General features: G+C 40.8%; 4 long non-coding RNA genes across 4 annotated transcripts; 1 reads left to right on the forward strand and 3 right to left on the reverse strand.

The window, feature by feature from the left end:
• Positions 1–13,171: 13,171 nt before the first annotated feature.
• On the reverse strand, positions 13,172–14,188 carry LOC143942434 (uncharacterized). The gene is made up of 2 exons (XR_013264774.1): positions 13,850–14,188; positions 13,172–13,617 (listed from the first exon to the last, which is right to left on the reverse strand). It is a non-coding gene; the product is annotated as an uncharacterized LOC143942434 (long non-coding RNA).
• A 4,592-nt stretch (positions 14,189–18,780) lies between these two features.
• LOC143942026 (uncharacterized) lies at positions 18,781–19,919 on the reverse strand. The gene is made up of 2 exons (XR_013264642.1): positions 19,459–19,919; positions 18,781–19,226 (listed from the first exon to the last, which is right to left on the reverse strand). It is a non-coding gene; the product is annotated as an uncharacterized LOC143942026 (long non-coding RNA).
• A 4,459-nt stretch (positions 19,920–24,378) lies between these two features.
• LOC143942027 (uncharacterized) lies at positions 24,379–26,025 on the reverse strand. Its single transcript, XR_013264643.1, has 2 exons — positions 25,057–26,025; positions 24,379–24,824 (listed from the first exon to the last, which is right to left on the reverse strand). It is a non-coding gene; the product is annotated as an uncharacterized LOC143942027 (long non-coding RNA).
• A 5,356-nt stretch (positions 26,026–31,381) lies between these two features.
• On the forward strand, positions 31,382–33,028 carry LOC143942028 (uncharacterized). The gene is made up of 2 exons (XR_013264644.1): positions 31,382–32,350; positions 32,583–33,028. It is a non-coding gene; the product is annotated as an uncharacterized LOC143942028 (long non-coding RNA).
• Positions 33,029–72,089: the final 39,061 nt, after the last annotated feature.

Below are 72,089 nucleotides of genomic sequence, written 5' to 3' on the forward strand. Positions count from 1 at the left end.
CAAAATTGGACAATAGAAGATGTAAAGAGGAACTCTGGGAACTCAAAGCTCTTAAGCCTCTTTGAGTATCTTGGCATGCGGTGGATGTATTTGCACGCACTTTGGGAGTAGTGGCCATGTAGCTCCTCCTTATACCAGACTAGTATTCCTCCTGAACACCAACCCTGTTTGATGTTTTTATCTTTCTGTGCGGGGAATTCCCTATAGCCAGTAGGTACTGATGGTTCATCCTGTGCCCAGGTTCAGGTTTCCGGGAGGATTCGTATGTCCGTCTCATATAGTCTTTGCTTGAAGTCTGGATCATTTACTTTGGATCCACAGGCTAAAGCGTTCAGACCCTGAATGCCCGGAGTTAAATGTAACTCTATTGCTACACTTAGAGGCTTCTCTCTTCTCTTTTATACTCTGTAGTAGACATGTGCAATTCTTTTAGTTCCGAATTAGTTTTTGAAAGAATTTTGACAAATTTATTCATTCTGAAATTTTCAAATTTTCAGATTTTCATTCTTATTTTTGGATTTTCAAATTTCCACATTTCTGAATTTCCTAATTTCTAATTTTCAAATCTTCAAATTTCCACATTTCCGAATATTCAAAAATTCGGAAATTCAAAATTTTGGAAATTGGAAATTCAGAAATTGGAAATTCTAAAATTCGAACGTTTGGAAATGTGAAAATCCAAAAATAAGAATGAAAATCTAAAAATTCGAAAAACTGAAAATCTGAAATAATAGCTAACTAAAACGAGTTAATAAGAGTACGAATGTATCCAAAGTTACAAATGATCTGAACTAACAAATGCCCTATCTAAACGAATGGAATGTAATGATCTAATAATAATAAATAACAATACTAATAATAAAACCTTTTTATTCATATTATTATTTATTATTAATTTGTTCCATTCCATTTGTTTAGATGCAGCATTCATTATTTCAGATAATTCGTAACTTCAAATAAATTTGTATTCGTTACGTTCACAAACAGCCAAATTTGAAAGGAAATGCCAATACCTATAATTTAATAGTTAGTTAGTATTAGTTAGTTATTATTTCAAATGTTACTGATTTTCTTTCTTTTTTTCAGATTTTCAGATTTTAGAATTTTCGAATTCTGAAAATCTGAAAAGTCGGAAATTTGGAATTCGAAAATTTGGAAATTGGAAATTCAGAAATTGGAAAATTGGAAAATTGGGAAATCCGAAAATTCGAAGTTTGGAAATTCGGAAATTTGAAAATTCAGATTTTTCGGATTTCCGAATTTTGTAATTTTTAGAATTTCCGAAAAAAGCAAAACAACGAATGGAATGAAAACGAACACATTTTTTTGTCAGTGCACATGTCTACTCTGTAGCTCCTGCTGGATTTTGCTTCTAATCCCCTTGTGGAGGCTTCCATTTGTGGATGGACATTTTATGGTTACACAACCAAATCCCATTGCTATAATCTTTTTATATGGACTATAAACTGAAGGATTTATAAATAAATGGTTGTGGAACGAATCATCTGAGTTTCCGTTATTTCTTATAAGGAAGTTTACTTTGATATACAAATTCTTTGGATTACAAGCATGTTTCCAGAACGAATTATGCTCTTAATCCAAGGTTTTCCTGTATTTGCGTCTTTAATTATATTGACCGTCGTAACTGAAAAAATAAATAAAAGTGTGCACTCTCATACAAAAGCGACAGGCTTTAGGACAAGTCCACCATGTGTGTAGAAACATGCCAATCTGGCCACATCCTCCGATGCAGGAGGCCGACGATGCAGGGATGCATTTTCGAGAGGCGCTCTGGTACCAGGTGCCATCTAGCATGCACTTTGTAGCTAGCCTCAATCAGAGCAATGTTTAAAATGCCTTTGTAAATCCATGTGCTCCATTTGTGCCAGTCCTCCGCCTCAGGAGCTATGCCCAGGTCTCTCTCCCATGCCAGCTGATAAGTCAACTTGACCGAAGGATTGGAGAATAGATTTCCTGCTCCTCTCTTCTTCCTTCTTTTTTTTTTCTTCTTCTCTATTTCTTCTCTCTTCTCTCTCTCTCTCCTCTCTCTCTTTCTCTCTTTCCATCTCTTTCACGTATTCACTCCTTCTGTAATTATTTATCATCCCAGTTACATACTGAGAAGATGTATATATATTTTTTTTTCTATATTTTTTTTTCTGTGCCTTGAGGTAACGTTAAATATTAATCCAGTCTGTAGTTTCCCTGTAGCAAAGTTGGGTGTAGAGCTGTAGAATTGCGGTGGTAGAACTCTGTCTTTTGGCACAGTCGCCCAGAGTAACAGATGCCGATCTCAGCGCAGAGTATCACTTCTTAGCTTTGTCTCCGAGAATCACCATCCAACCACTGCTAATGAGGAAAACTTAATTGGACGGTTTATGTGACTGCCTAATGCAGATTCTCAATAGTTTGCTTTCAAATTTGGAAGGAAAATCTGTGATTATTAAAAAGGTTTATAAACATCTTTTTGTTTTTACTTTTTTTTTTGCTCTAAATATTTTTATGACCTTGCAAATTTATTCCCTTAAAGAAGTTTTAAAAAAAACAACAAAAAAACAAAAACCCAGCAAGACAAAGGCATAATGAGCTAGTATGCATCGCATATCTTTTCATGTGACAACACTGAAGAAATGGCACTTTGCTACAATGTAAAGTAGTGAGTGTACAGCTTGTATAACAGTGTAAATTTGCTGTCCCCTCAAAATAACTCAACACACAGCAATTAATGTCTAAACTAGTGGCAATAAAAGTGAGTACAACCCTAAGTGAAAATGTCCAAATTGGGCCCAATGAGCCATTTCCCTCCCTTGTGTCATGTGACTCGTTAGTGTTACAAGGTCTCAGGTGTGAATGGGGAGCGGGTGGGTTAAATTTGGTGTTATCGCTCTTACTCTCTCATACTGGTCACTGGAAGTTCAACATGGCACCTCATGGCAAAGAACTCTCTGAGGATCTGAAAAAAAAGAATTGTTGCTCTACATAGACATGCTTTAGGTTATACGAAGATTGCCAAGACCCTGAAACTGAGCTGCAGCATGTTGGTCAACACCAAACAGCAGTTTAACAGGACAGGTTCCACTCAGAACTGGCCCCCCCATGGTAGACCAAGGAAGTTGAGGTCACGTGCTCAGCATTATATCCAGAGGTTGTCTTTGGGAAATAGATGTATGAGTTCTGCCAGAATTGCTGCAGAGATTGAAGGGGTAGGGGGGTCAGCCTGACAGTGCTCAGACCATACGCCACACACTGCATCAAATTGGTCTGCATGGCTGTCATCCCAGAAGCAAGCCTCTTCTAAGGATGATGCACAAGAAAGCCTGCAAACACTTTGCTAAAGACAAGCAGACTAAGGACATAGATTACTGGAATCATGTCCTTTTGTCTGATGTGACCAAGATAAACTTATTTGGTTCAGTTGGTGTCAAGTGTGTGTGGTGACAACCAGGTGAGGAGTACAAAGACAAGTGTGTGCTGCCTACAGTCAAGCGTGGTGGTGGGAGTGTCATGGTCTGGGGCTGCATGAGTGCTGCCGGCACTGGGGAGCTACAGTTCATTGAGGGAACCATGAATGCCAACATGTACTGTGACATACTGAAGCAGAGCATGATCCCCTCCCTTCAGAGACTGGGCCGCAGAGCAGTATTCCAACATGATAACGACCCCAAACACACCTCCAAGACGACCACTGGCTTGCTAAAGAAGCTGAAGGTAAAGATGGACTGGCCAAGCATGTCTCCAGACCTAAACCCTACTGAGTATCTGTGGGGCATCCTCAAATGGAAGGTGGAGGAGCACAAAGTCTCTAACATCCACCATCTCCGTGATACGTCATCATGGAGGAATGGAAGAGGACTTCAGTGGCAATCTGTGAAGCTCTGGTGGTCTCCATGCCCAAGGGGGTTAAGGCAGTGCTGGAAAATAATGGTGGCCACACAAAATATTGACACTTTGGGCCCAATTTGCCACTTTATACTTAGGGGTGTACTCAGGGCCGGATTTCCCACAAGGCCTCTGCGCCGACTGCGTGGCTGGGATCGGGGGTCTCTGTGACCAGTGACGTGAGGAGAAGAACATTTATCTTACTATCTATCTATTTATCTATCTATCTTGTATCTATCAATTATCTATCTATTGATCGAGCTATCTATCTTTGAACAGTCTATAGAAACCTAGAACATTTATCTATCTATCTATCTATCTATCTATCTATCTATCTATCTATCTATCTATCTATCTTTCTATCTATCCTTGAGCTGTATATCATGTGTAGTTTTATTAAGGCCAATCTGTATGAGCTTGTTATTGATTATGAAGAGTTTCTTCCTCTGACAAGCGGTCGGTATCTGGCTGACTATGGATAGATAAGACCTTCTCACTTCATTTAGACATTAAGATAGTCGTTGCTCTTCTCAGACAATAGCTTTGTACACTTTAGAGCTGTTAAGATGATTCCCTCCCTCGTGATGTGAGAAGAGACAAGTCACAAGTCACGAGAAAAAGAAGGGGAACCCTACCCTCTCTGCGTGGCCGGCATCATCTCCCCCAGGCCAGGAGCGGGGGTCTGAGACTGTGACGTCACCACCACCAGAAAAGAAGGGGAACCCCCAGGCAGCAGCAGCCAGCAGGGATCATTAGCACCAAGTACATCCTAGAAGGTACCTCTTGAAGATGATTGATGATCATGTTGTGCAGTGCATGTGTGTGTGCCACTGTGCCAGGCCCAAGCAGAAGCAAGCAGCCAGTGAAATATTATAGTGCTGGATTATATAAATATTCATAGCACTAGCAGGACATTTGATAAAGGTGAAGCTTCAATTTCAGAGCTCTACAAAACATTCAAAGCAGAAAAATTGCAGGTTATTTACCCTAATATTCATATAGCAATGGGTATTTATCTTTGCACTCTCGTTACTAACTGTTCAGCAGAATGATCTTTTTTGTGTCTAAAAACGAGAACTATTTACGATCATCTTTGTGTCAAGAAAGACTGAACAGTTTAGCTTTTGTCCTACGAAGATAATATCGATGAGTTTGCCAAAAGAAAAGTTAGAACTAAAAAATTGTAGGGAGCTTCTTACTGCTATAATCTTTAAAAGGCATTTTCTGCATTACAGAGTATTTTCAGTCTGTACAAATAAAGCCAGTTATTTTCAGTGTTCTCGTATGTGGAGATATGTTATTAATTGATCTATTATAGCAGTCATCGTTAAAGGACGAGAATGGTGGTGTGTGTATGGGTGTGTGTGGGGGGGGGGGGGGGGGCGCCATTGAAGGACCCGACCTTGGGAGTAAATCTGGGCCTGGGTGTACTCACTTGTGTTGCCAGCGGTTTAGACATTAATGGCTGCGTGTTGAGTACACTGTTATACAAGCTGTACGCTCACTACTTTACATTGTAGCAAAGTGTCATTTCTACAGTGTTGTCACATGAAAAAACATAATAAAATATTTACAAAAATGTGAGGGATGTACTCACTTTTGTGAGATACTGTGCCTGTATGTGATTTTGTGCACTGGGTATGGGGTACGTGCACGTGCCGCCAGCGACCTGCTCCCGCTGTGATTGGACACAGTGGGAACCAGTAAGCGGCTCCGTTGGACCTGTCTGCCGGGACCCGCCAATCATTTTCAGGAGTGGCAGACTGCCGTTCTGTGAGAGGGGAAGATGAAGATCTTGTGTTTCTGCTAAGCAGAAACACGGATCTCTGTTTACCTCCAGTCAAAGCACCCCCTCCACAGTTAGCAAGCACCTCCTAGGAGCACATTTAACCCTTTGATCACTCCTGATGTTAACCCCTTCCCAGCCATTGTCATTAGTACAGCATATTTTTAGCAGTGATTACTGTATTAGTGTCACTGGATCCCAAAAAGTGTCACTTAGCCCTTGTACACACGGTCGGACATTCCGACAACAAAATCCGTCGGATTTTGTCCGAAACTTGTGTTGCATACACACGGTCGGACAAAGTTGTCGGAAAAGCCGATCGTACGTAACGTGACGACGTTATTTCATTAGGACGGGACTATGTTCAGGCTAGTAGCCAATAGCTTTTGTCTAGGAATTTGATCTGAGCATGCGTGGCACTTTGTCCGATCGGAATTCTCTACACACAATCGGACAAAGTCCGATCGGATCATGTTGTCGGAAAGTTTTATAGCCCAGCTCTAAAACTTTGTCCGTCGGATATTCCGACGGAAACAGTCCAATGGAGCCCACACACACGGTCGGATTATAAAACATGGTCCGATCGGACATTTTCCGTCGGAATGTCCGACCGTGTGCACAAGGGCTTAGTGTCATATTGGCCCACCGCAATATCGCAGTGACGCTAAAAATCAGTGATCGCCGCCATTACGAGTAAAAAAAATAAATAAATAAAAATTCCATAAATCTATCTAATAGTTTGTAGACACTATAACTTTTGTGCAAACCAATCAATGTGTGCTTATTGGGATTTAAATTTTTTATTTTTTTTTTTACCAAAAATTTAGCAGAATACATATTGGCCTAAATTGATGAATAAATTAGATTTTTACTGGATGTGTTTTATAGCAGAAAGTTAAAAAAATATAGTTTTTTTTTTTTTTAAAAATTGTCAGTCTTTTTTTGCTTCTAGCGCAAAAAATAAAAACCGCAGAGATGATCAAATACCACCAACAGAAAGCTCTATTTGATCTATTTTATTTTTTGCGCTATAAGCAAAAAAAGACCGAAAATTTTGGTTAAAAAAACAATATTGTTTACTTTTTGCTATAATAAATACCCCCCCCCCCTCCCAAAAAAAAAAAAGAAATATCTATGTGATTTTTAGTGAGATTGTGACATTGGGGCGAACAGATTGGACACTTTTGACACTTTTTTGTGACCATTGACATTTATACAGCGATCAGAGCTAAAAATAGTGACTGATTACTGTATAAATTACACTGACAGGGAAGGGGTTAACACTAGGGGGCGATCAAGGGGTTAAGTGTTTCCTAGGGAGGTGTTGGGAGAGGAGACAGGGAATAGAGAGAGATCGCTGTTCTTGATCACTAGGAACAGCATTCTCCCCCCCTGACAGAATGGGGATCTGTCTGTTTACATTGACAGATCTATCTATCTATCTATCTATCTATCTATCTATCTATCTATCTATCTATCTATCTATACATCTGTCTATCTATATATCCTCTATCAATGTACTATCGATCTATCTATCTATGAACAGTTTATAGAAACCTAGAACATTTATTTTACTATCTATCTATCTATCTATCTATCTATCTTGTATCTATCAATTATCTATCTATCAATTATCTATCTATCTATCTATCTTGTATCTATCAATTATCTATCTATCTATCTATCTATCTATCTATAGAAACCTAGAACATTTATTTTACTATCTATCTGTTTATCTATCTATCTATCTTGTATCTATCAATTATCTATCTATCTATCTATCTATCTATCTATCTATCTATCTATCTTGTATCTATCTATCTATCTATCTATCTAAAAAGGTTTTTTTAAGGTAAACCAAGCCTAAGAGAGTGGGATGTTAACGGTGCAATAAATCAAACTATATTCATATTAAAAAATTACAAAATTTATTTATACATAGTTCATAAAAACAGAGCAGTGATCTGTATAATCATACTGAGGTTATATACAACTTTGTGGTCCAATAGATGGTAAAGTTGAGGTAGTTACGATTGATTTATCCCGACATGTTTCGCTTAATGCTTCATCAGAGGATAAGCCAACTACCAACATAATAAATTCAAAAAGAGAAAACATAGATTAATTACACAAAGTACATTTCATTATACATAATTCATACAGGTAATCGGCATATATAGTGTTTAAAGGACACGAGTAAGGTTCAAAAAAATGATGGAAATATGCTCACCCCCATTTTACCGACCCATTCGTACCCCAGGAAAAGTTATATGACTACCAGATGGATAGAAGAATGCAGGGCAACAAGTACAGCAGCCAGGCAATATAGCTGGAGAGGGCATAGACGGCGGCTAATTGGGACAGAAAAATTATATCATATGTCAGCCTACTATTTATACATAAGAGCTATGTTGTTATTTTATTTTATACTATAGTCAATATATAGGAGTAACCTATAACCTTTTTAAAAAAATATTTTATTCTAGTATAGCAGTCATTTTCAAATTTTTTGCATTTTTAATTTAAATAAATATTTTATACTAGTGGGGCCCAATTACTTTTTATTTAAATACATCCACTTACATTTACTGACGATAAAGTAGAGTTTCCTTAATATGTTTTATTTCCCAGATTTTATATTATGTCCACCAAAGTATATAGGGAATTCTCCTTCAAATTAAGATAAGCCCAGAATGATAGCACACTCACATGGGCTCTACAACCTGTTTGCACGATATCTAGGAAGGAAAAATGCATTTACCATTAATTAAAGTGTGGATAAAGAAAGAAATTCATTCTCAGCAATAAAATGTTAAAGTTACTAACCAGCCAGCAAACGTGGACCTCCTCCTAGCACGGCTCCCCCACAATAGAGCCGAATGTTTTGTGTCCCAATATATATACCGCCGTCCATCGAGCCGGCGTCTGACGTCACCGGCTCGATGCGGACGTAAACAGCGGCAGTGCGCATGCGCGAGAGAGCCATTAGGGGAATCTGGAGACTACATTTCCCACAAGGCCTCGGTGCAAACACCGGTATTCAGGGAAACGTATAGGAGGGGACAGCCAGAGCGCAGCTAATGCAATGCTCTGGCTAGCACCCTCATATTGCTCCAAGAGTGTATGTTTCCCTGTCTCGCACGCAGGGATCACCGCTAACCGGTGGGCAACCCGCCAAACCGGATAAAATCCGATCCAGTAAAGGTGCCCTCGGGCGTCCATATGCTCCTCTCCAATGCCAAAGTGCCAAAAGCTGCCGACCAGGAGTCATGCATCATAATTACATGCGATACTCAAACAATCATGAGTCGCATGACAGACCACACATGGGGGATGGAAATTGTTTTTAAATAAAAGCCGGGGGAGCAAAGAGATATATGTTTATATACCCCAATATATCAATCGGTGCAATCGCGATAATGGACCAAATTAATCGCGAAATCCGTATATATATTTATTAGAAAACCCCATTTCGTGTCCCAAAAACAAAATTCACAGTCTATTTTAATATCAATAATCTAGGATATCACAGACAACTATAAATATATCTGATATATCAGAATGATATATAATTATGTAAATAATAATTAATAAAAAACAGGACAAAACAAAACAAAACTAAACAAGGGAAAAACACAGCAAATATCCCCCCCCCCCCCCCAACCACACCCCACCCAGACCAAAGATCCTCAAAGAAAGGATCGATAACTCAAATTTTCATTAAACCCAGGGAATATTATTGCCTTTAACTTATATATCCATCTTGCTTCTATTTGTAGAAGTTTTTTGTCAACACTCCCCCCTCTTGAAGAGAGTGGGACATGATCTAAAGCCTGGAATCTAATATAGTCTGGGTTAAAGTCATGATGTAGGCCTATATGCCTACCAATTGCTGTGGTCATTTTTCTATTAAGAATTGGTTTTATATGGTCTCTCATCCGTATTGCGAAGGCTCTTTTTGTTTTGCCTATGTAAAATCCTCCACACCGGCACTGCGCCAAATACACTATGCCAAGTGTGGAGCAGGTCACACAGGATTTTAATTGGTGCCAATTTCCATTTGGTAATTTAAATCTACTACAGCTAGCCATATATCTGCACATATCACAATGTCCGCATGGGTAGGAGCCAAATTTCCCTATTTTGGATTCATTATCACAGTCAATATAATGACTATGTACCAAACGGTCCTTCAAGGAGGCAGCCCGTTTGTAGGTGATCTCAGGGTATTCATTAACATATTTCTTCACCACTGGGTCGGCCAATAATAGAGGCCAAAATGTCTGTATTATATCTCTAAATTTTTTATTTTGATTAGAATGTTGGGTAACTAATCTTACAGTTTTAGCTATTTTAGCAGGTTTTTTAGTAAAAATAAGGGTATTTCTATCTTTCTGTTGGACTAGATTATATGCTTTTTTCAGGCATTTATGGGTATATCCACGTACTATTAGCCTATCATGTAACTCTCTAGCTGCTAATTTATAATCTAATTCCTGACTGCAGTTTCGTTTGAGCCTGAGATACTGACTATACGGTATAGATCTTATCAGAGATGGTGGATGTGAGCTTTTGGCATGTAGAATAGTATTTCCAGCCGTCGGTTTCCTAAAGATAGAGGAGGTCAATAGGCCTTCAGAGTCAACATGGATCTTTAGGTCTAAAAATTCCACCTCCCTTCTGTCATATTTGAGAGTAAAATAGAGGTTATAGTCATTAATCAAAATTTGTTGAAAAAATTGGTTTAATTCAATTTCAGTTCCAGACCAAAAAATAAGAATATCATCCAAATACCTATACCAGGCAAGGACCTTTTCAATCATTGGTATCATATCTTCTCGCGAAAATAGTTCTTTTTCCCATCCCCCCAGGTACAGGTTGGCATACGATGGGGCACATTTGGTCCCCATCGCAACCCCCTGCACCTGGAGGTAATGGGTCTGATCAAACTGGAAAATATTGTGTCTAAGCACAAAATTCAACAGTTCAACTACAAAGTCTATATATTTAGCACCTCGAGGGCCTCTTTCGCTGAGGAATGTCCGCACAACTTCCACCCCCCTATCATGGGGGATGGCGTTGTAGAGACACTCCACATCGACCGTGACAAGCCAGCAATCTGGGGGTAAAGACATTCCCTCAATTGTTTTAAGTAAGTCTATTGTATCCTTAATATAGGAAAATAGTGATGTAACGTGTGGACGTAAGTAGTTATCAATTAGTGAGCTACTATTTTCCGTTAGACATTGGCAACTAGATATTATTGGTCTTCCTGGAGGTTCTAATATAGATTTATGAACCTTCGGGAGCGCATAAAAGGTAGGTATCTTAGGATCTTTAGTATTTAGAAATTCCCAGGTATTTTTGTCAATAGTTCCTGATCTGTATGCTTTAAATATAATATTACGGAATTGCATCTCATAATTAATAATTATCGTAGTTGAAATAGGGCGATACCAATCTTTGTTTTTTAAAATTTTAAGACACATATGAACATATTGCTCTTTATCCATGACAACCAAGTTACCTCCTTTATCCGCTGGTTTAATTATCAAGTTGGAATTAGATTGTAAAGAGTGTAATGCCTGCAATTGATGTTCATTGAGATTGGAGTTTTCAACAGTCTCAAATGAACTATTTTCTATTTTTCGGCAAACTTGTTGGGTAAATGCCCAAATATTTGGATTAGTGTTTAATTGAGGGAAATTGTTCGATTTGGGTTTAAAAGATTGTGGAGGGGGGAACGACAGACCCTCAATCGTCAGACCAACAGGCTCCAAAATTCCCGGGTCGTCCAAGAAGGTCTGTCCTTCCTCCCAAAGGTCCATCAAATCTTGGATCGCCTGGTACTCAATTATGCTATCCTCCAATTTATCCTCATGTACATTCCGAGTGGATACAGTCTCACTTTTATCAAACATAGTCTTGTAAAGTAATTTGCGAGAGAATAAATGTACGTCCTTTATTAATTCAAATATATCAATATTTTTGTTTGGACAGAATGTAAGGCCAAATTTCAGAACTTCTTTTTCATATTCAGTTAGTACATAAGAGGACAAATTAATAATGGACAGTTCTGAACAGGTAGTTGTTTCTAATCTATTCGGAGTATCATTTATTTCATTACATGTGGGGGTGATTCCTTCCCTAAAAAAATCGGTGCTACACGAAGATCAGCCGGAAGAGAAGTGCCCGAGGGAGAAATAATAATATTCTGACTAGGATTACTTACCGTGCAAGAGTTGCTAGTGGAGGTGTTATTAATTAAGGTAGAAGTGGCAGTAGAAATAGTAGAGATAGATGCTCTACGAAGAGACGGTGCCTGTGATGGTTGAAACATAGTAAGTGAGCGTATTGGTGCCTGTTTAGGAAGAATTAAGTGTGCTGAAGATGGTAAAGGAGTACTTAAGTGCAGGTGAGGGTGAGAAGGTTCCGCAGGTGCTGTATCTATATTCCCCTTTCTCCTTTTAGGTAGACGATCTCTAGTTAGATCTCTGTAGATAGTGGATTGGCTAGACGAAGCAGAGGGAGATGAAGAAGAGGGAGACAGGTTAGACATATTATTTACCGTTCTATCATTTCTCGTTCTATAGGATTGTTGATTTCTATAGTTTCTATTCCGTTCATTAGTAGGCCATTTATAGGCATATCCATTACTGTATGCATTACAGTCCCTTAAATATTTATTTTCCTTGGACCGAATAATGTCTAATGTGTAAGACTCAATATGTTTTTGAATCTCCTGTTCCTTCTTCTTAAATCTAGGTATAGAAGTAACAGTTGTGTAGTCTTCACACCACTGATCAATGGCTTTGTCCAGCTGTGTGAGGTCATGTTCAAATTGCATATTGAGCAATGTCATCATTTGGAGTGAACAATTTTGTAGATTTTCTTCCCATTTATTTTTTATCAAATCATCAATTTTATTTAGGTTAGGAAAAATTTGGACCCTCAGTCCCCAAGGTGCTATTTGGTTTTCTATATACTTCAAGAAGAATTTTTTATTCCAAAAGATTCGTACTTTACGTTCTAATAGGCGTTGTAGGAGGTGGAAAGCATGTTCCAATTCTTTATCTGTTATCTCGCTAGTTTTTTGAGACTCATGGATTTTGCTCATCAGTCCTTCCCATGCCTCTCCACAAAAACCCGTCATGCTCAATGACCCAGGGAGGGGGAAGAGAAAAGGGGGGGAAAAAGGGGGAAAAAAAAAAAAAAAAAGGGATACAAATCGTCCTGTATAAAATACAAACACTAAATCACAATAATATATATAGTTAAATCATTTCAAGATTAACAATAAATTATTGTACTGACTAAGGTTGAATCAAGAAGAAAAATGCGTATTGAAACGCTAATTGTAAAGTCAAACAACGAAATGATTCAAACCTCCATCAGTACCCCATTAATTGACACCTCATCCCTTTTTAGAAATATCAAAAAAGGTTTTTTTAAGGTAAACCAAGCCTAAGAGAGTGGGATGTTAACGGTGCAATAAATCAAACTATATTCATATTAAAAAATTACAAAATTTATTTATACATAGTTCATAAAAACAGAGCAGTGATCTGTATAATCATACTGAGGTTATATACAACTTTGTGGTCCAATAGATGGTAAAGTTGAGGTAGTTGCGATTGATTTATCCCGACATGTTTCGCTTAATGCTTCATCAGAGGATAAGCCAACTACCAACATAATAAATTCAAAAAGAGAAAACATAGATTAATTACACAAAGTACATTTCATTATACATAATTCATACAGGTAATCGGCATATATAGTGTTTAAAGGACACGAGTAAGGTTCAAAAAAATGATGGAAATATGCTCACCCCCATTTTACCGACCCATTCGTACCCCAGGAAAAGTTATATGACTACCAGATGGATAGAAGAATGCAGGGCAACAAGTACAGCAGCCAGGCAATATAGCTGGAGAGGGCATAGACGGCGGCTAATTGGGACAGAAAAATTATATCATATGTCAGCCTACTATTTATACATAAGAGCTATGTTGTTATTTTATTTTATACTATAGTCAATATATAGGAGTAACCTATAACCTTTTTAAAAAAATATTTTATTCTAGTATAGCAGTCATTTTCAAATTTTTTGCATTTTTAATTTAAATAAATATTTTATACTAGTGGGGCCCAATTACTTTTTATTTAAATACATCCACTTACATTTACTGACGATAAAGTAGAGTTTCCTTAATATGTTTTATTTCCCAGATTTTATATTATGTCCACCAAAGTATATAGGGAATTCTCCTTCAAATTAAGATAAGCCCAGAATGATAGCACACTCACATGGGCTCTACAACCTGTTTGCACGATATCTAGGAAGGAAAAATGCATTTACCATTAATTAAAGTGTGGATAAAGAAAGAAATTCATTCTCAGCAATAAAATGTTAAAGTTACTAACCAGCCAGCAAACGTGGACCTCCTCCTAGCACGGCTCCCCCACAATAGAGCCGAATGTTTTGTGTCCCAATATATATACCGCCGTCCATCGAGCCGGCGTCTGATGTCACCGGCTCGATGCGGACGTAAACAGCGGCAGTGCGCATGCGCGAGAGAGCCATTAGGGGAATCTGGAGACTACATTTCCCACAAGGCCTCGGTGCAAACACCGGTATTCAGGGAAACGTATAGGAGGGGACAGCCAGAGCGCAGCTAATGCAATGCTCTGGCTAGCACCCTCATATTGCTCCAAGAGTGTATGTTTCCCTGTCTCGCACGCAGGGATCACCGCTAACCGGTGGGCAACCCGCCAAACCGGATAAAATCCGATCCAGTAAAGGTGCCCTCGGGCGTCCATATGCTCCTCTCCAATGCCAAAGTGCCAAAAGCTGCCGACCAGGAGTCATGCATCATAATTACATGCGATACTCAAACAATCATGAGTCGCATGACAGACCACACATGGGGGATGGAAATTGTTTTTAAATAAAAGCCGGGGGAGCAAAGAGATATATGTTTATATACCCCAATATATCAATCGGTGCAATCGCGATAATGGACCAAATTAATCGCGAAATCCGTATATATATTTATTAGAAAACCCCATTTCGTGTCCCAAAAACAAAATTCACAGTCTATTTTAATATCAATAATCTAGGATATCACAGACAACTATAAATATATCTGATATATCAGAATGATATATAATTATGTAAATAATAATTAATAAAAAACAGGACAAAACAAAACAAAACTAAACAAGGGAAAAACACAGCAAATATCCCCCCCCCCCCCCCCAACCACACCCCACCCAGACCAAAGATCCTCAAAGAAAGGATCGATAACTCAAATTTTCATTAAACCCAGGGAATATTATTGCCTTTAACTTATATATCCATCTTGCTTCTATTTGTAGAAGTTTTTTGTCAACACTCCCCCCTCTTGAAGAGAGTGGGACATGATCTAAAGCCTGGAATCTAATATAGTCTGGGTTAAAGTCATGATGTAGGCCTATATGCCTACCAATTGCTGTGGTCATTTTTCTATTAAGAATTGGTTTTATATGGTCTCTCATCCGTATTGCGAAGGCTCTTTTTGTTTTGCCTATGTAAAATCCTCCACACCGGCACTGCGCCAAATACACTATGCCAAGTGTGGAGCAGGTCACACAGGATTTTAATTGGTGCCAATTTCCATTTGGTAATTTAAATCTACTACAGCTAGCCATATATCTGCACATATCACAATGTCCGCATGGGTAGGAGCCAAATTTCCCTATTTTGGATTCATTATCACAGTCAATATAATGACTATGTACCAAACGGTCCTTCAAGGAGGGAGCCCGTTTGTAGGTGATCTCAGGGTATTCATTAACATATTTCTTCACCACTGGGTCGGCCAATAATAGAGGCCAAAATGTCTGTATTATATCTCTAAATTTTTTATTTTGATTAGAATGTTGGGTAACTAATCTTACAGTTTTAGCTATTTTAGCAGGTTTTTTAGTAAAAATAAGGGTATTTCTATCTTTCTGTTGGACTAGATTATATGCTTTTTTCAGGCATTTATGGGTATATCCACGTACTATTAGCCTATCATGTAACTCTCTAGCTGCTAATTTATAATCTAATTCCTGACTGCAGTTTCGTTTGAGCCTGAGATACTGACTATACGGTATAGATCTTATCAGAGATGGTGGATGTGAGCTTTTGGCATGTAGAATAGTATTTCCAGCCGTCGGTTTCCTAAAGATAGAGGAGGTCAATAGGCCTTCAGAGTCAACATGGATCTTTAGGTCTAAAAATTCCACCTCCCTTCTGTCATATTTGAGAGTAAAATAGAGGTTATAGTCATTAATCAAAATTTGTTGAAAAAATTGGTTTAATTCAATTTCAGTTCCAGACCAAAAAATAAGAATATCATCCAAATACCTATACCAGGCAAGGACCTTTTCAATCATTGGTATCATATCTTCTCGCGAAAATAGTTCTTTTTCCCATCCCCCCAGGTACAGGTTGGCATACGATGGGGCACATTTGGTCCCCATCGCAACCCCCTGCACCTGGAGGTAATGGGTCTGATCAAACTGGAAAATATTGTGTCTAAGCACAAAATTCAACAGTTCAACTACAAAGTCTATATATTTAGCACCTCGAGGGCCTCTTTCGCTGAGGAATGTCCGCACAACTTCCACCCCCCTATCATGGGGGATGGCGTTGTAGAGACACTCCACATCGACCGTGACAAGCCAGCAATCTGGGGGTAAAGACATTCCCTCAATTGTTTTAAGTAAGTCTATTGTATCCTTAATATAGGAAAATAGTGATGTAACGTGTGGACGTAAGTAGTTATCAATTAGTGAGCTACTATTTTCCGTTAGACATTGGCAACTAGATATTATTGGTCTTCCTGGAGGTTCTAATATAGATTTATGAACCTTCGGGAGCGCATAAAAGGTAGGTATCTTAGGATCTTTAGTATTTAGAAATTCCCAGGTATTTTTGTCAATAGTTCCTGATCTGTATGCTTTAAATATAATATTACGGAATTGCATCTCATAATTAATAATTATCGTAGTTGAAATAGGGCGATACCAATCTTTGTTTTTTAAAATTTTAAGACACATATGAACATATTGCTCTTTATCCATGACAACCAAGTTACCTCCTTTATCCGCTGGTTTAATTATCAAGTTGGAATTAGATTGTAAAGAGTGTAATGCCTGCAATTGATGTTCATTGAGATTGGAGTTTTCAACAGTCTCAAATGAACTATTTTCTATTTTTCGGCAAACTTGTTGGGTAAATGCCCAAATATTTGGATTAGTGTTTAATTGAGGGAAATTGTTCGATTTGGGTTTAAAAGATTGTGGAGGGGGGAACGACAGACCCTCAATCGTCAGACCAACAGGCTCCAAAATTCCCGGGTCGTCCAAGAAGGTCTGTCCTTCCTCCCAAAGGTCCATCAAATCTTGGATCGCCTGGTACTCAATTATGCTATCCTCCAATTTATCCTCATGTACATTCCGAGTGGATACAGTCTCACTTTTATCAAACATAGTCTTGTAAAGTAATTTGCGAGAGAATAAATGTACGTCCTTTATTAATTCAAATATATCAATATTTTTGTTTGGACAGAATGTAAGGCCAAATTTCAGAACTTCTTTTTCATATTCAGTTAGTACATAAGAGGACAAATTAATAATGGACAGTTCTGAACAGGTAGTTGTTTCTAATCTATTCGGAGTATCATTTATTTCATTACATGTGGGGGTGATTCCTTCCCTAAAAAAATCGGTGCTACACGAAGATCAGCCGGAAGAGAAGTGCCCGAGGGAGAAATAATAATATTCTGACTAGGATTACTTACCGTGCAAGAGTTGCTAGTGGAGGTGTTATTAATTAAGGTAGAAGTGGCAGTAGAAATAGTAGAGATAGATGCTCTACGAAGAGACGGTGCCTGTGATGGTTGAAACATAGTAAGTGAGCGTATTGGTGCCTGTTTAGGAAGAATTAAGTGTGCTGAAGATGGTAAAGGAGTACTTAAGTGCAGGTGAGGGTGAGAAGGTTCCGCAGGTGCTGTATCTATATTCCCCTTTCTCCTTTTAGGTAGACGATCTCTAGTTAGATCTCTGTAGATAGTGGATTGGCTAGACGAAGCAGAGGGAGATGAAGAAGAGGGAGACAGGTTAGACATATTATTTACCGTTCTATCATTTCTCGTTCTATAGGATTGTTGATTTCTATAGTTTCTATTCCGTTCATTAGTAGGCCATTTATAGGCATATCCATTACTGTATGCATTACAGTCCCTTAAATATTTATTTTCCTTGGACCGAATAATGTCTAATGTGTAAGACTCAATATGTTTTTGAATCTCCTGTTCCTTCTTCTTAAATCTAGGTATAGAAGTAACAGTTGTGTAGTCTTCACACCACTGATCAATGGCTTTGTCCAGCTGTGTGAGGTCATGTTCAAATTGCATATTGAGCAATGTCATCATTTGGAGTGAACAATTTTGTAGATTTTCTTCCCATTTATTTTTTATCAAATCATCAATTTTATTTAGGTTAGGAAAAATTTGGACCCTCAGTCCCCAAGGTGCTATTTGGTTTTCTATATACTTCAAGAAGAATTTTTTATTCCAAAAGATTCGTACTTTACGTTCTAATAGGCGTTGTAGGAGGTGGAAAGCATGTTCCAATTCTTTATCTGTTATCTCGCTAGTTTTTTGAGACTCATGGATTTTGCTCATCAGTCCTTCCCATGCCTCTCCACAAAAACCCGTCATGCTCAATGACCCAGGGAGGGGGAAGAGAAAAGGGGGGGAAAAAGGGGAAAAAAAAAAAAAAAAAAAAAAAAAGGGATACAAATCGTCCTGTATAAAATACAAACACTAAATCACAATAATATATATAGTTAAATCATTTCAAGATTAACAATAAATTATTGTACTGACTAAGGTTGAATCAAGAAGAAAAATGCGTATTGAAACGCTAATTGTAAAGTCAAACAACGAAATGATTCAAACCTCCATCAGTACCCCATTAATTGACACCTCATCCCTTTTTAGAAATATCAAAAAAGGTTTTTTTAAGGTAAACCAAGCCTAAGAGAGTGGGATGTTAACGGTGCAATAAATCAAACTATATTCATATTAAAAAATTACAAAATTTATTTATACATAGTTCATAAAAACAGAGCAGTGATCTGTATAATCATACTGAGGTTATATACAACTTTGTGGTCCAATAGATGGTAAAGTTGAGGTAGTTGCGATTGATTTATCCCGACATGTTTCGCTTAATGCTTCATCAGAGGATAAGCCAACTACCAACATAATAAATTCAAAAAGAGAAAACATAGATTAATTACACAAAGTACATTTCATTATACATAATTCATACAGGTAATCGGCATATATAGTGTTTAAAGGACACGAGTAAGGTTCAAAAAAATGATGGAAATATGCTCACCCCCATTTTACCGACCCATTCGTACCCCAGGAAAAGTTATATGACTACCAGATGGATAGAAGAATGCAGGGCAACAAGTACAGCAGCCAGGCAATATAGCTGGAGAGGGCATAGACGGCGGCTAATTGGGACAGAAAAATTATATCATATGTCAGCCTACTATTTATACATAAGAGCTATGTTGTTATTTTATTTTATACTATAGTCAATATATAGGAGTAACCTATAACCTTTTTAAAAAAATATTTTATTCTAGTATAGCAGTCATTTTCAAATTTTTTGCATTTTTAATTTAAATAAATATTTTATACTAGTGGGGCCCAATTACTTTTTATTTAAATACATCCACTTACATTTACTGACGATAAAGTAGAGTTTCCTTAATATGTTTTATTTCCCAGATTTTATATTATGTCCACCAAAGTATATAGGGAATTCTCCTTCAAATTAAGATAAGCCCAGAATGATAGCACACTCACATGGGCTCTACAACCTGTTTGCACGATATCTAGGAAGGAAAAATGCATTTACCATTAATTAAAGTGTGGATAAAGAAAGAAATTCATTCTCAGCAATAAAATGTTAAAGTTACTAACCAGCCAGCAAACGTGGACCTCCTCCTAGCACGGCTCCCCCACAATAGAGCCGAATGTTTTGTGTCCCAATATATATACCGCCGTCCATCGAGCCGGCGTCTGACGTCACCGGCTCGATGCGGACGTAAACAGCGGCAGTGCGCATGCGCGAGAGAGCCATTAGGGGAATCTGGAGACTACATTTCCCACAAGGCCTCGGTGCAAACACCGGTATTCAGGGAAACGTATAGGAGGAGACAGCCAGAGCGCAGCTAATGCAATGCTCTGGCTAGCACCCTCATATTGCTCCAAGAGTGTATGTTTCCCTGTCTCGCACGCAGGGATCACCGCTAACCGGTGGGCAACCCGCCAAACCGGATAAAATCCGATCCAGTAAAGGTGCCCTCGGGCGTCCATATGCTCCTCTCCAATGCCAAAGTGCCAAAAGCTGCCGACCAGGAGTCATGCATCATAATTACATGCGATACTCAAACAATCATGAGTCGCATGACAGACCACACATGGGGGATGGAAATTGTTTTTAAATAAAAGCCGGGGGAGCAAAGAGATATATGTTTATATACCCCAATATATCAATCGGTGCAATCGCGATAATGGACCAAATTAATCGCGAAATCCGTATATATATTTATTAGAAAACCCCATTTCGTGTCCCAAAAACAAAATTCACAGTCTATTTTAATATCAATAATCTAGGATATCACAGACAACTATAAATATATCTGATATATCAGAATGATATATAATTATGTAAATAATAATTAATAAAAAACAGGACAAAACAAAACAAAACTAAACAAGGGAAAAACACAGCAAATATCCCCCCCCCCCAACCACACCCCACCCAGACCAAAGATCCTCAAAGAAAGGATCGATAACTCAAATTTTCATTAAACCCAGGGAATATTATTGCCTTTAACTTATATATCCATCTTGCTTCTATTTGTAGAAGTTTTTTGTCAACACTCCCCCCTCTTGAAGAGAGTGGGACATGATCTAAAGCCTGGAATCTAATATAGTCTGGGTTAAAGTCATGATGTAGGCCTATATGCCTACCAATTGCTGTGGTCATTTTTCTATTAAGAATTGGTTTTATATGGTCTCTCATCCGTATTGCGAAGGCTCTTTTTGTTTTGCCTATGTAAAATCCTCCACACCGGCACTGCGCCAAATACACTATGCCAAGTGTGGAGCAGGTCACACAGGATTTTAATTGGTGCCAATTTCCATTTGGTAATTTAAATCTACTACAGCTAGCCATATATCTGCACATATCACAATGTCCGCATGGGTAGGAGCCAAATTTCCCTATTTTGGATTCATTATCACAGTCAATATAATGACTATGTACCAAACGGTCCTTCAAGGAGGGAGCCCGTTTGTAGGTGATCTCAGGGTATTCATTAACATATTTCTTCACCACTGGGTCGGCCAATAATAGAGGCCAAAATGTCTGTATTATATCTCTAAATTTTTTATTTTGATTAGAATGTTGGGTAACTAATCTTACAGTTTTAGCTATTTTAGCAGGTTTTTTAGTAAAAATAAGGGTATTTCTATCTTTCTGTTGGACTAGATTATATGCTTTTTTCAGGCATTTATGGGTATATCCACGTACTATTAGCCTATCATGTAACTCTCTAGCTGCTAATTTATAATCTAATTCCTGACTGCAGTTTCGTTTGAGCCTGAGATACTGACTATACGGTATAGATCTTATCAGAGATGGTGGATGTGAGCTTTTGGCATGTAGAATAGTATTTCCAGCCGTCGGTTTCCTAAAGATAGAGGAGGTCAATAGGCCTTCAGAGTCAACATGGATCTTTAGGTCTAAAAATTCCACCTCCCTTCTGTCATATTTGAGAGTAAAATAGAGGTTATAGTCATTAATCAAAATTTGTTGAAAAAATTGGTTTAATTCAATTTCAGTTCCAGACCAAAAAATAAGAATATCATCCAAATACCTATACCAGGCAAGGACCTTTTCAATCATTGGTATCATATCTTCTCGCGAAAATAGTTCTTTTTCCCATCCCCCCAGGTACAGGTTGGCATACGATGGGGCACATTTGGTCCCCATCGCAACCCCCTGCACCTGGAGGTAATGGGTCTGATCAAACTGGAAAATATTGTGTCTAAGCACAAAATTCAACAGTTCAACTACAAAGTCTATATATTTAGCACCTCGAGGGCCTCTTTCGCTGAGGAATGTCCGCACAACTTCCACCCCCCTATCATGGGGGATGGCGTTGTAGAGACACTCCACATCGACCGTGACAAGCCAGCAATCTGGGGGTAAAGACATTCCCTCAATTGTTTTAAGTAAGTCTATTGTATCCTTAATATAGGAAAATAGTGATGTAACGTGTGGACGTAAGTAGTTATCAATTAGTGAGCTACTATTTTCCGTTAGACATTGGCAACTAGATATTATTGGTCTTCCTGGAGGTTCTAATATAGATTTATGAACCTTCGGGAGCGCATAAAAGGTAGGTATCTTAGGATCTTTAGTATTTAGAAATTCCCAGGTATTTTTGTCAATAGTTCCTGATCTGTATGCTTTAAATATAATATTACGGAATTGCATCTCATAATTAATAATTATCGTAGTTGAAATAGGGCGATACCAATCTTTGTTTTTTAAAATTTTAAGACACATATGAACATATTGCTCTTTATCCATGACAACCAAGTTACCTCCTTTATCCGCTGGTTTAATTATCAAGTTGGAATTAGATTGTAAAGAGTGTAATGCCTGCAATTGATGTTCATTGAGATTGGAGTTTTCAACAGTCTCAAATGAACTATTTTCTATTTTTCGGCAAACTTGTTGGGTAAATGCCCAAATATTTGGATTAGTGTTTAATTGAGGGAAATTGTTCGATTTGGGTTTAAAAGATTGTGGAGGGGGGAACGACAGACCCTCAATCGTCAGACCAACAGGCTCCAAAATTCCCGGGTCGTCCAAGAAGGTCTGTCCTTCCTCCCAAAGGTCCATCAAATCTTGGATCGCCTGGTACTCAATTATGCTATCCTCCAATTTATCCTCATGTACATTCCGAGTGGATACAGTCTCACTTTTATCAAACATAGTCTTGTAAAGTAATTTGCGAGAGAATAAATGTACGTCCTTTATTAATTCAAATATATCAATATTTTTGTTTGGACAGAATGTAAGGCCAAATTTCAGAACTTCTTTTTCATATTCAGTTAGTACATAAGAGGACAAATTAATAATGGACAGTTCTGAACAGGTAGTTGTTTCTAATCTATTCGGAGTATCATTTATTTCATTACATGTGGGGGTGATTCCTTCCCTAAAAAAATCGGCGCTACACGAAGATCAGCCGGAAGAGAAGTGCCCGAGGGAGAAATAATAATATTCTGACTAGGATTACTTACCGTGCAAGAGTTGCTAGTGGAGGTGTTATTAATTAAGGTAGAAGTGGCAGTAGAAATAGTAGAGATAGATGCTCTACGAAGAGACGGTGCCTGTGATGGTTGAAACATAGTAAGTGAGCGTATTGGTGCCTGTTTAGGAAGAATTAAGTGTGCTGAAGATGGTAAAGGAGTACTTAAGTGCAGGTGAGGGTGAGAAGGTTCCGCAGGTGCTGTATCTATATTCCCCTTTCTCCTTTTAGGTAGACGATCTCTAGTTAGATCTCTGTAGATAGTGGATTGGCTAGACGAAGCAGAGGGAGATGAAGAAGAGGGAGACAGGTTAGACATATTATTTACCGTTCTATCATTTCTCGTTCTATAGGATTGTTGATTTCTATAGTTTCTATTCCGTTCATTAGTAGGCCATTTATAGGCATATCCATTACTGTATGCATTACAGTCCCTTAAATATTTATTTTCCTTGGACCGAATAATGTCTAATGTGTAAGACTCAATATGTTTTTGAATCTCCTGTTCCTTCTTCTTAAATCTAGGTATAGAAGTAACAGTTGTGTAGTCTTCACACCACTGATCAATGGCTTTGTCCAGCTGTGTGAGGTCATGTTCAAATTGCATATTGAGCAATGTCATCATTTGGAGTGAACAATTTTGTAGATTTTCTTCCCATTTATTTTTTATCAAATCATCAATTTTATTTAGGTTAGGAAAAATTTGGACCCTCAGTCCCCAAGGTGCTATTTGGTTTTCTATATACTTCAAGAAGAATTTTTTATTCCAAAAGATTCGTACTTTACGTTCTAATAGGCGTTGTAGGAGGTGGAAAGCATGTTCCAATTCTTTATCTGTTATCTCGCTAGTTTTTTGAGACTCATGGATTTTGCTCATCAGTCCTTCCCATGCCTCTCCACAAAAACCCGTCATGCTCAATGACCCAGGGAGGGGGAAGAGAAAAGGGGGGGAAAAAGGGGGAAAAAAAAAAAAAAAAAAGGGATACAAATCGTCCTGTATAAAATACAAACACTAAATCACAATAATATATATAGTTAAATCATTTCAAGATTAACAATAAATTATTGTACTGACTAAGGTTGAATCAAGAAGAAAAATGCGTATTGAAACGCTAATTGTAAAGTCAAACAACGAAATGATTCAAACCTCCATCAGTACCCCATTAATTGACACCTCATCCCTTTTTAGAAATATCAAAAAAGGTTTTTTTAAGGTAAACCAAGCCTAAGAGAGTGGGATGTTAACGGTGCAATAAATCAAACTATATTCATATTAAAAAATTACAAAATTTATTTATACATAGTTCATAAAAACAGAGCAGTGATCTGTATAATCATACTGAGGTTATATACAACTTTGTGGTCCAATAGATGGTAAAGTTGAGGTAGTTGCGATTGATTTATCCCGACATGTTTCGCTTAATGCTTCATCAGAGGATAAGCCAACTACCAACATAATAAATTCAAAAAGAGAAAACATAGATTAATTACACAAAGTACATTTCATTATACATAATTCATACAGGTAATCGGCATATATAGTGTTTAAAGGACACGAGTAAGGTTCAAAAAAATGATGGAAATATGCTCACCCCCATTTTACCGACCCATTCGTACCCCAGGAAAAGTTATATGACTACCAGATGGATAGAAGAATGCAGGGCAACAAGTACAGCAGCCAGGCAATATAGCTGGAGAGGGCATAGACGGCGGCTAATTGGGACAGAAAAATTATATCATATGTCAGCCTACTATTTATACATAAGAGCTATGTTGTTATTTTATTTTATACTATAGTCAATATATAGGAGTAACCTATAACCTTTTTAAAAAAATATTTTATTCTAGTATAGCAGTCATTTTCAAATTTTTTGCATTTTTAATTTAAATAAATATTTTATACTAGTGGGGCCCAATTACTTTTTATTTAAATACATCCACTTACATTTACTGACGATAAAGTAGAGTTTCCTTAATATGTTTTATTTCCCAGATTTTATATTATGTCCACCAAAGTATATAGGGAATTCTCCTTCAAATTAAGATAAGCCCAGAATGATAGCACACTCACATGGGCTCTACAACCTGTTTGCACGATATCTAGGAAGGAAAAATGCATTTACCATTAATTAAAGTGTGGATAAAGAAAGAAATTCATTCTCAGCAATAAAATGTTAAAGTTACTAACCAGCCAGCAAACGTGGACCTCCTCCTAGCACGGCTCCCCCACAATAGAGCCGAATGTTTTGTGTCCCAATATATATACCGCCGTCCATCGAGCCGGCGTCTGACGTCACCGGCTCGATGCGGACGTAAACAGCGGCAGTGCGCATGCGCGAGAGAGCCATTAGGGGAATCTGGAGACTACATTTCCCACAAGGCCTCGGTGCAAACACCGGTATTCAGGGAAACGTATAGGAGGGGACAGCCAGAGCGCAGCTAATGCAATGCTCTGGCTAGCACCCTCATATTGCTCCAAGAGTGTATGTTTCCCTGTCTCGCACGCAGGGATCACCGCTAACCGGTGGGCAACCCGCCAAACCGGATAAAATCCGATCCAGTAAAGGTGCCCTCGGGCGTCCATATGCTCCTCTCCAATGCCAAAGTGCCAAAAGCTGCCGACCAGGAGTCATGCATCATAATTACATGCGATACTCAAACAATCATGAGTCGCATGACAGACCACACATGGGGGATGGAAATTGTTTTTAAATAAAAGCCGGGGGAGCAAAGAGATATATGTTTATATACCCCAATATATCAATCGGTGCAATCGCGATAATGGACCAAATTAATCGCGAAATCCGTATATATATTTATTAGAAAACCCCATTTCGTGTCCCAAAAACAAAATTCACAGTCTATTTTAATATCAATAATCTAGGATATCACAGACAACTATAAATATATCTGATATATCAGAATGATATATAATTATGTAAATAATAATTAATAAAAAACAGGACAAAACAAAACAAAACTAAACAAGGGAAAAACACAGCAAATATCCCCCCCCCCCCCCAACCACACCCCACCCAGACCAAAGATCCTCAAAGAAAGGATCGATAACTCAAATTTTCATTAAACCCAGGGAATATTATTGCCTTTAACTTATATATCCATCTTGCTTCTATTTGTAGAAGTTTTTTGTCAACACTCCCCCCTCTTGAAGAGAGTGGGACATGATCTAAAGCCTGGAATCTAATATAGTCTGGGTTAAAGTCATGATGTAGGCCTATATGCCTACCAATTGCTGTGGTCATTTTTCTATTAAGAATTGGTTTTATATGGTCTCTCATCCGTATTGCGAAGGCTCTTTTTGTTTTGCCTATGTAAAATCCTCCACACCGGCACTGCGCCAAATACACTATGCCAAGTGTGGAGCAGGTCACACAGGATTTTAATTGGTGCCAATTTCCATTTGGTAATTTAAATCTACTACAGCTAGCCATATATCTGCACATATCACAATGTCCGCATGGGTAGGAGCCAAATTTCCCTATTTTGGATTCATTATCACAGTCAATATAATGACTATGTACCAAACGGTCCTTCAAGGAGGGAGCCCGTTTGTAGGTGATCTCAGGGTATTCATTAACATATTTCTTCACCACTGGGTCGGCCAATAATAGAGGCCAAAATGTCTGTATTATATCTCTAAATTTTTTATTTTGATTAGAATGTTGGGTAACTAATCTTACAGTTTTAGCTATTTTAGCAGGTTTTTTTAGTAAAAATAAGGGTATTTCTATCTTTCTGTTGGACTAGATTATATGCTTTTTTCAGGCATTTATGGGTATATCCACGTACTATTAGCCTATCATGTAACTCTCTAGCTGCTAATTTATAATCTAATTCCTGACTGCAGTTTCGTTTGAGCCTGAGATACTGACTATACGGTATAGATCTTATCAGAGATGGTGGATGTGAGCTTTTGGCATGTAGAATAGTATTTCCAGCCGTCGGTTTCCTAAAGATAGAGGAGGTCAATAGGCCTTCAGAGTCAACATGGATCTTTAGGTCTAAAAATTCCACCTCCCTTCTGTCATATTTGAGAGTAAAATAGAGGTTATAGTCATTAATCAAAATTTGTTGAAAAAATTGGTTTAATTCAATTTCAGTTCCAGACCAAAAAATAAGAATATCATCCAAATACCTATACCAGGCAAGGACCTTTTCAATCATTGGTATCATATCTTCTCGCGAAAATAGTTCTTTTTCCCATCCCCCCAGGTACAGGTTGGCATACGATGGGGCACATTTGGTCCCCATCGCAACCCCCTGCACCTGGAGGTAATGGGTCTGATCAAACTGGAAAATATTGTGTCTAAGCACAAAATTCAACAGTTCAACTACAAAGTCTATATATTTAGCACCTCGAGGGCCTCTTTCGCTGAGGAATGTCCGCACAACTTCCACCCCCCTATCATGGGGGATGGCGTTGTAGAGACACTCCACATCGACCGTGACAAGCCAGCAATCTGGGGGTAAAGACATTCCCTCAATTGTTTTAAGTAAGTCTATTGTATCCTTAATATAGGAAAATAGTGATGTAACGTGTGGACGTAAGTAGTTATCAATTAGTGAGCTACTATTTTCCGTTAGACATTGGCAACTAGATATTATTGGTCTTCCTGGAGGTTCTAATATAGATTTATGAACCTTCGGGAGCGCATAAAAGGTAGGTATCTTAGGATCTTTAGTATTTAGAAATTCCCAGGTATTTTTGTCAATAGTTCCTGATCTGTATGCTTTAAATATAATATTACGGAATTGCATCTCATAATTAATAATTATCGTAGTTGAAATAGGGCGATACCAATCTTTGTTTTTTAAAATTTTAAGACACATATGAACATATTGCTCTTTATCCATGACAACCAAGTTACCTCCTTTATCCGCTGGTTTAATTATCAAGTTGGAATTAGATTGTAAAGAGTGTAATGCCTGCAATTGATGTTCATTGAGATTGGAGTTTTCAACAGTCTCAAATGAACTATTTTCTATTTTTCGGCAAACTTGTTGGGTAAATGCCCAAATATTTGGATTAGTGTTTAATTGAGGGAAATTGTTCGATTTGGGTTTAAAAGATTGTGGAGGGGGGAACGACAGACCCTCAATCGTCAGACCAACAGGCTCCAAAATTCCCGGGTCGTCCAAGAAGGTCTGTCCTTCCTCCCAAAGGTCCATCAAATCTTGGATCGCCTGGTACTCAATTATGCTATCCTCCAATTTATCCTCATGTACATTCCGAGTGGATACAGTCTCACTTTTATCAAACATAGTCTTGTAAAGTAATTTGCGAGAGAATAAATGTACGTCCTTTATTAATTCAAATATATCAATATTTTTGTTTGGACAGAATGTAAGGCCAAATTTCAGAACTTCTTTTTCATATTCAGTTAGTACATAAGAGGACAAATTAATAATGGACAGTTCTGAACAGGTAGTTGTTTCTAATCTATTCGGAGTATCATTTATTTCATTACATGTGGGGGTGATTCCTTCCCTAAAAAAATCGGTGCTACACGAAGATCAGCCGGATTTTAATATTCTGACTAGGATTACTTACCGTGCAACTCTTGCACGGTAAGTAATCCTAGTCAGAATATTATTATTTCTCCCTCGGGCACTTCTCTTCCGGCTGATCTTCGTGTAGCACCGATTTTTTTAGGGAAGGAATCACCCCCACATGTAATGAAATAAATGATACTCCGAATAGATTAGAAACAACTACCTGTTCAGAACTGTCCATTATTAATTTGTCCTCTTATGTACTAACTGAATATGAAAAAGAAGTTCTGAAATTTGGCCTTACATTCTGTCCAAACAAAAATATTGATATATTTGAATTAATAAAGGACGTACATTTATTCTCTCGCAAATTACTTTACAAGACTATGTTTGATAAAAGTGAGACTGTATCCACTCGGAATGTACATGAGGATAAATTGGAGGATAGCATAATTGAGTACCAGGCGATCCAAGATTTGATGGACCTTTGGGAGGAAGGACAGACCTTCTTGGACGACCCGGGAATTTTGGAGCCTGTTGGTCTGACGATTGAGGGTCTGTCGTTCCCCCCTCCACAATCTTTTAAACCCAAATCGAACAATTTCCCTCAATTAAACACTAATCCAAATATTTGGGCATTTACCCAACAAGTTTGCCGAAAAATAGAAAATAGTTCATTTGAGACTGTTGAAAACTCCAATCTCAATGAACATCAATTGCAGGCATTACACTCTTTACAATCTAATTCCAACTTGATAATTAAACCAGCGGATAAAGGAGGTAACTTGGTTGTCATGGATAAAGAGCAATATGTTCATATGTGTCTTAAAATTTTAAAAAACAAAGATTGGTATCGCCCTATTTCAACTACGATAATTATTAATTATGAGATGCAATTCCGTAATATTATATTTAAAGCATACAGATCAGGAACTATTGACAAAAATACCTGGGAATTTCTAAATACTAAAGATCCTAAGATACCTACCTTTTATGCGCTCCCGAAGGTTCATAAATCTATATTAGAACCTCCAGGAAGACCAATAATATCTAGTTGCCAATGTCTAACGGAAAATAGTAGCTCACTAATTGATAACTACTTACGTCCACACGTTACATCACTATTTTCCTATATTAAGGATACAATAGACTTACTTAAAACAATTGAGGGAATGTCTTTACCCCCAGATTGCTGGCTTGTCACGGTCGATGTGGAGTGTCTCTACAACGCCATCCCCCATGATAGGGGGGTGGAAGTTGTGCGGACATTCCTCAGCGAAAGAGGCCCTCGAGGTGCTAAATATATAGACTTTGTAGTTGAACTGTTGAATTTTGTGCTTAGACACAATATTTTCCAGTTTGATCAGACCCATTACCTCCAGGTGCAGGGGGTTGCGATGGGGACCAAATGTGCCCCATCGTATGCCAACCTGTACCTGGGGGGATGGGAAAAAGAACTATTTTCGCGAGAAGATATGATACCAATGATTGAAAAGGTCCTTGCCTGGTATAGGTATTTGGATGATATTCTTATTTTTTGGTCTGGAACTGAAATTGAATTAAACCAATTTTTTCAACAAATTTTGATTAATGACTATAACCTCTATTTTACTCTCAAATATGACAGAAGGGAGGTGGAATTTTTAGACCTAAAGATCCATGTTGACTCTGAAGGCCTATTGACCTCCTCTATCTTTAGGAAACCGACGGCTGGAAATACTATTCTACATGCCAAAAGCTCACATCCACCATCTCTGATAAGATCTATACCGTATAGTCAGTATCTCAGGCTCAAACGAAACTGCAGTCAGGAATTAGATTATAAATTAGCAGCTAGAGAGTTACATGATAGGCTAATAGTACGTGGATATACCCATAAATGCCTGAAAAAAGCATATAATCTAGTCCAACAGAAAGATAGAAATACCCTTATTTTTACTAAAAAACCTGCTAAAATAGCTAAAACTGTAAGATTAGTTACCCAACATTCTAATCAAAATAAAAAATTTAGAGATATAATACAGACATTTTGGCCTCTATTATTGGCCGACCCAGTGGTGAAGAAATATGTTAATGAATACCCTGAGATCACCTACAAACGGGCTCCCTCCTTGAAGGACCGTTTGGTACATAGTCATTATATTGACTGTGATAATGAATCCAAAATAGGGAAATTTGGCTCCTACCCATGCGGACATTGTGATATGTGCAGATATATGGCTAGCTGTAGTAGATTTAAATTACCAAATGGAAATTGGCACCAATTAAAATCCTGTGTGACCTGCTCCACACTTGGCATAGTGTATTTGGCGCAGTGCCGGTGTGGAGGATTTTACATAGGCAAAACAAAAAGAGCCTTCGCAATACGGATGAGAGACCATATAAAACCAATTCTTAATAGAAAAATGACCACAGCAATTGGTAGGCATATAGGCCTACATCATGACTTTAACCCAGACTATATTAGATTCCAGGCTTTAGATCATGTCCCACTCTCTTCAAGAGGGGGGAGTGTTGACAAAAAACTTCTACAAATAGAAGCAAGATGGATATATAAGTTAAAGGCAATAATATTCCCTGGGTTTAATGAAAATTTGAGTTATCGATCCTTTCTTTGAGGATCTTTGGTCTGGGTGGGGTGTGGTTGGGGGGGGGGGGGGGGATATTTGCTGTGTTTTTCCCTTGTTTAGTTTTGTTTTGTTTTGTCCTGTTTTTTATTAATTATTATTTACATAATTATATATCATTCTGATATATCAGATATATTTATAGTTGTCTGTGATATCCTAGATTATTGATATTAAAATAGACTGTGAATTTTGTTTTTGGGACACGAAATGGGGTTTTCTAATAAATATATATACGGATTTCGCGATTAATTTGGTCCATTATCGCGATTGCACCGATTGATATATTGGGGTATATAAACATATATCTCTTTGCTCCCCCGGCTTTTATTTAAAAACAATTTCCATCCCCCATGTGTGGTCTGTCATGCGACTCATGATTGTTTGAGTATCGCATGTAATTATGATGCATGACTCCTGGTCGGCAGCTTTTGGCACTTTGGCATTGGAGAGGAGCATATGGACGCCCGAGGGCACCTTTACTGGATCGGATTTTATCCGGTTTGGCGGGTTGCCCACCGGTTAGCGGTGATCCCTGCGTGCGAGACAGGGAAACATACACTCTTGGAGCAATATGAGGGTGCTAGCCAGAGCATTGCATTAGCTGCGCTCTGGCTGTCCCCTCCTATACGTTTCCCTGAATACCGGTGTTTGCACCGAGGCCTTGTGGGAAATGTAGTCTCCAGATTCCCCTAATGGCTCTCTCGCGCATGCGCACTGCCGCTGTTTACGTCCGCATCGAGCCGGTGACGTCAGACGCCGGCTCGATGGACGGCGGTATATATATTGGGACACAAAACATTCGGCTCTATTGTGGGGGAGCCGTGCTAGGAGGAGGTCCACGTTTGCTGGCTGGTTAGTAACTTTAACATTTTATTGCTGAGAATGAATTTCTTTCTTTATCCACACTTTAATTAATGGTAAATGCATTTTTCCTTCCTAGATATCGTGCAAACAGGTTGTAGAGCCCATGTGAGTGTGCTATCATTCTGGGCTTATCTTAATTTGAAGGAGAATTCCCTATATACTTTGGTGGACATAATATAAAATCTGGGAAATAAAACATATTAAGGAAACTCTACTTTATCGTCAGTAAATGTAAGTGGATGTATTTAAATAAAAAGTAATTGGGCCCCACTAGTATAAAATATTTATTTAAATTAAAAATGCAAAAAATTTGAAAATGACTGCTATACTAGAATAAAATATTTTTTTAAAAAGGTTATAGGTTACTCCTATATATTGACTATAGTATAAAATAAAATAACAACATAGCTCTTATGTATAAATAGTAGGCTGACATATGATATAATTTTTCTGTCCCAATTAGCCGCCGTCTATGCCCTCTCCAGCTATATTGCCTGGCTGCTGTACTTGTTGCCCTGCATTCTTCTATCCATCTGGTAGTCATATAACTTTTCCTGGGGTACGAATGGGTCGGTAAAATGGGGGTGAGCATATTTCCATCATTTTTTTGAACCTTACTCGTGTCCTTTAAACACTATATATGCCGATTACCTGTATGAATTATGTATAATGAAATGTACTTTGTGTAATTAATCTATGTTTTCTCTTTTTGAATTTATTATGTTGGTAGTTGGCTTATCCTCTGATGAAGCATTAAGCGAAACATGTCGGGATAAATCAATCGCAACTACCTCAACTTTACCATCTATTGGACCACAAAGTTGTATATAACCTCAGTATGATTATACAGATCACTGCTCTGTTTTTATGAACTATGTATAAATAAATTTTGTAATTTTTTAATATGAATATAGTTTGATTTATTGCACCGTTAACATCCCACTCTCTTAGGCTTGGTTTACCTTAAAAAAACCTTTTTTGATATTTCTAAAAAGGGATGAGGTGTCAATTAATGGGGTACTGATGGAGGTTTGAATCATTTCGTTGTTTATCTATCTATCTATCTATAGAAACCTAGAACATGTATTTTACTATCTATCTGTTTATCTATCTATCTATCTATATATCTATCTATCTATCTTGTATCTATCAATTATCTATCTATCTATCTATCTATCTTGTATCTATCAATTATCTATCTATCTATCTATCTATCTATCTATCTATCTATCTATCTATCTTGTATCTATCAATTATCTATCTATCTATCTATCTATCTATCTATCTTGTATCTATCAATTATCTATCTATCTATCTATCTATCTATCTATCTATCTATCTATCTATCTATCTATCTATCTTGTATCTATCAATTATCTATCTATCTATCTATCTATCTATCTTGTATCTATCAATTATCTATCTATCTATCTATCTATCTATCTATCTATCTTGTATCTATCTATCTATCTATGAACAGTTTATAGAAACCTAGACCATTTATCTATCTATCTATCTTGTATCTATCAATTATCTATCTATCTATCTATCTATCTATCTATCTATCTATCTATCTATCTATCCTTGAGCTGTATATCATGTGTGGTTTTATTAAGGCCGATCTGTATTAGCTTGTTATTGATTATGAAGATTTTCTTCCTCTGACAAGCGGTCGGTATCTGGCTGACTATGGATAGATAAGACCTTCTCACTTCATTTAGACATTCAGATAGTCGTTGCTCTTCTCAGTCAATAGCTTTGTACACTTTAGAGCTGTTAAGATGATTCCCTCCCTACAGGTTATCTGGGAGCCTTTCAGCAGCTTTCCAGCTAATCAAACCCACACAGCCCTTCAGGTCACATGCGACCACCTTGCGTGAACTCTTCCCCACCGTCACAAATTGACTTCCTGAGAAGTTGCTGGAGATGCTGCGGAAAGTTTAGTGTCGAAATAAAAGTTGGTTCGGTGTCAGCTCTGTAGCCGGAGAGAAAAAGATGTTAATAGTGATTTTATAGAAAGCGCTGAGCGTTATTTTCTTCATGAGTTTAATTGCTGTTTACCTAAACAAATAAACACCCTAGACACTTTGACTATTTAAAGAAGCCGAGTTGTTTGAATAACGAATCGGAAATTGGTTGGTTTATGATTTGTCTAAATATTTGCCTGTGTGTTCTGTCTGACCTTCACAATCCACAATCTGGAATATCTCTGGGTGGATAAAGAAATACACAATCTGACAATTTGCTTCATTTGAGAAGTGACTAATTGGTCATTAGCACCTTGAGGGAAGTTCTCCAGCGTCCTCTACATAATTTATGTAGAAAATTCAATGGGAATACTTTAAAGCAGACCTTCCAGTAAGGGAAATTTTACACCAGCCTGGTCCACTGTGGTGCATTAAACCCATGATTGTTAACATGCGACATGTTGAGCGTCAACATCGGTTTTGTTACGGAAATCCTTTCATTTGAATGAGCTGCCCGATGCCCCACAGCAGGCAATAAAAATTGTGCACACAGCATTCCTTTTGCAATATACCACAGGTTAGTGCTTATAACAGTGGCAGAACTACCAGGTTCTCAAAGGTCGCACTGGGCAACTGGGAGATGGTATTTGCCCACAATGGGGGGGGGGGGGGGCTAGGGAGGGGGCTGAGACAACAGGAAGGGGATTGCTGCAGAACACAGGCTTGGTTCACACTGCTGCAACCCCAAGGTTTATTGCAGGTCAGGGTAGATGACTCATACAGGCAGGTCTCTTGTGCCTCCCCCTGATTCTGGAAGTTTGGAGAAACTTCTAAAAGTTAGTGGGTGGAGGCCAGGAGGGTTTATCTGCATACTTAGGGAAACTTGGCAAAGCCTCAGGCAGTGGGCCTGGCAGGGTGGCTAGGTCAGTCCTTAAATATGGATGGCATTAGAGGAAGGCAGGGTGTCACGTATCAGATAAGACCAGAACTATGTGGACTGCAACAGAGGAAACCCAAACGTGTATAAGTGAAATATGATTTATTAAAGAAAGTGAATAATATAAATACAACCACACAGTGCAATAAACCAACCAACAAAGACCCCCAAACAACAACAGACAGATATGTACAATAAATGGGAAATGCAAGGACCGTAAACGGTAGGCAGGCCAGGGTCATACACAGAGGATCAGCAAATAAACAAGGGCAGTCCAGAATCAGAGTCACAAGCCAGGCCAAGGTCATACACGGGGAGATCAGTAAATGGGGTAAGGAACACAGGACAGGGAGAGGATGGACAGATCAGACTGCAGGACAGGGATAATGGTAACAGGTGGGACAGGGTAGGGACCAGGACAGGGAAACAGGATCAGAACCACGGGTCACAGGTTCAGGGCACAGGAATAGGTTCAGAATCAGGATCGCCAGCAGCAGGTCAGGGCACAAGGAACAATACCAAGGCGAGGTGTGTGTGTGCACCTGCCGGGTATTTATAATGGCTGCTGTCAGTCATGTGACGCCTGACTGTAGAAGGCAATACCTGCTCGACACTGCCAGGATCCCTCCGCTGGTAGACACCAGTACTGCGGACCAAAGATTACATAATTCCAGCAGGAGACACCTGCTGGTGGATCGCAGTACTGCATGCCAAATGATTGATATTACCAGCGGAGGGAACCTTTCCTGACAGTACCCCCCCTCAAAGGAGCGACCTCCAGACGCTCCAACTAGCAGTTGCTGGGGAAAGTCCATTGCGTCAAGCTGGGCTATGAGCAAAGTCACATCAGGTTGGGTAACGGGCACTTCAAGCAGGGCAGCAGACAGAAGCACATCGGACCAGGAAGCTGGCACAACGGGCTGGAAGGCGGGCAGCGGCACGTCAGGCTGGAAGGCGGGCAGCGGCACGTCAGGCTGGAAGGCGGGCAGCGGGACGTCAGGCTGGAAGGCGGGCACTGGGACGTCAGGCTGGAAGGCGGGCACTGGGACGTCAGGCTGGAAGGCGGGCACTGGGACGTCAGGCTGGAAGGCGGGCACTGGGACGTCAGGCTGGAAGGCGGGCACTGGGACGTCAGGCTGGAAGGCGGGCACTGGCACGTCAGGCTGGAAGGCAGACACTGGGACGTCAGGCTGGAAGGCAGACACTGGGACGTCAGGCTGGAAGGCAGGCACTGGGACATCAGGCACATCAGGCTGGACAGCAGGCACATCAGACTGGAAGGCATCGGACTGCAAGGCCGGGACATCAGACTGGAAGGAATCGGACTGCAAGGCCGGGACATCAGACTGCGAGGCCGGGACATCAGACTGCGAGGCCGGGACATCAGACTGCGAGGCCGGGACATCAGACTGGAAGGCATCAGACTGGAAGGCCGGGACATCAGACTGGAAGGCATCAGACTGGAAGGCCGGGACATCAGACTGGAAGGCCGGGACATCAGACTGGAAGGCCGGGGCATCAGACTGGAAGGCATCAGACAGGAAGGCCGGGACATCAGACTGGAAGGCATCAGACTGGAAGGCCTCAGACTGGAAGGCCGGGACATCAGACTGGAAGGCATCAGACTGGAAGGCCGGGACATCAGACTGGAAGGCATCAGACTGGAAGGCCGGGACATCAGGCTGGAAGGCGTCTGGCTGGAAGGCCGGGACATCAGGCTGCAAGGCGTCTGGCTGGAAGGCCGGGACATCAGGCTGCAAGGCGTCTGGCTGGAAGGCCGGGACATCAGGCTGCAAGGCGTCTGGCTGGAAGGCCGGGACATCAGGCTGCAAGGCGTCTGGCTGGAAGGCCGGGACATCAGGCTGCAAGGCGTCTGGTTGGAAGGCCGGGACATCAGGCTGCAAGGCGTCTGGCTGGAAGGCCGGGACATCAGGCTGCAAGGCGTCTGGCTGGAAGGCCGGGACATCAGGCTGCAAGGCGTCTGGCTGGAAGGCCGGGACATCAGGCTGCAAGGCGTCTGGCTGGAAGGCCGGGACATCAGGCTGCAAGGCGTCTGGCTGGAAGGCCGGGACATCAGGCTGCAAGGCGTCTGGCTGGAAGGCCGGGACATCAGGCTGCAAGGCGTCTGGCTGGAAGGCCGGGACATCAGGCTGCAAGGCGTCTGGCTGGAAGGCCGGGACATCAGGCTGCAAGGCGTCTGGCTGGAAGGCCGGGACATCAGGCTGCAAGGCGTCTGGCTGGAAGGCCGGGACATCAGGCTGCAAGGCGTCTGGCTGGAAGGCCGGGACATCAGGCTGCAAGGCGTCTGGCTGGAAGGCCGGGACATCAGGCTGCAAGGCGTCTGGCTGGAAGGCCGGGACATCAGGCTGCAAGGCGTCTGGCTGGATAGCAGGCAGATGACTGGCAGAATCAGGTGGGTGATCAGGTTCAGCTGGCATACAGGCAGACTGGAGCAGGTTGGTTGATGTGGAGGCAGGTTGCGTTACTGGCAGGATCAAATGGGTAGGGAAGAACTTCCGTCTCTTTTTAGATTTAGCTACTGAAGGCCTGTAGGTAGCTGCAGATCTATAGGTAGGGGATGAAGCAGACTGGAGAGAAGGGTTGGAATATGGCAGGGAAGAGGTAACCGTATCTGGGGGAAGATCTTGAGGGATAGTGGGCCACGGGTAAGAGGCAGTTGGATTAAAGGCAGGATATGTGCAGCAGGAAGAAACAGGGTATTGATATTTGGTGGGGAGTAGAGTCAGGGGCGTACCTAGAGCATTTGGCACCCGGGGCAGATCCTATATCTGGCACCCCCCCCCCACAAAATGTAAAAACACCCACCGTGTCCCCTGCATACCTCTGCATCCTTCAATATCTTTTTGTCACTACTGTGTACCCCCCCCTCTCCACAACTGCACCTCTGGACCCCTTTAAATTACACAGCACCCTGCACCTCTGGACCCCCTTTACATTACACAGGACCTTGCACCTAAGGACCTCTTTACATTACACAGCCCCCTGCACCTCTGGACCCCTTTACATTACACAGCAGCCTGCACCTCTGGACCCCTTTACATTACACAGCTCTTGTACCACTGGACCCCTTTACATAACATAGCACCCTGAACCTCCTGACTCCTTTACATTACACAGCCCTTGTACCCATGGATCCCTTTACATTACACAGCACCCTGAACCTCTGGACCCCTTTACATTACACAGCCCTTGTACCTCTGGACCCCTTTACATTACACAGCACCCTGCACCTCTGCACCCCTTTACATTACACAGCCCCTCACAGCTCTGGACCCTCTGCATGTTACACAGATCCCCTACAGTGCAGACCCCCCTCCCTACCATACAGACCCCCATCTACAGTGTAGACCCCCCTACAGTACAGAATCCTCCCCTACAGTGCAGACCCTCCTACAGTACAGACCCCTCCACCCTATAGCGCAGACCCCCCCCCCTACAGTGCAGACCCTCCTACAGTACAGACCCACCCCCCTACAGCGCAGACCCCCCTACAGTACAGACTCCCCTACAGTACAGAATCCTCACCTACAGTACAGACCCCCCTACAGTGCAGAATCTTCCCCTACAGTACAGACCCCCCCTACAGTACAGACCCCCCCTACAGTGCAGGACCCCTTCTACAGTGCAGGGCCCCCTACAGTGCAGGGCCCCTTCTACAGTGCAGGACCCCCCTACAGTGCAGGACCCCTTCTACAGTGCAGGACCCCCCTACAGTGCAGGACCCCTTCTACAGTGCAGGACCCCTTCTACAGTGCAGGACCCCCCTACAGTGCAGACCCCCTACAGTGCAGGACCCCTTCTACAGTGCAGGACCCCTTCTACAGTGCAGGACCCCCCTACAGTGCAGGACCCCTTCTACAGTGCAGGACCCCCCCTACAGTGCAGGACCCCCCCCCTACAGTGCAGGACCCCCCTACAGTGCAGACCCCCCCTACAGTGCAGGACCCACCACAGTAAAGAACCCCCCTACAGTGCAGGACCCCCCTACAGTGCAGGACCGCCCCTGCAGACCCCCTACAGTGCAGGACCCCCCTACAGTGCAGGACCCCCCTACAGTGCAGGACCCCCCCCCTACAGTGCAGACCCCCTACAGTGCAGGACCCCCCTACAGTGCAGACCCCCTACAGTGCAGGACCCACCACAGTAAAGAACCCCTAGTGTACCTGGAGCCCAAGGCAGCGGCATTGCAGGGGGGAGGTGCGAGCAGCACCCGAGTGGAGTGTCACCTGTCGGCTCAGTGATCCGGGACCCGGCGCAATAATCCCCTTCTCTCTGTAGTCACGTGACTCACATCGCGCCGTTCAGATCAGTCTCGGGCAGCGGCTGTCACTCACAGCCAAGCAGAGTGAAGCCGCCTCCCCCTCCTTGTCTACACAGTGCTGTGCATGGAGGAGGGGGAGGCGGCTTCACTCTGCTCGGCTGTGAGTGACAGCCGCTGCCCGAGACCGATCAGAACGGCAGCGCGACGTGACCACAGAGAGAAGGGGAGCCGGGTCCCGGATCACTGAGCAGACGTCACTCCACTCGGGTGCTGCTCGCACCCCGTCCCCCCCCCCCCGCAATGCCGCCCACTGCCAGTGCCTCAGGCTCCTCACGGCGCTGTCTCACACTTCAGTTGCGGAGAGGGGAGGGGGGGCGCTGGCCTGACACCCCCCCCAGTGTATGGCACCCGGTGCGGCACGCCCCCCCGCCCCCCCACTTAGTACGCCCCTGAGTAGAGTATATTGGGCTGAAACTGAGGTTGCCATAGGTGATGGAGGAAGAGACTCTTGGGCAGGCGGGTGTTTGGTAGCAGAGAGGGTTAGTTGTGGGCTGGCTGTGGCTGATTGCAAAATACCAGACCATGCTAAAAGTAATGGTTGTACAAACTGCGGGTTACATACTGCCTGTCTAACAAGGGATTGTATGGAATCAACACATTCTATTATCATCTGTTGGGAACAGGCTGTGTAATGCTCAAAAAAGTAAGGGGAATCATCTTCCAGAAGCCATACCAGTGATGTGACTTGATTAATACTGAAAGGGGGAGAAAAATCATCCTGGACCCCCGGGATGCAGGGCAGGGCCAGCTCTGTGCAGATTTGAATTAACGGCTGAACATCCCCAAACAACATACAGCCCTGATCAACCCAGGAGTGAGCTAAACGAATGGTTTCCAACAGCTGATCACTGGTCCACCCTTTCAGTGTCTGGCGGAGATAGTCACCACTCTCAGACGCCAACAAAGCATAATAACGAATCACTTCTAAATTCATTTCAGTAAGCAACCTGAACCAAGATGGTTCCTCTGTGTAGCCACTTCTGGTCAGGGATGGCCTTGGTATTCTGTCACGTATCAGATAAGACCAGAACTGTGTGGACTGCAACAGAGGAAACCCAAACGTGTATAAGTGAAATATGATTTATTAAAGCGGGAGTCCACCGGGACTCCGCGTTTTTTTTTTTTTTTTTAAAAGCCAGCAGCTACAAATACTGCAGCTGCTGACTTTTAAATAGTGACACTTACCTGTCCAGCGCGCCCGCGATGTCGGCACCCGAAGCCGATCGCTCGCTCGGCTGCCGGGTCCCCCTGCCATCTTGGGTATGGGAATCAGGAAATGGAGCCTTTCGGCTTCATTTCCCGGTTCCCTACTGCGCATGCGCGAGCCGCGCGGCGCAATCAGGACGGTCCCCGCTGCCTCTGGGAGCTGTGTGTTTCCCAGCAGGCAGCGGGGCACTTGCTGAAGGGGGCGGGCGCTTGCGGAACGGGGCATAACGTACGCCCCGTTCCGCAGAGAGCTATCCCGGAAGTGGGTGCAGTTACCTGGATTATCCAGGTAACTGCACCCCCCTCCCCCCTGAAAGGTGCCGACTGTGGCGCCGGAGGGGGGGGGGGATTCCGATGAGCGGAGGTCCATTTTAGGGTGGACCTCCGCTTTAAAGAAAGTGAATAATATAAATACAACCACACAGTGCAATAAACCAACCAACAAAGACCCCCAAACAACAACAGACAGATATGTACAATAAATGGGAAATGCAAGGACCGTAAACGGTAGGCAGGCCAGGGTCATACACAGAGGATCAGCAAATAAACAAGGGCAGTCCAGAATCAGAGTCACAAGCCAGGCCAAGGTCATACACGGGGAGATCAGTAAATGGGGTAAGGAACACAGGACAGGGAGAGGATGGACAGATCAGACTGCAGGACAGGGATAATGGTAACAGGTGGGACAGGGTAGGGACCAGGACAGGGAAACAGGATCAGAACCACGGGTCACAGGTTCAGGGCACAGGAATAGGTTCAGAATCAGGATCGCCAGCAGCAGGTCAGGGCACAAGGAACAATACCAAGGCGAGGTGTGTGTGCACCTGCTGGGTATTTATAATGGCTGCTGTCAGTCATGTGACGCCTGACTGTAGAAGGCAATACCTGCTCCACACTGCCAGGATCCCTCCGCTGGTGGACACCAGTACTGCGGACCAAAGATTACATAATTCCAGCAGGAGACACCTGCTGGTGGATCGCAGTACTGCATGCCAAATGATTGATATTACCAGCGGAGGGAACCTTTCCTGACACAGGGAGAGTTCATGGGGTGTGTTTTTGTTTTGTTTAAGATCCATTATTTTGCAATACCATCAAATATTTAAGCATTATGTTTTTTACTTCTTAGATGATATCACGTGATCAGGAAGTTTTGTTCATCTTGTCATGGAATGTCCGTGGCCTTAATTCAAGATTTAAAAGAGCACAGTTATTAAATTTTGCTATAAAATTGCATTGATTACTGTAAAAATGTCACTGGCAGTGAAGGGGTTAACCATAACAGTCTAGGATCTTTTGTACAGAGGAAATAAGTTGTCCTCTATTAGTTGGGCATCCCATGAATCCCTTGTTACCCCTAATAAAACACCAAAACAAAACCCAGGGACTGACCTCTTGTGTCTGGATGCAAGCAGAGAATGCATGTTGCCTGGCTGTGCAGGAGTATTTGAGCCCTGCGGGGGTAGTGCTACACTCAGTGGCAGCTGGTGGAATTTTTTTTGGGGGAGTGAGGGGGGTGGCAAACAGTATCTATCCATTATGCATATAGGAGATGGCATAGAGAGAGGGGGTGGCGTCCGAATGTCCCTTGTGGGCCGACCGCCACTGGTTACACTTTGTGTCTTTTTTCAACCTTACCTATTATGTAACTATGACAGGTAATAAATAAAGTGGAATGGAGAAATATATCTGAGGATAGGTCCATTTTAAATAACTGTCTACAAATAGATTTGGACACGATTATTTTCACCCCTTACGGCGTATTGTGGAAACAAGTGGAAGAACTGTCCAGAGAAGCTTTATAAAGGAATCATTACCTTACCAAACAAACGTCAACCTTTTTTTTTTTCAAAGACTCCCCTGAATGTTTCTCATCTAAGACGGATCCTGCTGAGACCATTTCGTTCTTTTAAACCCCACAATGTGCGTCGCCGTTTCTTTCCGTGGAATAAGTCTTCATTTAATTTGAGAGCTCCATGAAAATAAATGTAAAGTGAGATGGCTTTGATAGGTGCTCCCCGTGAAATAAAAGCACAGCACCCATTTAACGCCGTGATGCTCTAATTAAGGCTTCCGCTGAATTTGCTTTAAGTGTTCGCACATCAAAAGCCTTCCGCTAAGTGCTTCTGTACCGCTGGATCCATGCTGGAAAGAGTTTACCAAAACTTTCTGAATTTCTCTACAATTGGAAAAAAATCTCCCTGTCTCACTACAGATCATAGAGCCCAACAGAAAAATGTTAATGTTAATGGACGGCTCCCACATCAATGGATTTGATTGACAGCAGCGGGAGCCAACGGCTGCTCTGCTATCAATCTATCCAATCAGGACCCGAGATGCGGGCTGGTGCCTGTGCACTCGCCCCCGTCGCTGGAAAGACCGGGTTCAGGTAAGTAAAGGGGGGCTGCTGCATCACAGAAGGTTAGAATGCATGAAGGTGAAAAATCTTGAGGCTTTAAAACCCCTTTAACTAATCTTTTTTTTGGGGGTGTGTGTCCGGGGGTGTGTCCTATGCTTACATACTTTTGCTAGCAAAAAGTGAAAATCCCCTAAGGTGGATTTTAAGACACATAAAAGTATGGTTAACCACATGCCGACCAGTTGCCATAGTTGTACTGCGGCAGATTGGCATGGCTGGGCAAAACAATGGTATGTAACGTCACTTTGCCCTGTGGCCACTATTATTATTATTATTATTATACGTGATTTATATAGCGGCAACAGTTTACGCAGCGCTTTACAATGTATATGGGGGGACAACACAATTACAGTACAATACAAAAAGTACAGGAGGACCCTGCTCGTTAGAGCTTACATTCTAAAGGGAGGTGGTGGTGGTACAAAAGGTAATAGCTGCAGAGAATGATTTGATGGGGGGGCTCGGGGACAGTTGTTAGGTGGGTGTGGGATAGGCTTCCCTGAATAAATGAGTTTTCAGGGAACTCCTAAAAAGGTGGACAGGGTAGGGGCTGATCGGACAGACTGGGACAGGGAGTTCCAGAGGATGGGAGAGGCTCTGGAGAAGTCTTGAAGGCGAGCATCAGAGGAGGTAACAAAGGAGCTAGAAAGCAGGAGGTCCTGGGAGGAGCGGAGGGGACGATTTGGGCGATATCTGCAGATGAGGTTGGTGATGTAGATGGGGGCGATGTTGTGGATGGCTTTGTATGTTGTGGTTAGCATTTTGAATTTTACACAGTGGTGTAGGGGAAGCCGGTAAAGGGATTGGCAGAGAGGGGCAGCAGTCACGGAATGATTAGTGAGGTGTATTAGGCTAGCAGCAGCATTCATAATGCCGCGTACACACGATCGGAATTCTCGTCGGAAGAAGCTCTGATGGTTTTCCTGATGGAATTCCGATGAAATTCCACTCAAACTGTCTTGCCTACACGCGGTCACACCAATTTCCGATAGTTTAGAACGCGGTGGCGTACAACACGTACGACGGAACTAGAAAAAGGAAGTTCAATAGCCAGTAGCCAATAGCTTCTGTCTCGTAGTTGAATCTGAGCATGCGTGATTTTTTGGAGTGTCGGAATTGCATACACACGATCGGAATTACCGATAGAAAGTTTTTCCGTCGGGAAGAACATGCTATAAATCGGGGAGAACATGCTATACATTTTTGGCTGGCAGAAATTCGGACAGCTAAATTCTGATGGAGCATACACACGGTCGCATTTTCCGATGAAAAGATCTCATCGGTCTTTTTCTGTCCGGAATTCCGACCGTGTGTACGCGGCATTATAGACTGAAGGGGGGATAGCCTGCTTAGGGGGCGTGTGTGGCGTGTGTGTGCCACCCCCCAAGCCAATGCGAGTGCCCAGCAGTCCCAATCACCGCCGGGCTCCCACGATCGCTTGAGGCACACGGAGAACCGGGATCTATGTGTGTAAACACACAGTTTCCGGTTCTCTGGGGGAGAAGAGACAGATCCTCTGTTCATATAGAGCAGGGGTCTCAAACTGGCGGCCCTCCAGCTGTTGCGAAACTACAAGTCCCATCATTCCTCTGCCTGTGGGAGTCATGCTTGTAACTGTCAGTCTTGCAATGCCTCATGGGACTTGTAGTTTCGCAACAGCTGGAGGGCCACCAGTTTGAGACCCCTGATATAGAGTATGAACCGAGGGTCTGTTAGTTTCCCTGCACAGTCCCCTCCCCCCTTCAGTTAGAACACTTCCTAGGACACACATTAACCCCTTCACTGCCCCCTACTGTTAACCCCTTCACTGCCAGTGACATTTTTACAGTAATCAATGCATTTTTAATCACACTGATCACTCTGTTAATGCCAATGGTCCCAAAAATGTGTCAAAATTGTCCGATATGTCCGTCATAATGTCGCAGTCACAATAAAAATCGCTGATCGCCACCATTACTAGTAAAAAAAAAAAATATTAATAAAAATTCCATAAAACGATCCCCTATTTTGTAGACACTATAACTTTTCCGCAAACAAATCAATATACGCTTATTGCGTTTTTTTTGCCCCAAAAATACGTATCGGCCTAAACTAAGGAAAAAAAAAATTTTTATATATTTTTTGGGGATATTTATTATAGCAAAAAGTAAAAAAGAATGTGTTTTTTTCAAAATTGACGCTCTTTTTTTTATTTATAACGCAAAAAATAAAAACCTCAGAGGTGATCAAATACCACCAAAAGAAAGCTCTATTTGTGGGAAAAAAGGGATGTTGATTTTGTTTGGGAGCCATGTCACACAACCGCGCAATTGTCAGTTAAAGCAACGCAGTGCCGAATCGCAAAAAGTGCTCTGGTCTTTGGCCAGCCAAATAGTCCGGGGGTGAAGTGGTTAAAGGAGTATACAAAGTATTTATAATACAAAAAATTATTTATTAATAATTGAACATAATCAGTAAAATTGTACACATATAGGTATAGAACGATGAAATGTTTAAAGGGATTGTAAAGTTAAACGTTTTTTCACCTTAATTCAATCTATGCATTAAGGTGAAAAAACATCTGACAATACTGGCCCCCCCAGCCCCCCGTTATACTTACCTGACCCCTCGAAAGTCCAGTGCTCGTCCCCGACATCCTCTTCACCGATTAGCCTGGCCGGTGATTGGTTACAGTGGATGGATTGAAAGCAGCGCAGCCATTAACTTGCGCTTCTGTCAATCACATCCAATGATGCAGCGCGCCGGGGGCGGGGCCGAGTGATACAGCCAGCAGCTATAGCCGCTGGCTGTATCACGGGAGTGCGCCCGCAAGCACTCCACATCATGTGAGGGAGCTCGCATGAAGTTGTGGAGTCCTTGGTGGAGGGAGCCGAGACAGCTGCCGAGGAACCCCAAAAGACGAGGTTCTGGGCCACTCTGTGCAAAACAAGCTGCACAGTGGAGGTAAGTATAACATGTTTGTTATTTAAAAAAATAAAATAAAATAAAATAATTCCTTTACAACCCCTTTAAGCAATTTCTAATTTGTCACTATATTTGTAAACACATATGAGGTCCTCGCTTCGTCCAACGCATTTCGGAGTACAATCTTTCTCCTTCTTCAGGGGTGTATGAAGAGGAAAATGTATGTAAAATATAGTTGGAGAACAGTACATTTATAATAATAAAGAATTATAGTCAAACAAATGGTTATATAGCAAAGTTTAACTTGTACACTTACATGGTACTTGATGGCAAGAAGAGTTTCAACATTCCGGTTAAAAACACAAAGAAAATATATAGCACAAGTAGAGTGCTGTACAGAAATTCCAAATAAAGGGGCGAAAAAGCTCCTCTCACATTCAACAGCAAAGGAGTAGCCAACGAGATATACAGGGGCCGGGGTGTAAAAACCCTGTAATGAAGAACAATTCGAAGTATAACCCCAAACGGGAAATAGAGATGTACTAGAATAAGCATTTATTTGTATAGATAATTCCTCAATCTGATTAATGTAGTGTACCTGAATAAGGCCAATACACACAGCCAAAGTAGGGGAAGCTGCAGCTCTACACACAGCACTTAGTCTACTCAATGCCTATATGCTTTGAAATAACGAATCCACAGACACAGTTTTAATTCTATATATTTCCTTTGTGTTTTTAAACGTTATATGATGGAATGTTGAAACTCTTCTTGCTATCAAGTACCATGTAACTGTGCAAGTTAAATGTTGCTATATAACCATTTGTTTGATTATATTATTACTCTTTATTATTAGAAATGTACTGTTCTCCAGCTATATTTTAGATACATTTTCCTCCTCATACACCCCTGAAGAAGGAGAAAGATTTACGCTGAAACGCGTTGGGTGAAGAGAGGACCTCATATGTGTTTACAAATATGGTGACAATATTAGAATTGCTTAAACATTCCATCGTTCTATACCTATATGTGTACAATTTTAGTGATTATGTTCAATTATTAATACTTTTTTTTTTGTATTATAAATGCTTTGTATACTCATTTAACCATACTTCTATGTGCCTTAAAAGTCCACCTTAGGGGATTTTCTCTTTTTGATTTCAATACTGGATGTGGCACTATTTTGGCATACTTTTCTTTTCTTACATACTTTTGCTAATACAGTAGGTGTCCCTCAAAAAGCTGGGAAGTATGAATGAGACACACAATATCACCCCACTGATGGCCATTAAGGCTGTATTCACACCGATGCATTTTTAGTGCTTTTTGCATTTTGCAGATTTGCACTACAGAACGTGTTCCATAGAAAACCATGATAAATGGGCTGTAGTGCAAATCTGCAAAATGCAAAAAGCACTAAAAATGCATAGGTGTGAATCCAGCCTAAGTGTTCTATTATCACAAGGGACACTGTATTTATGAAAAAATAGAAGCACAACTGCTACATTTGTTCTGTTTAAATGGAGAAAAATCAAATGTTCTTCTTCTATTTGCTCTACAGGTCCAATAATATTTGTTCAGAAAAAATAGATTGGCCTGACAAAATACAGCATTATGGCCACTAGATGGAGCTGGGGGTCATTAGAAATAAGTATGATCATCATATTCATCTAGTAGTCATAATGCATCATTTCTATGCATTAAGAATATTTAACCTGCACATAAAATAGCCTGACTGAGAATATTTGATTTGCACCATTTTTTCAGAATGAATGTACCAGCAGTTTTGCTGGGTGGATAGCTATGTAATCTTTTTCAAATAAATACATCCCTTTGTCTCTTTTATGTATATATATTTTCTATGTATATAAATATGTATTTATATTTTTGAATTATATATATATATATATATATATATATATATATATATATATATATATATATATATATATATATACTACTAAAGTGCACCTGTAAGTGCTACAATTAACATCATTTCCTTTATTACATTTTATTTTTAATTATATTGGGTGTTTTCCTGTTTTCCCCCATTTTTGGCATATACAGTAAGATCATTTCTTTGTACTACCACTTTTTTTTCATTTCACTTTTTTTCCACATTTTATTCTTTTGGTAAGAAAAAATATAAAATATTTCCGCTAATTGAGAAAGTGTTTTTTGACAAAAGAACAGATCTAGGATGAATGAAAGAAACTTATGTAACTTTTGGATGATATTTTATGCCCATTGTACCATTAAAATCCACCAAAAACACCTGAATGTTAGGCTCTAATGCAAGGGTCTCCAAACTTTCTAAACAAAGGGCCAGTTTACTGTCCTTCAGATTTTAGGGGACCGGACAGTAGCTCATGAGTAGAAATTGTCCCAGCATCAGTTGGAGTAAATAATTCATCATTTTTGGTGTCAGTGAGCAATAGTGCCCCATTGTTGAGGTCATTGGGGGGAACTGTGCCCCATTGTTGGTGTCATTAGGAGGAATAGTGCCTGATCTTTGGTGGCATTTGGAGGAACTGTGCCCCAGCATTGGTTTAATTGGGCCTTATTGTTGGTGTCGTTGGGAGGAATAGTGCCTGATCTTTGGTCTCATTGGGAACAACTGTGCCCCATCATCAGTGTCATTGAGAGGAATGGTCCCTCATCATTGGTGTCATTAGGCCTCATAGTTGGTGTCATTGGAAGGAATGGTCTCCCATCATTGGTATTATTGGGCCCCATTGTTGGTGTAATTGGAAGGAACTGTGCCCCTTCATTGGTGTCAGTGGGAGGAATGGTCGCCCATCATTGGTGTCATTAGGCCTCATAGTTGGTGTCATTGGAAGGAATGGTCTCCCATCATTGGTATTATTGGGACCCATTGTTGGTATCATTAGGAGGAATAGTGCCTGATCGTTGGTGTCATTGGGAGGAACTGTGCCCCATCATTGGTTTAATTGGGCCTCATTATTGGTGTCATTGGGAGGAATAGTGCCTGATCTTTGGTGTCATTGGGAGCAACTGTGTCCCATCATTGGTGTCATTGAGAGGAATGATCCCTCATCATTGGTGTCATTAGGCCTCATAGCTGGTGTCATTGGAAGGAATGGTCTCTCATCATTGGTATTATTGGGCCCCATTGTTGGTGTCATTGGAAGGAACTGTGCCCCTTCGTTGGTGTCAGTGGGAGGAATGGTCCCCCATCATTGGTGTCATGAGGCCTCATAGTTGGTGTCATTGGAAGGAATGGTCTCCCATCATTGGTACTATTGGGCCCCATTGTTAGTGTCATTGGAAGGAACTGTGCTACTTTGTTGGTGTCAGTGAATAAAATACTGCCCCAAGGGCCAGATATAAGCAAGCAAAGGTCCACAGTTTGGAGACCACTGCTCTAATGCATGGGTACTCAACCTGTGGCCCTTCAGTTGTTGCAAAACTTCGAGTCCCATCATGCCTCTGCCTTTGGGAGTCATGCTTGTAACTGTCAGCCTTGCAATGCATCATGGGACTTGTAGTACCGCAAACAGCTGGAGGGCCAAAGGTTGAGCACCCATGTAATGAATTTCACCAAAATGGCAAAAATATAGTGATATCTCCCAATCTTTTGCCAAAAGTTTGGGTAAAATTTTGGTTCAACTTAAAATATTAGTAATGTAGTACTGGCACAATAATAATAGTAATAATAATAATAATAATAATAATAATATTTTGGTAATACTAAAGTATGTATAGAATTATTATTTTATATATATATATATATATATATATATATATATATATATATATATATATATATTTTTTTTTTTTTTTTATCAGACAGGAATGTGGCCTGCCAGTTTTCCTACAAAATTGTCAACGATCCACTTTGTCTCCTTTTAGATCAGCGACATTGATGAGGATAATGAGGATCACAAAGGCTTTGTCAATGTTTATCTAGTCATCAATTCAAATGATTTAATTAAGAGACATTTACTAGCTGATCTGCACACGGCACTGCCACTTAGAAACATGTCTCCAATGGACATGGCGTGCGTCATCCTTCCTGGCCCGCCACTCTTTACAGACATGTACAAAAAAAATCTTGTATTGTCCAGAGGTCTGAAGGACTCCTGATTTCCAGAGCCAGTAGTCCAGGGCTTTATATAAATTATAAATGATATTAAATGTCCCTGCAATGTTTGTTTTATCCCCATTGATGCAGCATAATGAGACGGAATCCATAGGGAATTCAAAGGAAGTGTGTTATTTAAGGAAAGGAAATGTAATTCTGAAGGTTATTTGGGTAAACAAGCTAACGAAACAGACCTCCATCGTGCTGCAGTTCCCTTCCTTCCTTTAGGGCCCATTTAGACTATTAAAAATCACATTTAATTTTTTTTTTCTTTTTTTAACCACAACACACCCACCACAATAAAGGCCATGTGTGTTGTGGTGCACTGAAGTGCAGGTGCGTGCGTGCTTCTATAATAGTGCCTCAGGGTGACATTCAAAATAAATGGCCTAGCAACGCAACCTACTATGGGTTTACATATAAAAAAAACTTACTGCAACGTGAAGATGTGAATGACCCCAACATTTTATGTTTGAAGTAGAACTATAGTCATTTTTGGATCGAGCAAGAGAGGGTTATGCACAATAAGTATAGACAGGGGCGGATTGACAACTCATGGGGCCACCGGGCAATAGGAGATTATGGGGCCCCCAGGCAATCAGAGATTATGGGGCCACACAGTAGACACAAACACACACACACAGTATACAATCACACAGTATACACAGACATGTTTCTATTGGCTGAGAAGGTACTGGAGAGGTGGGGCAGCTATAATCTCAGGATTTTTAGACCAAAAGTATGTCGGTAAGGGACATTTCAGAGACAGATGTAAAAAAAAAAAAAAAACACATTTTTACATACTGTCCTTGGTTTACTGAGGCTGGCAACCCTGATGGGCCCCCTAGTGGCATAGAGCCCTCGGGCAGAGTATAGAACTGGAATTAGGCCCCTACACCCGCGCAAACAGTGATTTAGCCACTTGTTTACTGGGCACTTAAACCCCCTTCCTGCCCAGACCAATTTTCAGCTTCAGTGCTCTCACACTTTAAATGACAATTGCGCAGTCATACAACACTGTACCCATGACATTTTTATCATTTTTTTTCATACAAATAGAGCTTTGTTTTGGTAGTATTTAATCACTGCTGTGTTTTCATTTTTTGCTAAAAAAATAAATAAATCATAATTTGTTATACAATTTTGAAAACAGGTAATTTTTCTCCATCATTGATGTGTGCTGATGAGGCTGCACTGATGGGCATTGATAGGCTGCACTGATAGGCTTCACTGATGGGCATTGATAAGGTGGCAAGAATGGGCACTGATGGTGGCACTTAGAGGTGGAACTAAGATTTAGCATTGATGGGTGGCACTGAAGGGCATTTATAGGTGGCACTGATAGGCAGCACTAATAGGTGGCACTGATGGGCACTGATGATCACTGATGGGTGGCAATTTTGAAAACAGGTAATTTTTCTCCTTCATTGATGTGCGCTGATGAGGCTGCACTGATGGGCACTGATAGGCTGCACTGATGGGCATTGATAAGGCGGCATGGATGGGCACTGATAGGTGGCACTAAGAGGTAGCATTGATGGGTGGCACTGATGGGTGGCACTGAAGGGCACTGAAAGGTGGCACTGATAGGCGGCACTGATAGGTGGCACTGATAATCACTGATGGGTGGCAATTTTTAAAACAGGTAATTTCTCTCTTTCATTGATGTGTGCTGATGAGGATACACTGATGGGCACTGATAGGCTGCACTGATGGACATTGATAAGGCAGCACGAATGGACACTGATAGGGGGCACAGATGGGCACTGAGAGGTGGCACTAAAAGGTAACATTGATGGGTGGCACTGAAGGGCACTGATAGGTGGCACTGATGGGCACCAATGATCACTGATGGGTGGCACTTATGGACACTGGAAGGTGACACTGATAGACAGCACTGATGGGCATTGTTTAGCAGCACTGGTGGGCATTGATAGGTGGCACTGTTGGGCAATGTTAGGTGGCACTGTGGGCACTGGTAGGTGGCACTGTGGGCACTGGTAGGTGGTATTGGTGGGTAATGATAGGTGGCACTGGCAGATGGCATTGGTGGGCACAGATGAGGCAGCCAGGGCTCTCTGTGTGACAGACCGATGTCCCTCTGACAGAAGCCGGTGATCGCTCACTGATAGCGTGAGGAAAAAAAATGATTACTGAATTTATGTTTACATCACGTGATCAGCTGGCTGACAGCTGATCACGTGGTAAGGGGCTGTCGATCATAGACTCGGTGATCACTGAGCGCGTGATGCAGACAGGGGGTGTGCAGACAGCTCGCGCATGGGAGGATGTCATATGGCGGACTCCCGGCAATTAAGGCCTGCGCTGTAGCCGTCATTCTGCTATAGCGCAGGTGGGAGGTGGTTGAACCCAAAAAATTATAAATGTGATATATAGTTTTAAATAAAATTATAATTAAAATTATGATTAGAATTAGAATTAGATAGTACTCACCGCCCAAAATAGGAGAGAGCAATACACTAAAACATGGACACATGGTCATATTGGAACATGTTTGTTCCGTATATTCGGATGAGGGCTCCCTACTGGATTTCTCTGGGGACTGAAGTCTTCTCGCCCTTCTTGTTGACTTGCATGTGCGTCCCATCGGCTCCTTTATCCTCGTTTTTTTGTCACCTGTCTCCCAAATCTTTTTTATAAAAAAATATGAAGTGTGCATCTGAGCATCTTGGTTATGGTGAGTTCTGGAATGTTAGATGGGAGTTTTCATTTATTGTTTCAGGTTTTCTGATGTTTATCATTCTCTCTATTTCTCACTAATCGGTAATGTTAGTTCTGTTTGTGTTTTGTGAGATACTGTTCTAATTTTGTTTATAGTATTGCATTGTTCTGCTCAGGTGAACACTTTATATCTATAAATAAAGAATTTAAAAAAATAATTAGAAGTAGAGGAGCTGCTCTTTATAATGTGCAACAATTGCCTTGAAATGGTTAATTATTGTAAAACAAAATGGAGCTCCCAAATACAATGTATACCAGCAAACATATAATCACAATCAAAATAAAGAACCATAAAATGGCGTCACAGTGATGTGATAAATTGGTGCCAATAAAATATACAAAACATGTAAATTATAAGAATTTTATAGTGTGGCGGTCCATAAAGTCGAAAATGAAATCCAGTTACAGTGAAGTGATCTTCCACCAGAATGTAGAGACACGGTGATGTCCTTTCCACCAACAAATAAATGAACAGCGCACTCATCAGACTCTATTGACCCCTATTACAGAGAGTCAAACACAGCAATAGGGTATATCCTGAAAAATCTACAAAACCGAATCCAGATACAGTGCATCCAGAAAGAATTCACAGCGCTTCACTTTTTCCACATTTTGTTATGTTACAGCCTTATTAAAAATGGATTAAATTCATTATTTTCCTCAAAATTCTACAAACAATACACCATAATGACAACGTGAAAGAAGTTTGAAATATTTTCAAATTTATTAAAAATAAAAAACAAAAATAAATCCCATGTACAGAAGTATCGCAGCCTTTGCTCAATTCTTTGGTGAAGCACCTTTGGCACCAATTATAGCAGGGGTCTCAAACTGAAGCTGTTGTGAAACTACAAGTCCCATGAGGCATTGCAAGGGTGACAGTTACAAGCATGAGTCCCACAGGCAAAGGCGTGATGGGGCTTGTAGTTTCGCAACAGCTGGAGGGCCGCCAGTTTGAGACCCCTGAATTATAGCCTCAAGTCTTTTTGAGTATGATGCTACAAGCTTGGCACACCTATTTTTGGGCAGTTTCTCCCATTCTTCTTTGCAGGACATCTCAAGCTTCATCAGGTTGGATGAGAGGCGTCGTGCACAGCCATTTTCAGATCTCTCCAGAGATGTTCAACTGGCTTCAAATCTGGGCTTTGGTTGGGCCACTCAAGGACATTCACAGAGTTGTCCCATAGGCACTCCTTTATTATCTTGGCTGTGTGCTTAGGGTCATTGTCCTGTTGGAAAACTAACCTTCCGCCCAGTCTGAGGTCCAGAGCGTTCTGGAGCAGGTTTTCATCAAGGGTGTCTCAGTACATTGCTGCATTCATCTTTCCCTCAATCCTGAGTAGTCTCCCAGTTCCTGCCATAGAAAAACAACTCCACGACATGATGCTGCCACCACCATGCGTCACTGTAGGAATGGTATTTGCCAGGTGATGAGCGGTGCCTGGTTTCCTCCAGACATGACGCTCACCATTCAGGCCAAAGAGTTGAAAATAAAATTCACCAGACCAGAGAATTTAGTTTTTCATGGTCTGAGAGTTCTTCAGGTGGCTTTTGGCAAACACTTATTGGAGTTTAAGAAGGAGCTTGGATAAACTACCAAATGTTTCCAACATTACCAAACATGTGCTCTTCCCTAGAAATACTTGAACTTAATATTTTGAAGGAGGGCCATATATTTTAGCTATAAAATAAACATTTATAGCCAAATGATATATATATATATATATATATATATCTGTTTTGAATGAAGTGACAGGAAATCCAAAATGTAAACTTAAAATATTAGATTATAAGCTACCAGGAGCAGGGCCCTTCTAACCCTCTTGTATTGAATTGTATTGTTGCTGTATTGTCTCCCTTTGTATTGTACAGTAAAGAGCTGTGAAAACTGTTGGCACTATATAAATCCTGTATAATAATAATAATAAATATAGACATCTGTTTGGTTGGAAGGGGATTTCACCTCACTTTGGATAGATTCCCTGACATTTTATGTTGTCTTTCCAGTTGCCAACTGAAGTCCGTATGTAGGTAAGAGTTAATTTATTGCCCCTTTAGGGCTTATTTATGTCTTAAGATCTCCAGGAAGTGAGGTCATTGAACTTCCCTTCCTGACAGGATCATATATATTAATGGTTGGGGTTGAGCTTAATGGCTTAAATGGGAGTGGAACAGCAAGGAGTTGGAAGATGAAGATACAAGGCTAAGGACTATTCCTTTGTTTTCCCTTCTAGAGATCTCCCCTGGCACAAGGTCATGGTTGTAGTACACCGCTAATTATGGGACAAGGACTTGTTATATGCCATTGAAGTGGATATCGTTTGCTGCAAATCACAAAATCCATCTCTTCCCCTCTCTCGGAACGGAGATTTATTGTTTGTTTATATAGACAGATTCCATTCTGTGTGCTTTACAGATGATCGGTGGGTGCCAGAGGACATCCAGTGCCTGGCACCTACAGATTGGCCAGGCACTGACCAGAGCACCTTCTTCCAAATGCTTGCTGTGTCCCTTGCATGGCTTCTCGCAAACTGCAAACAGGACTTCTTATGACTTTCTTTCAGCAATGTCTTTCTTCTTGATACTCTGCCATAAAGGTCAGATTTGTGGAGTGCACGACTAATGCCCTGTACACACGGTCGGAAATTCCGACAGAAAAGGTCGGTTCGGATTATATTGTCGGAAAATCCAAATCGTGTGTGGGCTCTATTGGACTTTTTCAGACGGAAAAAATTTGAGAGCAGGATCTGAAATTTTCCGACAAAAAAAATCTGATCTGACTTTTTCAGATTGTAGAGAATTCCAATCTGACAAAGTGCCACGCATGCTCAGATCAAAGTACAAGACCAAAGCAATTGGCTAGTAGCCTCAACGTAGTCCCGTCGTATCGAACGATCGAATTTTCCAACAACTTTGTCCGACCGTGTGTATGCAACACCAGTTTAGGACAAAATCCGTTGGAAAAAATCCAACGGATTTTGTTGTCGGAATGTCTGACCGTGTGTACAAGGGCATAATAGTTGTCCTGTGGACAGATTCTCCCACCTGAGCTGTGGATCTCTGCAGCTCCTCCAGAGTTACCATGGGCCTCTTGGCTGCTTCTCTGATGAATGCTCTCCTTGCCCGGCCTCTGAGTTTAGGTGGATGGCCATGTCTTAATAGGTTTGCAGTTGTGCCATACTCTTTCCATTTTCAGATGATGGATTGAACAGAGCTCCATGAGATGTTCAAAGCTTGGAATCTTTGTTTCCAACCTAACCTTGCTTTAAATTTTTCCACAACTTTATCCATGACCTATCTGGTGTGTTCCTTGGCCTTCATGATGATGTTTTTTCACTAAGGTTCTCTAACAAACCTCAGAGGGAGTCGCAGAACAGCTGTATTTATACTGAGATTAAATGATAGTTTTTACTAATTAGGTGGATTCTGAAGGCAATTGGTTCCACTAGATTTTAGTTAGGGGGATCAGAATTAAAGGTGCTGAATACAAATACACCCCACATTTTTCAGATATTTATTTGTAAACATTTTCTGAAAAACATTTATAATTTTCCTTCCACTTCACAATTATGTGCCAGTTTGTCTATCAAATATAACCACAATAAAATACATTTACGTTTTTGGTTGTAACATGACAAAATTTAGAAAATTTCAAGGGGTATGAATACTTTTTCAAGGCACTGTATACCAAACTTGGGGAAGGACTTGCGTAATGCTTCATCTCTGTTCTTTTATTCTTGTTCACTTTGTAATATTCCTTTAGATTTCAGTATGTATTATTGATTTCCTTTCTGTGTAAATAAATAAGACCTTTGCCTCTTTGAGCATTGGGTGTATGAATATTATTGCTCTTGGTATCACTAATACTATTAGTGGAGCCTTAGTAGAGTGGCATAAATCAGGAAAAACACAAAACCAAATAAATATTTTATCTAGGGAATGCATTGAATATATCACAGTGGTACAATTCAGCATTAAGGCCCATACACACGCTCTGACTTTTTGACAACAAACATGCAAATTACCTGTTTTAAGGAAAAATCTGACCGTGTGTACGCTCCATTGGACAAACTTTTTCGGTTTTCATCAGACAAATGTTCACCGTGCAAACAGACAAAAGCTTCATACACAGGATTGGACTCCAAACAAACTTTTCCATGGATTTCTGTCCAAAGGGTGTTGGTCATGAACTTGGTATGCATACACACGACAGAACTTTTTCAGCCAACTTTCACCAAATCACGTGGTTTTCCAGCTCTTTACTGCCACCCTTTGGTCAACTTCTGTATTGATGTCTGATCTTTTGCATGGTTCTGAGCATGTATGTTTGTACTTTGGACTAAAGTCCTATGGACTTATGTACACACAATAGGATTTTGCATCATATAACTTTTGTTGCCAGAAAGTTTGTCTGTTTGCACAGCGAACATTTGTCCGATGAAAACAAAAAAGTTTGTCCGATGGAGCATACGCACGGTTGGATTTTTCCTTAAAACAGGTAATTTGCATCTTTGTTGTAAAAGTCCGATCGTGTGTAAGGGCCTAAACTTTCCGGCAACAAAAGTCCAATGGTGCAAAATCCTATCATGTGTACACAAGTCCATAGGACTTTAGTCCAAATACAAACATACATGCTCAGAACCAATGCAAAAGATCAGGCAACGATACAGAAGTTGACCAAAGGGTGGTGGTAAGGAGCTGAAAAACCACATGATATCATGAAAGTTGGCTGAAAAAGTCCTGCCCTATGTATGCATACCAAGTTCACGGCCAATGCCCTTTTGACAGAAATCCACGGAAAAGTTTGTTTGAAGTCTGATCGTGTGTATGAGGCTTTAGATACAAGTCAATTTCCCTTATCATATATAATGGGACACAGTGCAGCTTCAATAATCCTCACTATCAGGGTTAAGAGACACCTACAGGAATTCTCCTTCTAGATCTAACCCTTCTCCTGCAGGCAGGGCTCCGTTTTTTTCACCATTGTCTGAAGGTGGTGGTCCAGACACTGCAGCTCTTTGCACGATTTTACTAGATTCTCAAAAGGTTCCAACAAGGATCAGGAGAATGGTGCTATCCAGATTAATTCCTACAGCTATCATCGCTCAGAAGAATAGTACCTGGGCCTTGCACCAGACAGAGAGGATGCAATGCAGGGATGGCCCGTATTGTTGCCAGTTGGCACCGGGCCACGCATTTATGGACTCTTGGGCAATGCAGAGTATATATTGCCTGGTGCTTTCTGGTAGGGTGCTATACAGGTCCAGGGAAGCTGGAGGATTGAGTCCCTGAAGCCCCTCTAGGCACAGTCCACTGTGCAATGGTGAAGATTGGACCCCCAAGAGAGGGAGTCCTGCTTGGAATTAGTAAATTCCCTGGTAACCTTGCTGGTACCCCTGGATGGCTATGTCCCCCCCTTCTTCCCCTTTTTGGAAAGTTGTGTCAAGAGTGTGATGACATGCCGTGTTTGAAATGGGTTTATGACTACTGCAAGCTCTTCCTTTGCTGATGTCTACTGCATGACTGCTAGCACTGGTTAGGGAGCCTTTATCTGCATTTATAGTTTCTTGGGTCCATCTGGGTCTTTGCCCTCTGTATTAAAGCGGAACTAAACCCTTCTATTGTTGTCAGCCAAGGAAGCTGTCATCTTGGCCTTGTTTATTTAAAATCCAGTAATAGACTTTCTTATCCTGCTCTGCACATGCTCAGTTTCTCTCCCTTTTAGACACTGCTGAGTTTGTAGAGGCTGATCTGCTGGCAGCCTTAACCAGTTGCAGACTCTGTGTGTGCTAGACACGCCCAAAAATATGTCATCATTTTACACAGGGCATGTCCAGTATGTCCAGTCCTTCTGCCCGTCTGCCATAAACCCCCCTGTCATAGTACACGGTAAATCAGCTCTGATGAATCATTGCTGCATTGCCGATTACACAGAGAAGGTCCTGGAAACAAGAGCTGTAAAAAAAAAAAAAAAAAACACATTACCCATCAGTGAATACAGAAAGATACAATTAAACATTGATTCTTTTTGTATCTTTCTGTTTATTCATCTACAGATCAAAGGGATGAACGTCGATCTGCAGATGAAGTCAGTTAAAGCAACTTGACAATTAAAAAATAGTTTATTTTTTTAAATTAAATGTTCCTGTGTTAAACCCACCATTAACCCTTAATTTATGCTAATCAGCCCCTAATTAACTCCTTATTTTCCTTCTCTATTCATTTATAATTTTTCTGGTATGTTTTTCTTTTTATAGTTTATTAACCACCCCGGTGGTATGATTATGTCAGATTTTTGTGTCTCAAAGTGGTACAATTGTTTTGCATAGAAATTTGGTGTTTTATTTTTTAGGCCTGTAATTCTTAGCAATGACACACTTAAATCTGTCCAAGCAAGAGTCTAGTAGATATCCCGGGTTTGAAACACAAAATCATAAATTATAATATAATAAATAACTATAAATAATTCTAAAAAATAATAATATAATAATAACACAATTCCCCACGATTCCCACTCAATTATGCAAGTGTTTTAATTTACTATCTCTGTTTTCTAGCTGGTTTAAAACCACTTTTGACGTAAAGGGACACTTTTTAGTTGCTATGGACAATCTCAAGTTTCCAGGCAGAAAGAACAGTATATATAATATAAAACTGCATGCAGGGCACTGGAGGTTAACTAATATTTTTTTTAAAAATCTGTTTTTATTTGCTTTGTTCATTAATATTTTTACACCTTTTACACATATTTACACGTAAAGCAATAGTGGTAGCTATGGCGCTCTACCTGAAACAAGGTAATGTATAAATAATACAAAAGAAAAAAAAAACTAGAAAATTGTTTGGTGCTGAAGTAACTGATCAGTTCAATCTATTATTATTATTATCAGTTATGTATTACTTTGTTTAGTCCCTATAGTTTAGCTAGTCTATCAATACTCCAAGCACATGCTATCGTTAATATCACAATACTACCACCATTGGCTATGAAATCAATACACGGTCTAAGATCAATTAAATCTCATTTATTTCCCAAGGAAATAAGAAAGCGTGCATAAAGTATCAATAGAAGTTACAATAATACATAGCATACAATCAGAATACAATATAAGCCTTATACTTATCCGACCCTCGTGACTGGACCTCCTGATGGAATCGGAGGCCGAACTCATTGTTGAAACCCTTTTTGATAAACATACCTCAGCCACACCACACCCCACTGCCCATCCTACTTTGCTTGTGGACCAATCAGCGTCTCTGGGGTGTCTCCTCCCCCAGGCTAACCACCTCGGACAGCCCTGCCATAATTGGCCTCTGGGGTTCAGTGTCTGCCCATGAATTGCAACTGCTCCGACTGGGTCCCCATCTTGTGGTTCGATCTCAGACGCCCCTCCCGCTCATTAATTATCTTCTTTGTCCTTACAGACAGACCGGCGCCATACTGTCTTTGAAGCTCAGTACACTCCAGGTGGGCTGAATAGAACTCATTCTGCTATTCAGATTGTGTTTTGGTGCCATATTCCTTTATCCTTTAAACATGTGGGACTGCAAGTATCAATATGGCTGAGTTCGGATGTACAAACAGCTGTGTAGAACTTTATATGTATAACATTAATTCCTGTTCGATTCCAACAGGTGCCTAATACCAATCTACCATATTTAAATCAGAATTCACCATACCTTATAAACAATAAACATCATAATGTTAACAATAATATCAAGCATTTGTGTGCAAGAAAGAATGAAAATAAAAATACTAATAAAAATGAAATATAAAGTGCTGGGGCTCAAGTGCAAAAAAATTCTCTGTGTTATATCCAATTTCTGTAATGGTATATTATACCATGTTTTAATGTCCATAGAACCAAAATATCTTGAAAAAAAGTTCCAAACAGTATTAAAGTGACTTGTGCTCAGTGCTTCTTAAATCCTGGGTAAAAACCGGTGCGATTTCCGTGCATAACCAATGTGAAAGTTAGCATTTCCAGCATGTCGGGAATGTAAGTGTTTTTTGAAACTGGGTTTACTCCCACTTTAAGGGTGAACAGGTGTGAGAGCCAAAGTGGTTAAAGCGGAATTAAACCCTCCTATCTTTACAGCCAAAGAAGCACATGTGATCAGTTATGACTCCAGACATTTGGTGGTTTAACAGTTTGGTTGAGGACACAAGCACATGTGACAGTTAGCAATCCCCGCATTCCAGGAATGTAACTGTTTTTTTAAACCGTTAAATTGATGGGTTTAGTTCCACTTTATGATTTACTGCTGGGGCTCTGGGCTTCAGCAAAATGGCGGCCTCCAGCAAGAAGAAATAGGAGCAATGCTGGAGGCAATTTACAGCACACACTAATTTTGGTAACATAGTTATTAATGTGGAATGTATGTTCCTTGCTAAAGAACATTATTTTTTATGCTTAAGTTGTTATGGGTAAAGTTCCACTTTAACCACATATAGCTGAACTACGGCTACAGCGTGGACTTAAATTGTCAGGAGGGCGCCCATTGATGTCCTTCCATTCTCATGCTTCCCTGTGCGGTGCGGGCGGCTCCCTCTCTGATCGCTCACGAGTCTGTGAGACTTGGCTGATCATAGATCGGGTAAAGGGCCAATCACAGCAGGCCCTTTACCACTTGATCAACTGTCAGCCAATGACAGCTGATCACGGAAATAAACAGATGCCGGTTATCCTTTTTTTTTTCCCTTCACTCTGTCAGGAAGAAAGGAAAAAAAAAGCCAGGGAATGGAGGGAAATCGGTCCCCTTAGCACCCAAATGTGTTGCAAATCATTGCCATCTATTAGCGCTCACCAGTGCCACCTATCAGTGCCCATCAGTGCCACATACCAGTGGCCATCAGTGCCAAATATCAGTGGCCACAAGTGCCACCTATCAGTGCTGCCAATCAGTGCCTCATCATCAGTGCTGCCTATCAGTGCCACCTACCAATGCCCATCAGTGCTGTCGTGCCCATCAGTGCAGCATCATTGCCACCCATCAGTGCAGCATCATCAGTGCCTCCTGATCAGTGCCCATAGGTGCTGCCCCATCAGTGCAGCTAATCAATGCCCATCAGTGTAGCCAATAACAAAATCCGAAAAACGTTTTGTTTTGTTTTTCCAAATGTTTGGTCTTTTTTCATTTGTTTAGCAAAAAAAAACAACAAAAAAAAACCTCAGTGGTGATAAAATACTACCAAACGAAAGCTTTATTTGTGTGAGAAAAATGATTAAAATGTCATAAGGGTACAGTGTCGCATGACCACGCAATTGTCATTCAAAATGTGACAGCGCTGACAGCTGAAAATTGGCCTGGGCAAGAGGGGGATATAAGTGCCCACTGGACAGTAAGCAAGTAAAAAAAAAAAAAAAATGGGGTACATAGAAAGATGACCTGTATGTACGGTGTCTTTATACAATAAAATAATTAGCATCTAATGCTGGATTGTGCCATCATCTATTGAGTAGTGAGTTGGACATGCTTCTAATTGCAGACAATCATGAACCATCCCGGATCGGCATTACCACTTTGCAGCTATGCTCACCTTGATCCACAAACCATGTCCCACCTCTAGCACAGCCGGTCTCTTCTCTCTCTCTCTTTTATCGTTTTCTTTTATTTTCCACATGCAGAGACCACATGCTGTAATTTATCATAAATACATTAATTCTCAGCGGTAATTTTAGACGAATGGCGCTGTATTTTTAGAGTATGAATATACGTTTTAAACTTCAAGCTGAAAATTATTCCCTGAATAGAAGTATTTATGTGGAAAAAAAAAAAAGAAGAAATTTGCAGAACTGAGCAAAATATTCAATAAAGTAGACTTTGCGTGGGCAAAAAAAAAAAAAGAAATGGATAATATCTGAGACAGGAAATTTGGTAGGAGCAAAGTCTGAAGCATTGCCCGCACACATTCATTAGAAGCCAAAGTTGGCAGCTCACGTCTTCTCAGCACTGAATGTTCTACTTTATTGTGAGGCTGCTGTTCAGGTGTCTTTCTCAAACGCTCTCTTCCATTTTTATTCACATTCATGGGATCTGATTATTATTTTTTTTTGCAACATGGAAACGTGAACTGGTTCAGATAAGCTGTACATGAAAAGAAAGAAGTAAAAGAGTAAAAGAGCAACTCCATACTGATGTATGCGTTTCGAATGAAGCCATAGATGGATGGATCGAATCTCACCCTGTTCAGCAGGAACTGGCTGAGATTTGATCCATCTATGGGCAGGCTGGTTGTATTGAAGTTGATTCATCGATCGCCTTCAGTAAAGCCAGCCTTTTATAATCCCTTATAAAAGAAAATATAAAAGAAAAAAAAGTCCAAATAGTGAAAAAGTCTTTCAGATGATAAGTGCACCATCCATCACCCCAACAAGTGCCTGATCCTGAGTGTATGCCCCCACCTTACAAAACGTTTACTTACCAGCTACTAGTGACCTCCTATTATGGAACGTCAATCTCAAAAACCCAGCCAGAGCCTTTATCCATCCAGGAGGGCTGGGAGACAAAGAATGGAAAGCTGCCACTTTAACCATTTTCTGTTGGTTGGTGGTTCAGTTATCCTGACTGAGCGTTCATCAGGATAAGCCATGATGGTGCGTCCATGGGGGGGGGGGGGGGCTCAGTGTGGAGATCGGTGGTATGGACACATCCCATCTCCGATCCCGGTAAAGAGCCTCTGTGGACAAAAGGGATTGTCACGCTACTGTGGAAAGAAATGACTTACGTCAGTACTACAGTTTGAATTTAAAACGTATTTGTGTGGACTGTGAAGTTAAGTCATGGATTGTGGAAACTAACTAGTTTCACGTGATTGTATATAGTATATACCACATTTACAACTGACTAATGCAGAGTTGCAATGCAAGGCGATCAGCTAAAAGTAGTTGGATCTGTATGTGCGTTATAATTAATCGAAATTAATCGATTTAAAAAAATAAACTTAATCGAACGCAAACATTTTAATCAATATATATATATATATATATATATATATATATATATATATATATATATATATATATATATATATAGTATTTTTAAAGGATCTGACTTTTTCATAGGAAGTTGGTATTAGCAATAGCATGTGAAATCCACTGCTGCTGGGAAGGGTTTGAGCAATATGGGCCAATATGGGCCACTGGCATACTCATAAGCGCGTGTAACTAGGTGACAAGACATGAAAATGTATTAGAAGACAAGAACAGAGGGTTGTCACCCTATACCCAGACGTGCCTGGCCTAGGACCTTTATGGCAGAATCACCAGATAAGCTTCAGATTTAAAAAGGTTAAAATTGACCTAAGAATTGACATGTACTCATTGAAGATTATATATGAGATTGTAGTGATTGGGTTTACATCTCCTTTAACAATAACACATAAATAAATAAATAAACGTTTTATTTTATTTTTTTACATCGAAATTGCTTCTAAATATCGTCAGCACCTGGCAGATTGTGATGAGACAATTATGGAGGACACCTTCGAAGTCAGCTTGTAAAGTTTCTTCCTCCGGCGCAGCCGGTAACGCTCCACTTTGCTAATCTGCCGGTATTGATCAGCAAAGCTTTATTCATAAAATGCGAAGGACAATTCAATCATGAGATGACACAAGTCAGATTGGTGATAAGTGGTGATAGCTCATTTGTATCCGCTCTGGGAAAGGTCAGGGTTCTTAGCGGGATGCAGAGTTTGCATTTGAATATTTTGCTCTGAGAAAGACCTTGACATTCAGATTTTTTTTTTCTTATTTTTATTTGACGTTTCTTTAAAGGTCCAAACCGTTAATCATTTTGATGTAAATACACTGGAGTGATGTTTATCAAGAGCAGATAAGCGTTTGTCTTCTCTGTTGCAAGGAAAACGACTGCATCTGAAAATAATGAAGGAAAGTAACTTTGAAAAACAACAAAATGATAATAAAAATACAGTTTAAATTTAATAAAACGTAAACAAAAATTGTATACTAATTAAATGTAATAATTTCATATCAACTTAGAAAAAGTATAATAATAATAATAATAATAATAATAATAGATTAAACAATATTAACAATAAATGTTATTATTATTGTTATTGTTATTATTATTATTATTATTATTATTACTGAGATAACATAATAACAATTAATAATATATAACAATTACAATAACAATTTAAATAATAATATATAATTAATAATAAGTATAATAATAACAATAATAATAATAATTATTATTATTATATTATAACATTATATTATATTATAAAATATATATTTATTATTATTATTATTATTATTATTAGCAGCAGTAGTAGTAGTAGTGGTAATAATAGTAGTAGTAGTAGTAGTAGTATATATATTTTTTAATAAAACATAAACAGAAATTGTATACTAATTAAATGTAATAATTTCATATCAACTTAGAAAAAGTATAATAATAATAATAATAATAGATTAAACAATATTAATAATAAATGTTATTATTATTATTATTATTATTATTATTATTATTATTATTATTATTATTACTACTATTATTATTATTATTATTATTATTATTATTATTATTATTATTATTATTATTATTATTAGCAGTAGTAGTAGTAGTAGTTTTAGTATTAGTGTTGTTATTATTATTATTGTTATTATTGTTATTACTGAGAAAACATAATAACAATTAATATTATTGCTATTATTATTTAAATAATAATAGATTTATTAATAATAATAATAATAATAATAATAATAATAACAATAATTAAATTATAAAATTATATTAAATTATAAAAAATATATTTATTATTATTATTATTATTATTATTATTAGTAGTAGTAGTAGTAGTAGTAGTAGTAGTGGTAATAATAGTCGATACTGAATTATTACATTTAATTATTATATTATTTTTGTTTATTAAAATCATATTATTAATTAATATAAAAAAAATTGAAATCCATGCGTCCAGCAGCCTGCATGTAAATTAGAGGGCCAGACTTAAGGGGGTGGTGCCCCAGTGTTGCCAACCTACCAGATTGAAATTTACTGACACAACACCCAATATTTACTGGCACAGCCACGTTTTTACTGGCATTTCCAGAAGTTACAAAATTACAGTTTTAACCACTTTCAGACCGGACCAATTTGCTGGTCAAAGACCAGACCACTTTTTGGGATTCGGCACTGCGTCGCTTTAACTGACAATTGCGCGGTCGTGCGACGTGGCTCCCAAACAAAATTAACGTCCTTTTTTTCCCACAAATAGAGCTTTCTTTTGGTGGTATTTGATCACCCCTGCGGTTTTTATTTTTTGCGCTATAAACAAAAATAGAGCGATAATTTTGAAAAAAACGCATTATTTTTTACTTTTTGTAATAATAAATATCCCCCAAAAATATATAAAAAAAAAATTTTTTCCCTCAGTTTAGGCCGATACGTATTCTTCTACATATTTTTGGTAAAAAAAATCGCAATAAGCGATTATTGATTGGTTTGCGCAAAAGTTATAGCGTTTAAAAATAGGGATAGTTTTATAGCATTTTTATTAATAATTTTTTATTATTTTTTTTTTTTACTAGTAATGGCGGCGATCTGCGATTTTTATTGTGACTGCAACATTGTCAGGGACCCATCGGACATTTTTGACACATTTTTGGGACCATTGTCATTTATACAGTAATCACTGCTATATAAATGCAGTGATTCCTGTGTAAATGACACTGGCAGTGAAAGGGTTAACCAGTGGGTGGCAGTGTAGGGGTTAAGTGTTCCTAGGGGTGTGTTACTAACTGTGGGGGGGTTGGGCTTTCATTTAGTGTACACTGATCTCTGCTCCAATCACATGGAGCAGAGATCAGCGTCACTAGTTGCTAGGCAGAATGGAAAAATGTTGTTTATACAGCATTTCCTCCATTCGGCCGCTCCGTGAGACGATCGCGGGGATGCCCGCGGCGATCGAGTCCGCGGGTCCCGCGACCGGACTCACGGCGGCAACGAATATTGGACGTACATGTACGCCAATATGCCTGCCCGTGCCATTCTGTCGACGTACATCGTCGTGCGCTGGTCGGGAAGTGGTTAAGTGAAAATTTTAGTATTTAGGCTACAAAAAAGTACAATATGCAATTAGCAATGTGATTTAAGGTAAATGTTAGGGCAAAAAACATATTTCTTATTTTAGTTTCGATATACTGTAGTAAGTAGGTAGGAGGGAAAGAAATTAGAATAGGAAGGCACACACATACACACACATGAAGTTGACTCTTGGTCCCTTCAGTCCACTCTGGTCTAAACAGCACTGACAGTCCCGCTCCCGACCTGCCCTGCTCCTGTCCTGCAGACCCACACACAAGGCTCTGGCCTCTCTACTTGGCTCCCTTGCACCATGACATCACACGAAACGCTCGGACACCGCCTCCAACAGACCTGCCCAAACGCACTGTAGCAGGGACTTGGATAATCTCGACGGCTCTGGACGGAGCCAAACATCACAGCCATATTTTTTACTGGCAACTTTTTCCTTGTACTGGCATTTACTGGCAGGAGTAAATTGCCTGTTTTTTACTGGCTGCCAGTAAAAATACTGACGGTTGGCAAGACTGTGGTGCCCCTGTGCTCCTAATGGAGCGGCTTTCACTGTTCAATGTATATGGAGCAGTCCTAGTTTGAATGGGTGAATGTCCAAGTAATGGACATTAACGCATTAATTTATTATTCTAAATTCTGAAGCAACTGCACTTCCAGAGTGCACAGTTTATTTGCCTTTAGTAAATCCACCCCTTTATGTCCATGTTCCTAATGCCGGGTACACACGACCGGTTTCTTCATCAGAATAAACTCTGGCGGTTTTTCCGATGGAGTTCCGCTGAAACGGACTTGCCTACTCACGATCACACCAAAGTCCGATCGTTTAGAATGCAATCACATAAATTACGTACTAGAAAAAGGAAGTTCAATAGCCAGTAGCCAATAGCTGCCCTTGAGTCATTTTTGGTCTGTCGGAACAGCACACAGACAAACGGTTTTCCCGATGTCGAATTGATTCCGTCGGAAAGATTTAAAACATGTTCTATTTCTAGGACCGTCTGACTTTTTCTGCCGGGAAGTCCGACCGTGTGTACATGGCATAAGAGTATCTTTAACCGTATGGTGTGCTGTTTCTATTTGTTCATCAAACGTAATCTAATACATTTGTGAAAAATATATCAAAAGATAAACCATCATACTACGTAACAAACCATTATCAATTGACAAAAATAGTGATAATCCAAACTATATATAATAAGTGCTATGTGCAATGATAAAAAAGTGCTTGTGTGTTTTGTTTTAATTGCAATTAATTAAACATATGTTCCAGAATTCATATGATTAAAAAATGTGCTCCCACATATGCAAGTTAACTAAACAGGTGTTCCAACGTCCATATAAAAAAATGGTGCTCCAATCATTTATAAAATCAATTTGCATGGAGTTAATATGTGGTTCCAGATTGCCACATGCAAGATATAGTAGAAAGTATCCTTGTGGAAAAAATGACTCCAAAGTGCATGTGTATCACCCCCAGTGCCAGCTGGTGTTAAACTTTTTTGGGGGGACAGCAAACAACCCCCCCCCCCAGGTCCACACTCACGCCCCCAGGGTCACCGCATCACGGCTTCCCCGGCTTCTTCTCCAGGCTAACTCAGTTGTCAGGTCACCTGTCCGCTGGGGTTAGGAGTGCACTGCTAAGGTTGTGGACCCTACGGCTGATTGGTGTGGATGGAGCTCTGGGTGGTTCAGGAAAACAGCTCCACCTGAACACTGACACTGACAAAGCCGGAAGCTAGAACGTAAGATTCCCCAGGGAGTAGAGTCTAAGGCCGCGTACACACGCGCGGACTGTTCGCCCAACCTTGTTCATCAAACAGTTTGTCAAACAGTCCGCTCAAAATTTGCATGAACAGACTTGACTACACACGATGAACGAACAGTCCGCTGAAACCGTGCGCGATGATGTGAACGGCACGTACGACGGGACTAGAAAACGACGTCCTATACACTGCAATGCAACCTTCGGCGTGTAAATCCTTTCTGAGTATGCGCGGAACTTAGTTTGACGAACAAGCCTACACACGAGCGGACTGTCCGCTCAAACCAAGTTTCAGCGGACAGTTTTACGGGATTTCCGAAAAACTTTGTTCGTCAGACTGTCCGCTGAAACTGTCCGCTGAAGCCCACACACGAGCGGACTGTCCGCTGAAACACTGTTCAGCGGACAAAGTTGAGCGAACAGTCCGCCCGTGTGTACGCGGCCTAAGGGCCAGCAGGCATTCACTAGAGCCTCTAGTGGTGAGGATGGATTTGGCTGCAGCTGACTCCAGGTCGCGGCCCCCCAGGGTCCCTCAGCTCATTCTCAAGGACTGGCTATGGTGGACAGAGCAGAAGCAGCAGTTCATGATCAGAGGGACACACGATGGTGGGGGTTACTAGCAGACAGGAATGGTCAGAGGGACACGCCATGGTGGGGCTTACTAGCAGACAGGAATGGTCAGAGGGACACGCAATGGTGGGGCTTACTAGCAGACAGGAATGGTCAGAGGGACACGCTATGGTGGGGGTTACTAGCAGACAGAAATGATCAGAGGGACACGCCATGGTGGGAGTTACTAGCAGACAGGAATGATCAGAGGGACACGCTATGGTGGGGGTTACTAGCAGACAGGAATGATCAGAGGGACACGCTATGGTGGGGGTTACTAGCAGACAGGAATGATCAGAGGGACACGCCATGGTGGGGGTTACTAGCAGACAGGAATGATCAGAGGGACACGCTATGGTGGGGGTTACTAGCAGACAGGAATGATCAGAGGGACACGCCATGGTGGGAGTTACTAGCAGACAGGAATAATCAGAGGGACACGCCATGGTGGGAGTTACTAGCAGACAGGAATGATCAGAGGGACACGCTATGGTGGGGGTTACTAGCAGACAGGAATGGTCAGAGGGACACACAATGGTGGGGGTTGCTAGCAGACAGGAATGATCAGAGGGACACGCCATGGTGGGAGTTACTAGCAGACAGGAATGATCAGAGGGACACGCCATGGTGGGAGTTACTAGCAGACAGGAATGATCAGAGGGACATGCCATGGTGGGAGTTACTAGCAGACAGGAATGGTCAGAGGGACACGCCATGGTGGGAGTTACTAGCAGACAGGAATGGTCAGAGGGACACGCCATGGTGGGGGTTATTAGCAGACAGGAATGGTCAGGGGGACACGCCATGGTGGGGGTTACTAGCAGACAGGAATAGTCAGAGGGACATGCCAAGGTTGGTACACTGAAGTCAAAAATAATATACAGCAGGACGCCACATTAATAGCCTTAACACAACTGTTGCTCGGGCAAGGCTTAGCTTGCAGTGCACGAGTTAAATAGTGTTTCCTGTTAGAGGCTAGGGTGGAGCCATGCCAAGAGAAGACTGCTTAAATACGCGGGTGTGAGGGCGCGGTCCCTAAGCTGATACATAGACCATTGAGGTAAGCAGACAGACAGAGCATGAAACATTACTGCAGATTCATGACACCGGTCTTCTTTAGATCCACCTCTTGTCCTAATTGGCCGGGAGGAGAAGCCAGAAACCCATAGTGGATATTGATTTGCTAGTGTCACAAGTGGGTGGATTCAACCGCGTGGGCCCCCCGATTTGGGGCTATGGGCCCAGAAGCCACCCCCTAGCGACGCCACTGCAGATAGGTAAATTAAGTCTTAAAATGTACTGCAATCTTTGCAAACCAAGAATATAATGGAAGGGTTTTCTATGAAGATGTAAGGGCGGACATGTTTACATCTCTTTACTAGGGATGAGCCGAACACACCCCCCGGTTCGGTTCGCACCAGAACTTTCGAACGGACCCCAAATTCGTACGAACTTTAGAACCCCATTGAAGTCTATGGGACTCGACCGTTTGAAATCAAAAGTGCTAATTTTAACGGCTTATATGCAAGATACTGTTCTAAAAAGGGTTTGGGGACCTGGCTCCTGCCCCAGGGGACATGGGTCAATGCCTAAAATGTTTTTAAAAATGGCCGTTTTGGCGGGAGCACTGATTTTAGTGACGATTAAAGTGAAAAAAAAGGGAAATATTCCTTTAAATATCGTGTCTGGGGGGTGTCTGTAGTATGCCTATGAAGTGCCACGTGTTTCCCGTGTTTAGAACAGTCCCTGCACAAAATGACATTAAACGGAAATAACATAATTTGAAACTGCTTGCGGTTTTAATGTTATATCTGGTTCCTGCAATATGGTTGAAAATCATTGAGAAAAATGGCATGGGTAGCCCTCCCTGCCCATTACCAGCCCCTTTGGGTCTTGTACGCATATTAAGGGAAACCCTGTACCCATATTAAAAAAAGGAAATGTGTGTGGCCCCCAGGCCCTATATACTCAGAACAGCAGTATACAGGCGGTGCAAACAAGACAGGGACTGTGTAGGTTTGTTGTGTTAAGTTGAATCTGTTTCTAATTTTCAACTGGTACATTTTTAAAGTGTAGCTCCAGTCAAAAAAACAATTTTTAAGCTTTTTGGAAAACATAGGGAAGGGTTATCACCCCTGTATAATTTGTTTTGTCGTACATCTTTTTTCATCTCACTTGCTGTTGTCTCCTTCCGTTTGCAAGAAGGAGATGTTTGTAAGTTGGATGTTTGAAAGTAGGGGCCTGCCCTATATGCTCTGCAAAAATGGCGGAACAAGGTGTTGGTTTTACCACAACATTGTAAGCCCTCAAAGTGACTCTTGGTGGGCGCTGGAGCGCCCTGCTGTGACCGATTATATCAAGAATTGTAATTACATGCCATTGTTGAACAGTGGTAGAAAAATTTACCTTTGGTGGTTGTGGTGCTGGTGCCACAACACTATAAGTCCTCACAGTTACTCTGGGTGGGCACAGGAACGGGCCCTCCTGTGAAATATTATATCAAGAATTGTAATTACATGTCCCTGTTAAACAGGGGCAGAAAAATTGGGCCTTAGGCACTGGTGCTGGTGCCACGACACTGCAACCTCTCCCATATACTCTAGTTTTATTGCAGGAATTAGCCCTGCTGCAAAGCATTGCATCAAAAATTGTAATGAAACGCCCCTGTTAAACAGGGGCAGAAAAATTGGGCCTTAGGCACTGGTGCTGGTGCCACGACACTGCAACCTCTCCCATATACTCTAGTTTTATTGCAGGAATTAGCCCTGCTGCAAAGCATTGCATCAAAAATTGTAATTAAACGCCCCTGTTAAACAGGGGCAGAAAAATTGGGCTGATGGCATCACCCAGAACCAGAAATGTTCTTCCAACATATCAGCGGAGGAGAAAGAGGATAGACAATCAACATAA

The sequence above is a fragment of the Lithobates pipiens genome, unplaced genomic scaffold (genome assembly GCF_037356315.1).
Source record: "Lithobates pipiens isolate NorthernLeopardFrog02 unplaced genomic scaffold, aLitPip1_a1.2 Scaffold_30, whole genome shotgun sequence".
Taxonomy (NCBI): domain Eukaryota; kingdom Metazoa; phylum Chordata; class Amphibia; order Anura; family Ranidae; genus Lithobates; species Lithobates pipiens.